This window comes from Lygodium microphyllum, chromosome 11 (assembly GCF_053477565.2).
Source record: "Lygodium microphyllum isolate KBCC chromosome 11, Lygodium_microphyllum_v1.1.10, whole genome shotgun sequence".
NCBI classification, from domain to species: Eukaryota; Viridiplantae; Streptophyta; class Polypodiopsida; order Schizaeales; family Lygodiaceae; genus Lygodium; species Lygodium microphyllum.
In genome coordinates, this window is record NC_141145.1 from 93,709,690 (window position 1) to 93,781,778 (window position 72,089).

A 72,089-nucleotide genomic window follows, 5' to 3' on the forward strand; every position below is an offset into this window, starting at 1 on the left:
GCTCGCCTTCGCGCAAGATGATGAGCGATCGGAAGCCCTAGATGTGACTTTGGCTTTGATACTACTGTTGCACAAATCAGATGCAAGACTTGCACGTAGCAAATCAAAGAAGCCTTCTCTTACTCTCTTTTCTTATAAAAATTGAAAGCCAGCTCATAAAACTCAAAATAGACTAGAAGAGGAGTAAAGTCAATTTGAATGACACATTATTAGGTGCAATTTTCCCTCGTACATGAAGTAGGTATCTCCTCCATGCCATATTTATAATATTAAAGTGAATCTTGCTTTGCCCAAATATATGTTCTTTACAATCACTCTTTTCGCAAAAGAGTTTGAGTTAATTGAATCAATTGTTACAATCAGTTGCACAATCCACAACTATTGAGAGCCATAACACATTTCTAAAATATCTTCAATATATCTCCTATAATCTCAAATATCAATAAATACTTACAAAGAGGATGTGTGCACACCTTAGAATAAACGACCATGCATCTCATTTAAATAATTTAATGAAGTCTTTGGAATAAGGTGCGCTTGTCACAAATATTTAGTTCATCTTACTCTACACATTAGATGTCAAAAATTCAAAAAATCATGTTAGAAAAAATAATTAACTGAATAAATGCAACTAGCCATAATAATTCAGTTAAATAATCAATTCACGTAGACGTTAACACTTGAGATATGAATATTGTGGCATCACCCACGTTGTACGACTTCACCCACGTTCACACTTGCAAGTCTCACGTCTTGGAAAGGATAAGCGTCCCCAACCATTAGCTTTCTGCCCAAGATTCACTCTTAGAAACATACCTCGCATTAATGAAGAACCATTTAAGACACTCATCTTGTCAACATGCATATAAGGCAAAACCATTGAAGGCGCTCATCCCCTCATGTAGGTGCCACCTAGGAACACTAACCCTTTGATAGATTCCTAAGAGACTAGGAAAGTACATCATATGGGAGAGGATGTGGAGATGGCTCCTTCTCCTTATGTGCCCCAAATCTTGACACAATCTTTTAAGTAATGGCTAAACATCTCAAGGCTTTTTTTAATGACTGCAAGCAAAGCCTAGGAGAGAGCAAGTGTATGCATAAGGTGGTAGTCTCTTTGTCCATGGATTCTTTGTGTAATATGTACTTCAACTATGCTACTACTGGGGTATTCATGTACTTCATGGGTAAAATCCCATTGGAGGATGAGTTTTTGAGATGGTTTTTGAAAGTGTTTCAAGCTCATTGTGACATTTCTCTTAGTATAGATTCATCGAAAGAGGATTTTACCATGTTCTCTTGGGCTTTGCAAAAGAAAGAGGATGGCTGTTATCTTATTTTGTGGCTTCTAAGCAAGATTTTGTGCACTGTTTACCTTGGATAATCAAGTTTTTCTTCAAAATGTGTCTTGCTCTTGGAATGTCTCATTTGGGTTTCATTCCTTGGCCTACACACAATCCTTGAGAATGAACTTAAGTCAATTTCTTCTTCCCTTGGCAAGGTGCTTGGGATGTTTGCAAATGAGTTCTTTGTGCTATGCTCAATGAGGTAAGAAATGGCTTCCTCCTCGTCTCACTTAGTTAATGGATGTCTAATAAAACTCATCCCTAAAAGCCCTAGAAGGATCACTTGCAAGGACTAGAGGCCAATTACTTTGCTAAACACTTCTTACAAAATATTAGCTAAGTCACTCACTTAAAGGATTAAGTATGCTTTGGTTGAGAGAAATGCAATTTGTATTTGTCTATAAAAGAAATATATATGTAGTTATCTTGAACATGGTTTTGGCTCTTAATTATACCCTTTCTCTTAATAGAGATTCTGTCTCAGTTAACCTCAACCTTAACCAAGCACATGACAATATGATGGGATTTTATCCAACTCACTCTTGATTAGAAGATGGGCTTTGGGATGATCTTTGATAGGATGATGAAGGCCTTTTTTGTGAAATCCTCTAGAATGTGTCTCAATGGCTATTTGAGGAATCCGACAGGGCTATGGTAAAGAATAAGGGATCCCCATGATTTTTAACTTGTAGATAGGTGGGTGAATGTTTGGTTGATCAACTATGAAGAGTTCAAAAAGTTGGATAAATGATAAGGGCAAACCCTATTTTTGAGCAGGATCCAAGTGAATCATAGGTCAAAATATATAAATTTTTGTATGTAGAGACTAGTTTTTAAGTTTTCAAGTCATAAAATTTAGCTCGGTGATTCAAAAAACCTTGAAAAGATAACATTTAGGCTAAAATTCGACCGTAATTTTCACCCTGGGCAAGCTATCCCTTGGCCGTGCTTTTGTTTGTCGTGGTGTCTAAGCCCTTACTAGGTAATCTTCATCGGCTAAGTCTCCTCCAACGCAATCAATTTCTGCAGTCTTACCATCGCCTGCTGCCTACACACCCTCTACTGCCTGCGCTTTTCATCTGCAGCTGCTGGTGATAGTTTTCTACATGTTTTTCTCTAGTTTACAGCCTGTGTTTTGCTGATTCAGCGTCTCTCGTGGCTGGGTGACTGTTAATTCAGGCCGTTTTTGTTGTTTTTGTTGTTTTTGACTGATTTTTTGACTTTCTGCAGCAGATTTTGTCTTCTCTTGATTAGATTTTGGGTTATATTGCATGTGAACTCTCATTTTCTGCAGTCTGTGCTTGTGTTTTGGCTGTGTTTCCTCTCTAAATTTCATCTCTTCTCTACTTCTCTTCTTATCCTCTCCATATGGCTCCTCCGTGCACTTCCATTGATGATAAGTTACATGGACCTGATTATCTCACATGGAGGGCTGTCATGAAAGCTTGGTTTGTGCAGAAGCGGTTATGATACATCGTCTGTGGAGCTCTTCCTCGACCTCTCCGTCCTTTTCCTCTTCCTGAAGACTTTGATGAGGACAACCATGAAGAAGCGGTGCTCACATGGAACTCGGACGATGCCTGTGCTTACTCGGCGTTGCTTCGGTGTATTTCTAAAGCGGCCTTACCGGCGGTTACCTCCTGTAGGACATCTCCTGAAGTATGGCAGAAGTTGCAGCAGATGTACGAGGCACCTTCTACCATGCGGGCAGTCACCCTTTATGGCCAGCTCCAGCAGATGAAGTTTGAGCCGAAAGATACTATTCAGTCTTTTCTTCTTCGTGTTACGCAGGTACAGGACCAGCTTCGACACATGCAATCTGCTCTTCCCGAGGCACATCTCGTCGGGACGGTCCTCTACAAGCTCCCCCCGGAGTTTGATGGAGTGGCCAATGCTTTGCGGGCGCAGACATCATTGACTCCTATTAGTTTTACACATATGACCTCGATGCTTCTTAAGTATGAGACATCCTTGAGATTACAGGGGCGGCTTCCGGCACATTATGGAGGCGAGGCTTATGTCGCTTCAGAGAGGGGTAACGGGAAGAAGAAGTCGAAGGCCCAATGTTACCACTGTGGCAAGAAGGGACATTTGCGGAAGGACTGCAAGACGTTAGCGGCTTCCAGGAAGGAGCAGAAGACGAAGCGGGATGTTGCCTCTACCGATGAGTCCTCTCCTTCACCAGACTCTGACTCAGATCCTCCAACCCAGGTGAAGTCCAAGGCGCGGAAGGGATCCTCTTCTTCAGATCGCGGGAAGGGCTTGGTGGCCCCTTTCTCGGCTGCTTTCTAGTGGTGGTGATGAGGTCATCCCTCATGACTCTCTTGTGCCAGAGAGGGAGTGTGAGCAGGTGTTCAGATGGGGCAGCCGCGCCTCATCTATACTTTTATACAGGTGCACAGGTTCCAGAGAGGGATGTCCCTTACGCATCGACTTCAGTCTGGCGGAATCAAATCTTGGAGCTGGGATTGACATCCAGGTTCATGATGAGCTGGTTATCTGACAGAGAGCGGGAGGCTTTCGTCTGGCACTCACATGAGGGGACACTTTGGCGGTCTGGCCAAAGGCGGGGCATCCATGGTCACCTATGTTCAGGGGCATTTTTGACAAGATGGTCTTGTATGCTACTGCGAGATATTGGTGATGGACACATAGACATGCTATGATCTTCTCTATTTTTAGGTATTTGGTACGATCGACATCAACATCAGGTTCTCTCCGAGGCACCTTGGTGGTGGCTTGATCACCCACTGCTTGGGTATCCATGGTTCTACTTGGTGGTTCTATGTTGTATAGTTTCTGATCCCTTTTCATTATACTATTATATTGTATCAGATCACCCATGATCTGAGAGAGGGTGTTAGCAGAGTATTTGTCAGCTCATGTGTGAGTCTGAGCTTGATCTAGGCTGGGCATTTTTATTAGGTATTTTTTGGTGTGGCATTTTATGCCAGTGGAGCATTTTTATGCATTAGTCGGCCAGCATTAATGCTGTCCGACCAGCATTTATTGCTCCCCACTTTTCGGCCTATTTATACTCAGTGGCTCCTCCTTAGTCATCATCATCATCTTTACCATCTGCAGACTCTGTGGAGAGAGGAGCCAGTGCCAGTGCCCACGCAACCAGTGACTCACTATTGTGTGCAACTGTCTCGTGTTCAGATATATGGATTCCATTTCCCGTGCATACATCTGAGTTCTCATCTGTATCGTGTTCTTTTCTTTTCTCTTTTTGTCTTGTGTTTCAGCAGTTTATTTTAGCACATGTTTATGCTTCCACCGCTGCTCCACTTCTGACATGTTGTTGGTTGGGATTTATGCTACCTTGGTTGATAGGTTATTTTATCTCCAGTTTGGTTATGCATATGGTCTACGGGTACTCCCGACTACTTGGGATGATATGCTGATGTATTTGGATGATGTTACTTTGATGTTTATGCTCCCGGATGCTTCTTGAGCAAAGAGTAGAGCTTAATTCTTGGTTCGTTGTTATTTTCTTTGCAGCTGGCATTTCACTTGACAAGGTTTATACCCCGTGCTACCCATTATGGGACTAATGCCTGATGTGGATGCTTTTGGGTTCGGTTGCAATATGTTTGGGCCTGAATCGACTTGTATTTGAAAATTTTGTGGAGCAATTTGCATTTGATTGGCTTATCGCTTATGCAGCTTGGATGCTATTTGGCCCTTCATGGCCCGATTATGGATCTTGGATTTACTTGGATGCAGATACATATTTGAGCAGTGCTTGCTCCATTGTCTTGGCAGTTGGTTATTGAGCTTTCATTGTTCATTGATGCTTGGTTCTTTGCGGGTTACTCCTTGATTACTAGACTTCTTGACAATGCTTGGGTTTAGCAGTTATGGCTTTGTTGCTTCTGTGTTGCCTAGCTTCTATGCTAGTTGGGTTGCTTTTGCCTATACAGGTCAAAGAGCAGTTGCTCTTGATGCTTACCTGGCTATGCACTTTGTCTACTGTCATGTACTTTACAAAGCCACTTATTTGGATGTTGTTGTATAGATACTTGGGCTTCTCCTGGTGTGGGAGCTTCCACTCAACCGCCAAGACCCACGGACCGCTTATTGCTTCAAGCGTTCCAAGCCGAGCACTAATGGCTACCTCTCACATAGCCGATGCGCCGTCCATATCTACGGGTGTAGTGAGCTTACCTTGATGCCGTTCGAGTTATCTCCTCTCCCGCACACTCCGGTAGCTCCATGATCCAAGTGCAAGCTTCAAGTAAGCTCGATCCTCCCGCTCCAAGCTCCAAGCTCCATTGCCGCGAGCAAGACAAGAGAAGAGAAGAGAAGAGAAGAAGAGAGGAGAAGATGGAGAGCTTCTCCTCCTCGGTCCCTCACCCTCACACACTCACTCCCTCACACTCCCTCTCTCAAGCACAAGCTCAAGCAAGCAAGAACAAGAATAAGAAGAAGAAGAGGAGAGCTACTTTTGGCCACACACAAGAATGAGCTTCTCATTCACTTTTCAACTTTATATACAAAACCCTAAATCCCTTTTGGGCGGTCATCCCCTTTTTCCCCTTTTTACATGGCCGGCCATAGCCTAGGCCCTTTTTCCCATTGTCCTTCTATCTTCCTAGCTTCCTTTCCACCGCCCGTCTACATTTACAAATTGCACGGGTGAGAGCCCGGCGCTCTTTTACAAGATTTCAGGGTGCGCCTTTTTATTTTAAAATGCGCATTTCCCCTTTTGCCTTTGCCTTGGACTTTTAAGGTTGTCCTTGCGCTTTTGGCATTTTCTCCTTTTCTTTCTTCAGTCGGGCTACCTTTTTTCCGCCTTTGCCCTGCGTCTTTTCCACTTCCTTTTGCTTTCTTCGTGTTGGGATTAACACCTGGAGCTTTTGACTATTGTAGGATCTTATGCCACTTACCGGTCTTGCATTGACTTGGATGCTACTACGTGGTCTGATGTATTGCAGAGTCATGTTTGCCATTATAGTTATGGACTGATTTCATGGCTGAATACCATATGCTTTTATAACAAATGTCTTATGCTTTACTCTACTGTGGTTGGTTATGTCATGCAGTTGGCTATGACTCTTCTTCATGTGGGAGCTTTTGCATCCTTGGTTTATGTCTTTATGTCCTCCCATCTATTGAGGTTTCATGAGCCTTTGCAGCATGCTTCTACCACTGATGTACTTGTAGATGATTGTCTTTATGAGCAGGTTCCCTCTGTTAGGATAGCCCTCGACTACTTGAGCTCCATGGATGTTATCGATAGCCCTATTCATGATGACTTGGATTCCTTGTCGTCTTCTACAGGTTCTTCTACTTCAGATGTTGTTTGCTTCCATTGTGGGAAGCTTAGGTATGTTCAAAGAAAATGCTTTAGATGAATTAGAGAGCAACAGAGACAGAGATGGACTTGACATGAGCAAAGAGTCAGAGATACAGCAGATACAGCAGGTGTTACCACTCTTATTAGTAGTGAGATACATGCAGTTACCCATGATGATGCAGTTGAGCATGTACTCCTGTCATCTTGTTTCCCTACAGCTTACTTGCTTAGTGATTGGGCCTATGCGTTTGATTGGCTTTTGGACTCTATGGCATCTTGTCATGTTACCCCTCATAGAGCATGGTTCTCTTCTTACACGGAGGTTAATGGATGTATTGATTTGGGCCTTGAGCAGTCTTATGCTATTGTTGGTACAGGGGATATATACCTAGCTTTGCCTAATGGGACTTCTCTTATACTCAGGAATGTTTTACATGTTCCCATGCTCAGTAAGAGCTTGATTTCTATCAATCAGTTGCATAATGCAAGATATACTATTTCTCTTCAGGATAGGTCATGGAAGATCTATTGTGGTTGCTTGGTTTTGGACAGAGGTTCTAGAGTTGGTTCTCATTACCCAGTGCATGTCTCTCATGTGGGAGATTCTATGGTTGCAATTATCCGGATATCACATGCATTGTTATGGCATTATCGCCTAGGCCATATGCACCACAAAGAGATGGAGATCTTGTCTCGTTTAGACTCATTGTTGCCTCCTATGTCACTTACAGATCTTGATGCTTGCCCTGATTGTACTCTTAGTCCTTGCAGAGCCCCCTTGGCTTATGGCAATCGTACGAGGCATGCTCCTCTAGATCTTATCCATTGTGCAGTATATGGACCTATGCCTTTCCAGTCACTTGGTGGAGCGTCATACTTTGTAACCTTTGTTGATCATGCTACCCACCATGTTTGGGCTTTTCCCTTGGTGCAGATTGAGGATGTTGCAGTTATGCTTGACAGGTTTATGGATTTTGCTGGTAGCAGGCCTAGGTGCTTGCAGATGAATTATGAGAGTCATGCTCTCTCTCCTAGCTTTCGGATCTCTTGTCAGTAGTATGGCATTGATTTTTTGTACCCACGGTATTATGGGATTGCTCATGGTATGTGCCTAGCCTTACAGGCAAAGGTTGCTTCTATGCTTACCACAGCTAGGTTGTCTTATGGCTTTTGGACTAAGACCCTTATGACAACAGTCTATTTGGTTAATAGGACGCCGTGATTGACCTTGGATGGTATTACACCTCATGAGGCATGGAGTGACATACAACCCTCCTATGATTACTTGAGGATGTTTGGCTGCCAAGCATCTGTACGTATACCACATAAGCCTATGTCACGTAGATGTATCCTCCTTAGTTATGGAGATGGTGACTTTAAGACCTACAGATTATGGGATTTGGATGCCCAACAGGTCATACGCAGCCATCGTGTTGTCTTCTATGAGAGGCAGACACCTCTCAGGCCTCTTGATGAGCATTCGGTACGCTTTATGGCTGATTTTACAACAGTTATAGTGCCATTATAGCAACCTGTTTATGCTGAAAATGACGCACTTATTGGCCCAGATGACATGGCTATGCATAGCAGTCAGGGTTAGGATGTTGGTGGCTAGTTGCTAGACCCCTTGTAGGCTCATGAGAGCTGTTTTTTTGTAGTTTTGCAAGCTAGACAGCCAACCATATGTTAATCTTCCGCTTCGCTGAGGCCACATGTAGTCTTGAGATCCCGTTGGACGAGTGTCCAGGATGTTGGCTCTCTTTTAGTGATTGACTTTGGAGAGTTTGACTGCTCTCCACTGTCTTGTATGCGCTACGGTGATGCTATGCGCGACTCTGATGCTTTACAACCATGCACTAATGAGTTGTGCTTGCTTCATGAGAAGCATTCTTGGATTGCTCCATTGTATGGAGCTGCGGGATCGCTTATCTCCTAGATGTCATGGACTCGGGGATGCTTGACTCTTCTTCTGCAGAGGTTCCCGACACTTCTTGCACAGCTTGCTTTCCGATTGGGCGTTGGGTGAGATGTCATGATTCCTCACCTTGTCTTTTTTTTCTTTTCTTTGTTTTCACTCCCGAGTCACATTGGCCTTTTAGTGGGAGGTTGTTGGGATAAAAGGCCTCTGGGCCTGCCCGTGTACACTCTGATCGCCCAATCTTTATTCATATATAATATGATAGTGCAATAAGGCTGTTAGTTCACTTGGACAGCACCTACATTGTGTGTACTCTTCTCTCCTGCAGCTTCCTCTTCTCCTTCTCCAGTGCCATTTCATCCCCTTCAGGATCTTGGCATTATTTCCTTTGGCCATCCTCCTCCTAGCACTAAGGCTCTTGATGTTCTCCCACAGCTTGGCCTCCACTGCTCCTATATCTGGATCGTGCTGCTTAGCAGCAGCAAGGAAATCAAGTACTCCTTTTAAAATAGGAAATATAAAAGATAAAAGATGTAGAAGCCCAGCTGCTATGTCTCCTTGGCTGACAGGGCAGCTCTTTGTACCCAGAAACCATATCATGTGGGTTTGCTGAAAACCACAAAACATCAAGTTGAAATGTCAAAGAAGGAAGCTACAGCTGTCTTGCTTTTGGACCTTCTCTGTGGATCTGAACTTATTTAAAGCACCTAATGGATCTTGCAAAGCCTTTGCCAAATGCTTAGATTATTATAGACAGGCCTGCAAAACTTCAATTTGACCTGCAAAAATGTTTGAAAGATGCTGTCACTGAGGTTGAAGCCAACACAATTGTGGATGTACACCAATGCCTGTACTTCAATAAAAGATTCCACACTCAAGCCGGTGTCTGATCAGCAGATCAATGCCAGGGGCTGATACTGATCATCCTGAATTTGAGCATCAGCTGCGATCAATTTTATGACAAAATAAAATGAAAGTTGACAATGTTCATGCAGAACCAAGCTGGTTTTGAATCTGGACATTTTTATTGAGATACATTTTCTTGTTGCAACCTCATGCTGAATTTATTGGCATTGCCCTTACAAGGCAAGGTTTTTACAATGGTTATGTTGTCATGGTGGACCTTCTGTTACAAACATTACTTCAAGGTGACGCTGCTTCATATGGCATGGCATAACGCTAACATTTTGAGTGTGCTCGTCTTTCAGCATCCAGTTTAGATGATGGCCGCACTTTGTATGACATCACATGGAACTTGAACATTTTTAGTGCACTTGTTTATAAAACTCCAGTTTAGATAGAAGAACATTGAGTTATAATCAGAAACAATGATGTGTTCCTATTTGTCCTTGTTCTCTCGTTTTGTCGTTTTCTTATCCTTCAATTCTAAAATCCTACATACAATACCTACTCTCCTTTTGTCATACGTGCATGAATATTACAATAGTTGAGGTCCAACTAGTGACCTGTAGGCCCTTTTACATCCATTCATCTCCAGTGGTGATCAGGCAGGAGGAATTATAATAGGTCCTTTTATATCATTCATCTCCAAAGATGCCTTGCTACTGCCTGAGAGAATGGAAACCATGGCCATGGGATCTCCACAGACTCTCTACCATTTGAGCTAGTCCATCTTGGGCCTTGGCTCCTTTCATCAATCTGTCATCCTTCAAGTTTAGATACTCGAACAGTGCTCTTGTTTCAAAAGGACACATAGAATGCAAAGTTCAACAAATTCCAACATCATCCTTGCAACAGAATGATGGAACAGTTTGATAAATTCACCTTTCAACAGAATTATGGGAATATACTATGGCAAAGGCCAATAGAGTTACACCAAGAATGTTTTTGCAGCAAGCATCAGCATGTAATTTCGATATGAGCAGTTTGATTTGATATCACGAGTCAATGGTATACAACCAATCACATTATTGGTCTACAGGTACAGGTAGGAGATCCTTGATTCCTTCTATGTCATAATTCTCACCTTCAAGCTGTGCTTCATCCTTACCTTCGCTTTCTAAGTTATCTGCCACAGCTTCATATGTTTGGCATGTGTTGTTCTTGATTTAGTTTGATATCACAACATTGGAAAACAGACTCTATGCCCCAATATCTGACAAGAGATAAAAGTCTACATGGGCATTGGAGTCACTGAACAAGAGTAAATAAACTTCCAGATTGCAACCACTTTTGCAATTTGCCTGCTTATATGCTTCACATGCTTGGGTTGTGGCCTATACCTATTTACCTATGTAGAGCATTCCTGAGGAAATGATTCATGCTCTCGATTATACAAACCTAGAGAACACTCAGATGAGCCCCAAACTTTGCAAAGAAAGCCAGCCAGTTCTATAGCCTCTACTTGAGAGACACTGACAAAATATATCTTACAAGTTTGAAGTTGCTTTGTTGATCAAGAAAATTGAACTAGTATTTGGTCAGGAGTAACTGTAGGGTGGATAAGAAAGCATCCCTAGGTTTGGTAGACCTTGCTCAATAAACAAACCCTGGGGCATCTGAAGACAAGGGTTCTGCTGGCTTATCTCAAACTGACTAGAAGTCTCAGCATATGGCCCAGGCCTGCCAAAACATTAACATGTTCAGCAGAAACTCTACACGATTGATTTCAAGTTGTAAGTGGTCCAAGCTCAAACTTTACAACAGGAAAGCAGTAGACATACCTAACTTCTTCTGAAATTGAGAAGATATCATCCACCACACCAGTCTTGAGGTTTTCCAGCAGTGCAATAACACTATCCATGTTTGGACGCTGATTCGGGTCATCCTCAGTACATGAAAGAGCTATCTTGATAAGAGATAAGACCTGATTTGAATCTGTTGTAGTTCGTAGGATGCCTGTGTCTACAAGCTGCTTTACCCTGTGAGGAAACATCTGCCTCACCTTAGCTGGTAAGCTTTTGTCCAAAGATAAAACACCAATTGCTGATCTTTTATGAGTAATCAGCTCCAAAATTGTGAGCCCATAGCTATATACTTCGGCTTGGTTGCTTGACTGGCCCTTAGATCTACACTCTGCGATCAAATACAGAACAAATGTAGGCAAAAGGAAAGTTATACATCACAAATAATTTAAAGTTTATCTTGCTTTGAATTTGCTGATTGTTTGCATTCACTATCAAAAAGAAGATGAAGTAAATAATCAGGCCATTTGTATACATACAATAATATGGGAAATCTAGAGAGGAGAGAAAACTGATGGGGATATAATTATTGAGCAACCCATAGCTATGATTATGATGACATGATGGGTTTCTCTTCCAGAGAACTCCGCTGGCTCTCACCTCGAGGGGTCTCACTCATATTTGCATGGGTCATTCGCTTTGCGTTAAGGCGTCAATGACATAACACATGATCCCTACTGATTTTGAACACAAAAGCATAGAAGCAGTTACCATCACCTTAACCCCATTCTCCATCCCACCATGTACACAAGGATGAAAAGCTGTAGGGGAAAAACTTGGGCTAAGGTCAGCAAACAATAACAAGCAATACGTGCAACTGAAAGACATCCCAGATGAAGTGGAGCAATTTACAAAAGGAATAGTTTGCACCTATTTACTTCAGGTATCCACCTCAGATGCTCATGCTCAGATCATGCAGCACATTCCTTTGTTTTTGGAGACAAATAGTTTGTGCTTTTTTGTGGATGCCCATCGAGGAATTCCAGGATGTTCTTAGTCTGGCTTGCCCCATTTGGGTGGAAATGGCAAATTTCTCTTTGCATCTTTGGCAGCTTCTTCCTCGAGTATTGTAGTCATTGGGACAGGTTTGATGGAGCCTCGCTTGGCATCTCAAAATAGAAATAGAGCTTTCTTGCTGTCAGATACAAGAAAATCCTGTTCCACCAAAATATGATTTGAGGCTTCTAGTTTGGAGGCCTTGGTTTATGAGTTGAAATGGGAAACATTTGCTTGGCGTTGTTTTAGCTGTGCCCAATTGGGTCCCTTCAACTCAAAGTGCGACCACAACCTCGAGGAACCATAGTATCAATTGGATTTTTAGCCTCAAGTTTTGTCTCAACAACAGTATGTGTCTCATCTTGGGCCTGTTGGACAAAATAGGCAAATAGATTTGCATAACACTAGGCTGGAGGGTGAGCCCCATCCTACCTCTCAGGAGCAAGCTCCAAAGGAAGCTGCTGCCATGTTTGTGGTGAAGCACCATGCACATGAAGAATCCCCTTCGGCTCCATTACATCCATCCCCAACCAATATTACTCACACTTTTCAGCAATGAGGCAAAGGATTTTATTCTAAGCCTCAATCATCTCAAATATAACAAGTGGGTATGGCCGATAAAAATATTTCAATTTCTGCATTGTGATTAGATGCTCAAGGAAGATTGCTTATTTCAAGGGATGCTTTTGTAATCAGTAACAACAATATCTTTCTTAGACAGCAATTGCTAGTTTGTAGAGACCAGACCTTGCGGATGTCATTCAAAGTGCGATGAAGGGTTTCCTAGCAAGCAAGTCTATAGATGCAAAAGGAAAAGCATTGTAACAATAGTTTTTACTCACTTGCATATTATGAAGCTAGCATTATGGAATGTAAAGGGCATTTCATTTGGTAGTAAAAGGCATAAGTTTTGGAGGATGTACTTGTACCTATGACTTCAGTAACTAGGGTTTAAAATTTGAAAAGGGAATTGGATGGAGAAAGAGGAAAGAAGAAAAGGACCAAAGCCTGATGCTTTGATACCACTTGTAATGTATGAAACTGAGAGGAGAGAAAAGGATGAGCTGAAGAGAAAGAGAAGGAAGAAGGAGAAGAAGAAGAAGAAGAAGAAAGACTAGAAGAGGAGAGAGAAAGACAGGAAAGAGGAGAGAAAGAGCACACTATACTCAATGGTTGGTTCCATCTATGTATATAAGGGTTGGAAGAGAATGTTGTAGGGTTGGAAGGATGGAGCCAAGACACCACATCTCTTGTTTCAATGAGAAAGCTGCCCAAGAATTTGAGATGTAGTGTTCAAGACCATTTATCATAGAATGAGGCAAAGTTACCTATGCTAAATGCGCACAAGTATTGAAGTCACAAATCCCGAATGGAAGTATATCAGCATGGACTTCATAGTTGGATTACCCTCGGTACAAAGAGGATATAACTCTATAATGGTAGTCATTGATATGCTAACAAAAGTTACCCACCTTATTTCTATAAAAACCAATTACAAGGCTTCCAATATCGCCAGGCTTTTCATTAAGAAATTTTCAGGTTACATGGACTACTCGAAAGAATCATCAGTAACCGCGATTCTCTTTTCATCTCAAACTTTTGGAAGAGTTTATTCAAAGCTCTAGGAAACCAGCTCTGCTTCAAAACTGCTTACCATCCCAAACTGATGGTCAAACAGAGTGGGTCAACAAAGTTATTGAAGACATATTGAGAGTTTATTGTAATAGGGAACCCAAACAGTGGATCCAATACCTACCCTTAGTCGAATTTGCCTACAATGCCTCATACCTTCAAAGTTTTCAAATGACTCATTTTCAGGCACTATATGGGCAAGATTGTCTTACACCATTAAATTTTTCCGATTCTAACCTACGGGTAGAAGCATCTAGGCAAATGCTGGAAGAAATGGATCAGCAAGTGAAAGCTATAAGGCAAGATATTCAAGCCGCCAAGGATAGACAGAAGGCATATGCCGATCAACGAAGGCAAGAACGCATCTTCAAAGAAGGTGACATGGTTTTCCTATGAGTTCGCCCAAAGAAAAGTTCCATATCTTTGGGGGAATTCAAGAAGCAAAGTCCCAGGTATTGTGGACCATATAAGGTGCAAAAGTGTCTAGGACCAAATGCCTACAAGCTGCAACTCCCTAGTAACTTGAAAATACATAATGTATTTCATGTCAGTCTATTGAAAGCTTATGTTCCTAACCCAGACCATGTACTTAACGACCAACAAATTGTAATGCCCACTCAAGGAGTCCTCGAACTTCAACTAGAAAAGATACTTGACATGCAGAACTTGACATGCGGGAGAAGACTCTAAGAAGCAAAACTCTTAGACAATATCTCATCCAGTGGAAAGACTACCCTGAAGAGGATGCCACTTGGATTGACCATGAATCACTATGTAACCAATATCCCTAGTTTCATTCGAGATGAGGACATCTCGATTCCTCTAAGGGAGAGAGGATGTGATATCCTCACTTTAATTTAAAATCCTCCCGACTTCTCGCAAAAATGGACTCGAAGAACTCTAAAATATTAAATAGAGAAGATCTCAAACAAAATGATACGAGGATTGTAACCCGACATTTTCTTGGATTAACAAGGACTGTAGCCATTCGTCATGGAAGTTACCGCGTGAATGAGAGTTGTGATCCATAAGTCGAAGATTAACTAAACACGTTCTAAACTTGGCAAGTAAGGTAAGTTACAAAAGCAAGTAAGGTAAGTTTAAAACACGTTTAAAACTTGGCAAATAAGGCAAATTCCTCTCTATACCATGGAGAATACGACTCTCATAAGCAACCACACAGCCATCTTGCATTAAAACAACCCCAATGCTGTTTCCACATGCATCACACTGCACAACAAATGACTTCCTGAGATCGGGCAATACAAGCACAGGATCCAAAGTCATCTTTTCTTTTAATGCATCAAATGCTGAAATTTCCACTCTTGTCCATCTGAATAGCACATTCTTCTTCTGCAATGCATGCAAAGGAGAAGCAATTTCAGTAAAGTTCCATACATACTTCCTGTAGTACGAACATAGACCCATAAAGCTACAGATCTCATGAACATTTCGAAGATGTGGCCATGAGCAAATGGCCTTAACTTTAGCAAGATCCATACAAATGCCATCAACCGATACAAGGTGGCCCAAAAAGTGAATTTCATGCAAAAAGAATTCACTTTTCTTGTCATTAATCAACAATTGATACCTACGTATCTCATTGAATACTATGGCCAAATGCTTGCGATGCTCGGCCTCATTCTTCAAAAATATAATAATGCCATCAAAGAAAGTGCCCACAAATTCCCTATACTGCCGACAGGTGCGATCCATCATTCTATTAAACGTGGCAGGAGCATTCGTAAGTCCAAAAACCACTTTTCAAATCTATACGGCTGAAAATGGCTGCCCCCTGCAATCTATCCAAAATATCATCGATCCTAGGGATCAGAAATCTATTCTTTATCATGATTTTGTTCAAAGCACGATAGTCAATGCACATACGCCATGACCCATCCTTCTTCTGCACTAGAAGTACTAGAGAGCAAAACGGAGATAAACTAGGCTGAATCAGCCCTTTCTCGAACAGTTCATTTACTTGGCTCATAATCTTCTCTTATTGGACTGCACTAACCCTGTAAGGTGGCTTATTAGGTGGCCTATTTCCAGGGATCAAATCTATGTTATGATCCTCAAGCCTTTCAAGTGACAAGTGTCCCAGAAGTGACTAAGAAAAGCAATCAGCGTACATTTGCAAAAATAAATGTGATCTTTATCCAAAGTAGTCACATTCCCAACATTTCCATTATCACTTTTATCCTTAGTGAAAACTAAGTAAGCTAAAAGATGATTTTTCATTACTTTGAAAATAGCAGAAGCAGATACAACACAGACAAATTCCCCTTTCAATTTTACATCCAAAGTATGAACTTTGCCTCTATGGAAGAGGGAAGTATGAACTTTGCCTCTATGGAAGAGGGTCACAATCTTATCATGAGTATCAATCACTGCATGCACACGATGACATGGGTGTTTACACTTTTGATTCTCAAATATTCCATTTCTTAAAGCGGAGTCGTACCCGGGGTCAGAAGGAAGGGGATTGGAGCACCACTCCCCCCCATAACCCCATGGTCACCCTCTTTTGCCATAAGGCCACGAGAGGGGGTAACCCACACCTCCCCTTGCTAGCACCCCCTTCTAACTAGTCACGCTCTTAGGGCTAGGAGTTGGGCGGAATGAGATTATGTTAACCCCCACCTCCCCCCTGCTAGCACCCCCTTCTAACTCGGTGTTAGAAGGGTTAAGGTGCTCACTATGCTCCGATTAGTCGCTCCTTTATAACAAGTTGTTAGCTTTTTACTAGGTCTACACATAAAGCTAATGGAGTTTTAGCTTTTTTTTTAATGATGTCTTGCACCATTGCCCCCATAGTGGGACCACACTTTTATCAATCTTTCTTCACTAATTATCTCGAGCCTTGGGGTATAACCCACCTTTATCTTTGAGTTCTCCTCCCTATCTTCTACCTAGCCATCTTAGATGACATGAAAGAGAGTAGGTTTACCATTTACAACTGCTCATGCAGCAGGTGCCACTTGGATAGTGTCCCGTGTGGAGAAATTGTTCACTTGCCCAAGCACCCTAGTACAAAGATGATGAAAACATGCAATGCATAGGAGGATTGTCGGACCCTGTGTGGGGCCGAGAACCATAAGAATATGCACGTACTCGATCTCGAGAGGTGGCTCCATGCTAACCAAGGGACGAAGAAGATCCACCTTGTAATCTGAGAATACCACCTGAAAGGAGACCTTTGAAGATAGTCAAGAGACTAGATGAGCTATAGAACCCGAAATGCAACCTTGGGAGAGAAGCCGCTAGCTACGTGACTCCATGTTGAAAGGAATACGAAGGCCTAGTCACCAAGTTGTTGCTAAAGATCCAAGGGCCCTGATCTAAGTAGGTCCTCTAGATCTTGGGTATGAGTAGAGGAAATGACTGCTCAAAGGAGAGTCCCTCGAAAGTGAAAGGTGGTGGTGTTCGAAGAACTTCATGGCACATAGGGTCTCTCTCTAAATCGGAAGCAATAGAAGTAGGAGCCCCCTCTGAAGCAGTCGAAGAAGACCTTGAAGCCCCCTTTGAGGGCGGAGTAAGAAAATCCCCCTTTGAATGAGAGTTTGAGAGAGAGAGGAAATCCAACCACTCATGGCTCACGGACTGCGAAGCATTTGATGACAAAGGAAGTGCCGCCGGTCGTGCCAAAGAAGGTATCTAGAGCTCGGAAGAAGAAGCCGAAAAGCACCGAGAAGTGGCCACTCGAACCTGAGTGGAAGAGGGTGGAGAAGAAGGAGGCTTAGGATGAGCCAAGGGGGTGGGGAACATTCGCAAGCTCTTAGGAGAGTGGACTGTGGAGGAGATGTGGTCCGTGGAAGCCACTACACCTGGAAGTGGGTGGGGGAAACCTCTGCGCAGTAGGGTAGTCTCTAGGAGGGCTTATCGCCTCATAAGGTCTTAGAGCCTCCGTGTGCTCGAAAGGACTTACTACGCGTCGGTTACGGCTTATTGCCTTGAGCATAATACTCCGATAGCTGATGTAGAACGATCTCTGTGGCCCAGAAAGGAGAGGTGGCACAAGGAGTGCCTGGTGGAAAATGCATATACTCCCGGAGGGGGAGCAAAGGTCGAAGTCGACGGAAGACTGTTTGTGCTGCAGTGGTAGCACCCAGTAGAAGGGCAATCTGTCAGTGGAGACACCATGGTACCGGGGTGGCAAACTGGAGAAAAGAGGGTGGGGGGGAGAAGAAGGATATCTTTCAATTCGTAGCGAAAATGATAGAGAAATCAAATGTTGATACCGAACCCTGCCACCGGTCTTTGTCTTCTTTGATGAGGAGGATCTTTGTGGCTCTCTGAGTACCTTCAGCTCTAATACCATGTCAAAATGACTAAGTGACTAGAGAGACAGTAGGGTTTGCGAGGGAAAACAGTGTATAGTACGGCAAACACTGAGAGAGAAAAGTAACACAGAAAATGATGAAAGATGAATCATGCTGATGAAGTGAATTTGATACAAGGATGCCGTAGCACAAGGGAAGCCCTAGAGTGCAAAAAGACTATCGAAGAAGCCTTTGAGTTTGCAAACGCAGGATGAGGAGATATCGCCTGGAGCAAGGAGACCGCCGTCGAAGGGTGAGAAGCCTCTGAATCTGCAAACGCAGGGATGAAGAGTGGTACCTACGAGCAAGGAGACAACCGATGAAGCCTTCGTCTGCAAACACAAGCATGATGAGGTGACGCCGACTACTGGGAGTGACACCAGGTGGTGAGGATGAGCCAGATGCTGAAAACACGGATGAAGACAGCCTCTAGGAGTGAAACGCCAACTGTAGAGTGACGTTAGAAGGGTGGGAAGCAGCCAGGAACCAAACACAAGGTGCAACTACCTCTAATGAAGGTGACACCTACTGGAGAGAGAAGTCAGATGGTGAGGAACCTCCCTGGCAGCCAAATGCAAGAAGGTGGAGCCGCCAGAAGGGTGGAGAATGGCGCCAGAAGGGTGGAAAATGGCGCCAGATAGGGTGGCTGCTCACGCCAAGAGAGTGTGGACTCCAAATGCAAGGTGTAAGAGAACAAAAGATACTGTTACCAACAATGGAGGATAGACTCCAGCTGAAGAGGAGCACACTGCCACCATAAATGCAGCCAACTGGAGATGAAGGCTGGTGCTAGGAGAGTGTGGAGATGGTGGTAGGAGAGGAGAGAGAGAGATGATGGAAGAGAGAGAGTGTCAGAAGACTGATGAAGAGAGTTGGAGTGACAAACTGAAGGATTAGCCATGAGGAATGAATGAGAGAGTGGCCTATAAATAGGCACAGTCAGTCTAGGGTGGCGCCTCTTTTTGGGGCTGCAAACCCTAAACGCAAAACACAGAAACACAAAAATGCAAACTGCGGGTGAAGGGTTTCTCAACAATCTCAGCCTGAGCAACTAGCTGGAAGGAATCTAGAGCTCATACCGAAGGAAGAATATACTTACATGGCACCATTGTGTGTCACAGGGACATGAAATTTTGCGATGCTCTAATCTTGCCGATAACATTTGATTAAGATATTAATCAAACGTGCAAGGTTGTTTAGCACATGTGATGCACATGGCAATTTTTTCATGGTAGCAAGCCAAGGATCCCGAGGATACAGTGGGTGTCAAAGGCAAAAGTTGTGATAAGTTATGCCAACTGGACTTTGGGGTTAGTTGGTGTCAATTTTGACCCTAGGACAGTTATTTGGCTGATAAGTGTGGTGACACTAGGAACTAGCATTAATTAATTAATTAATGCCAGTCTAAGGGTCAACAAAGGTTGGGGACCACTCCAGGTTGCAAATGGCCTAGCCAATTTAATTATGGATGGGCATATTTGATTTTGGGCAGGGTCAAAAGGGCTAGTATTAATTTTTAGGATTATTTAATTCTAAAAATTAATTAAATGGTTGGATAATAATGAAAAATGGGTTTAGAAGGCTGCCACTTGTTGGCAAAAATACCCATGCAAATTGAGAAAACGTTTTTTAGGGGCTAGATCTCAACCATTCATTTGTTTCACTGCTTGGAGGAGAGAGAGAGAGAGAGAGAGAGAGAGAGAGAGAGAGAAAGAGAGAGAGCTGGGCCATTTTATTTCGAAATGTGAAAAAAATCCAGAGGTTTTGCAGCAATCTATGGTTTCAGACATGGATATGCAAGGCCCACCATCCTCCCCACATACATCAGCAACCTCAAGCTGATTCTGAGATGCCTCCCCAACATGGTCGTGATGAAGGTAAGAAGAAGGTTCCTCAAGTGGGTCCTGAGCGTACTTCCATTCTGGTTGATCAGAATGAGTCTTCCGAGGAAGATTCTTGGGTATCAGTGGTTAGACGTAATGCAAGACAAGCTTCTTGTTCTGCTCCTACTGCCCACCCATCTTCATATCCCATCACTCAGACCTTTCAAAGCAGAGGTAGGGGGTTTAACATGAACCCTTAATCTTCACGTTCTCTGGCTGGGGATGATAAAAGGAATTCGAATTTTGCTTTGCGCTTCGATGTGCAGAGGAGGCTTGTGCCTCCTAGGGATGTTTTTCGTTCACAGCAGCAACAGTTTCCTTCGCGGGCTTTGATTACTGGGTTGCAAAGGGCAGACCTTGTAGATGTAATCCGAAGCAATATGGAAAGATTCCAGGCAATGAAAGCTATAGATGTAAAAGGGAAAGGAAAAGCGGTGGTTAAGTAGTTTTCTCATTTTCGATTTATTATAAGAATTGCTTTGTGGAATGTGAAAGGTATCTCTTCGGGTAGCAAGCAGTATTGGTTATGGAAAGTGGTATTTGCTGGAAAGTGGGATGTACTTTGTGCGGTGGAACATAAACAGCATGCTTTGGCAAGATCCTCTTATGTTTACAAGGATTATGTGAATTTCTTTAGTGGTCGAGTTCCATATAAATCTGGGGTTATGTTGGTTGTCAAATCCTGCCTGCAACCATCGCTAGTTTCTCAAGACCCTCAAGGTCGATTTGTGATTTTGGAGAAACTTTATGAGGGAGAGGTTTTGTGGTTGGTAGGCATGTATGCTCCTTCCAAGGCTAGGGAATGTTGTCTACTTTGGAATGACTTGCACTGCCTGTCCATGGCCCGTCAAGGTTTTGTCATGGGAGATTTTAATGTATGTCTATCTAGGGATCAAGCTACTTCTTTGCACTCAGTTATGGATGGTCCTGAGAGACACGTTTGGGATGCCCTTGCAGTTGGATCTTTTAAGCAGGACATGTGGTCCTGGATGTATCCATCACAATCTAATTATACCTATCGATCTTTGCAGCATCCTAACACCTGGGCCAGACTGGATCGGATATATATTTGTGAGAATGATTCCTTTCTTCCACCAGTTATTGACATGAGGGTAGAACGACAGTATGTCTTATCAAACCATTACTCTTTGGTCTTGGAAATGACCCATAGACCTATTCATGTATTCAAGGCTCTTCTTACTCAGTTGCCACTTCGTTGTAATCAATCTTTTCTGCAGCAGGATCAGTTTTTGGAATATGTTCAGCAACTGATCGCTTCCTTAGCTTGAAGGTTCTATTTGGTGAAAGGGACGCATGGGCTGTTTTTAGGGATAATGCCCTACAGTTATCCCGTCAGTATGGTATTCAGCATGCTTCCTCTTTACGAGCTGAATTGCAGAATGCCCAATCTTTATTGGCCCACTCCCTGTCTCTAAGTCAATCAGGGGATTCTAATGATGACTTGATCACATGCATTCAATGGTTGAAAGGCAGGGTTCATTCTCTTCAAGAACAGGAATATGCAAAATACAAACTGCTGGCTAGAGCTGAAGCTTTACACGATAATAACTGTCAATCCCATCAATTCTTTGCTTGCCTGCACCAAAAATATGCTCGGAAAAATATTGTGCGCCTAATGGATGAACATGGTGTTATGGTGATTGATCCGGCCTCCATCATTCATATGTGTGTCGACTTTTATAAGTCCTTGCTGGGTCTGAAAGAGAATTTTTCTGATGCTTTCCTCTCTGCTCGTCGATATATTTGCGACTTGGTAAGCAACCAAGTCAAACCAAAATGGGTGGACTTAATGGAGACGGATATTTCTGAAGATGAAGTGGAAGAAGTGCTATCCCATCTACCCCAAAGGAAAAGCCCTAGCTGGGATGGGCTTCCTAATGAGCTATTTTCAGCTAATGTGCTGTAGCTTAAAGACCCACTAACTCGCTTGTGTCAGCAAGTGTGGAACTCTAGTATCATGCCATTCGATTGGAAGATTGCTGTCATTCGGTTGTTGCCCAAGTTTCCCTCCCCAACCTCTTTGAAACAATGGAGACCTATTTCTGTTATGGGTTCCTTATATAAAATTTTCTCCAAAATCATTGCCAACAGATTGCAGAAAGTTTTTTCGCATCTAGTTCATCCACGTCAATATGGTTTCATTAAAGGTCAGAATATCATGCATAACATCCTGAATGTTCAACTGGGAATTGACTATGCTAAAGCTTCAGCACAGCAAGTACTTATGCTTCAACTCGATATTGAAAAGGCATTTGATCATGTTAGCTGGCCTTTCTTACGGCAATTATTGTCTACAATGGGGCTCTTGCATGGTTTCTCTTATTGACACTATAGGTCAAGGAGCTATGGCTCGTATTGCTCTTAATGGAGGGATCACGGAAGAAATTGCCTTATCTCGATCTCTTAAGCAAGGCTACCCTCTCAGTCCTTTGCTATTTGCTTTGGTCACTCACCCGATGCTCTCATTGTTGAATACGTTGGTAGATCAAGGCAAGATAGTTGTCTTGGCTCTTCCCAGTGGGACTCAACTTGTGGGTCAATCTTTGGCAAATGATTCTTTTATGTTCCTTAAGGCTGATCGCACTAATGTTAATCAGGCAATGGTGGCATGGAATCTTTTTGCTTTGGCATTTGGTCTTCATATTAACATGCAGAAATCTACACTTCTTTCCTGTACGGAGACTAATTTTCAAGCCTTGGGCTGGCATGGAATTGTGATCCCAAAGGGAAACATAACCAGACACTTGGGATATCCTATTGGTGTGGAGGTAGCACCCCGCGCCTTGCTGGATTGGATGGCCTCTCGGATTCATGACAGGTTCATGTACTGGAAATCTCAAGGCTGGCCTTTACATGTCAGACTGAAAGTTGCTCAAAGTATTATGATTAGTATGATATCGTTCTTTTTGCCACTCCTTCCCTGGACTAAGAAGTCCCTTTTGGAACTAGTTCAACCTATTAGGTTTATGTTGTGGAAAAAGAAGGGGAATCGGTTGGGTTAGGTTTGGATTTCGTGGCAACATGTGACTAACTACGCCTAAACGAATGGGGGGAGCAGCTTTGTTGAATGTGAATTTGCATATGAAAGCCTTGAGGTTGGCCTTTTTGCAGGCCTTATGTGTACAGAGTCATCCTTGGTCAAACATTGCAAAGTTTTTCATCGAAAAGACTGACATCTCTCATGGTAATACACTTATTCGTGCCTCCTGGTGGCATGTGCTCAACTCCTCGAGGCCAATTAAGACCACCCAATCTTTTCTCCTTTCTCATTTGATTACATCCTAGTAGGAGATCTTACGTTTTTCAGTTTGGCACCCTCCTGAGATTCGCAAGGAGGCAAATTCACTACAAGGAGAGGTCTTGGCCTCCTCCAAGTTGTTGGATTAGCCAGACAAAGATTTGCATAGACTCAAGTTTAATCGGATGGCTCGTTTGGGGCTGCAAACAGTTTTTGATGGGTTTATTCCAGGGCAGTCTCGTCTTTACTCTTTTCAGTGTATTCGTCAACACTTTCGGGTACCCCGTGGATAATGTGACATCTGGTCATCCATACAAGTCAAACTTCAAAGGTTCTCTCCTTTACCAACGCTACAACCATTGTATCCTTGGTGTGACTAGAAGTTTGTGATTCCGAATGATTTCGAGAAGAGGTCTGCTAACCAAATATACCATTAGATGATGGAGCCCAAGAGATGGGTTACTACTAAGGTGAATAAAGTATGGCATATTAGGGATGGAAAAAAGTGGCAGGAAAGATTCCTTCAACTTTGGAAGTCTAAGGTTCCCTATCAAGGGAAAGTCTTCTTGTGGAGACTGCTGATGATTGGTGGTCTTCCAACTGGGGAGGTGATGCGTGCTCGAAAGATCTCTGCTGGTCGTTGTGTATTCTGCACTACATGTGATGAAACATTGCTTCATCTTTTTGCCTCTTGTCCAGTTGCACGATAGATTTGGTGTTTTATTTCTCACATGTGGCTCTCGACGACTCAGCTCTGGATAACAGCCCGGTCATGGATTATGGGAAAGATGCCCTCCGCGCCTTCTTTGCATTCTAATTATTCATGCCTGTTCCAGTTCCTTAGATGGACTGCCTTGTGGCATATTTGGCAGACTCGGAATGCCTTTATTTTTGATTCGGTCTCGGGCATGCATGGTCATGTGGCCCATATTCGAAGTTTACTGCTATGGCAGATTTCTTCTATGATATCAGCAGACCTGGTTCTTCCTGACATTGCTGTCCCTTGGCTGGCCATTGTTCGCTCTACACCAGCAATGTGATTTTCTTTTTGTGATAAAGTCCTGATAGTCTTTCGTCATTTTCTTTGAGGACCTGATGGTCTGATGTAACAGAATGTAATGAGAGAAAGAGAGAGAGAGTTTCTCTGATGACTTGATGGTCTAATGTAATAAAAATTAGGAGATATAGAGAGAATGATGACTTGATGGTCTGATGTAAATATTTACTACTTAATTCAATTATTTTCACGAAAAGAGAGAGAGAGAGAGAGAGAGAGAGAGAGAGAGAGAGAGCTGCTAGTCCATTTTCTGATTAGATTACAGCAATTTGTTGCAAAAAACAACCATCTAGGGGCCTTAGCAAAAAGCAGGGGACAGCAAGGAATCGCCTTCCACGGGCTGGCAACAGCATTGGCGATTAGGTACAGCATTTTGGAGGTATTTGGCAGTAGGCGACCGCATTAAACACAGGCTAGAGCAGGAAGCAGGCAGAATTTAGGGTTTTCTAGCAAAGAAAATCAGATTTCTCTCACATCTTGGCTTCCTCTCACCTTCTCCAACCTATTCTCAGGGGATCTCAGCATTTCTCAGTCATTTTGAGCAGATCTTAGCCAAATTTGGTGGATAGCAGAGAAATCTCTGTTCTAAACCCTAAATTTATACAGAAATCAGGTTTTGACAGCCACCTTGGGACTTGTGCCAATTAGTGACGGCATCAAATACCGAATTCAGCACCTGCAGTTTGTGTAATTGTCAAGGAGTTCAGATACCAACCCATTCATTGTAATTTGGGGCAGTAGTTAGCCAGCTGTTGGTTCCATTCATACAAGTCCTAGGTGAAAAATCAAGGGGCAATCAGCCCAAATTGATTGTTGATTATTGCTAGAGAAAAAGGGCTTTTGGAACAACAAAGGAGATTGTGAATCTCAGCTTGTACTCATTCCATTAGCAATCAAGTTAAAGAAATACCAAAAGGGGCGCTAGTTTTGGGGCCAACAAGGTGTCGAATGTCCGAGATTATTAAGGTAATTTATGCAATTTAAGCTATGTTCATTTGTTGATTGCTGTAATTAAGTGCTTGAATTTTATGCTTGCTGTAATTAGTGCTAAATTAAGTTATTTACCACCCTTTCCAAGAAGGAAGGTTGGTTTCATGTTTCCATTGCCGGAATACCATCAATTCCCTTGAATTGGTGGGTCCAAGGTACTTGATTGAAGGTCAGAAGCTTTGCTCTAGTGCTGAAATTGTATTCAGCTGAGCATTACAACAAGAAATGTCTTCAGATTAGTGAGATGGGATCAAGTAGGAATGATGCCTCTTAATCTGAAAATTCACTTAGTATTGGGGAAAATGCAATGCTTGATCTTGGACAAGATACACAGCATGGACAACAAGATGATAATGTTGGCTTAAACCAAAATGTGGGTCCTTCTAGGCCTTTAGAAGCTTATGATCATCAAGAGGATTTGGAATTTAGATGAGATGAGTTTAAAGAGCAGTTGAGGACAGCAGCTGAAATGTTTATGCAATTGGCAAATGATCCTCAGTTTATGTGCTTTTTGAACCCTTAAAGTGTTGAGGCTTCAAGCTCGTGTGTGTGACTGCTGACAGAGTCTTAGCTATGTCCAGCTGTATTAGCAAGTGTAGGACATTAAATAAGTTGGTGGATTAAGGCTATGTGTGAATGGTCTTACAAACCTTAGTGTATTGTAATCACTTTAGTTATATGGGTAATTGAATATGAAGTAAATAAGTGGAGAGCATAGGGCTCCTCTCGGTGGCTCCAATCCTTCTCTCTCTCTCTCTCTCTCTCTCTCCCCTAACTATGATGTGATGGATAGCAAAGAAAAAGAAAAAGTCATTGATGATACATCTAGTGCGATGACACCTAGCAAGATGACTTCAAGTTATGACTCAGCTGACAGTCTAGATAGTGAGCTTAGTATTCTGACAGTGTATACGCCAGACACTAGGCAGAACAGGTACATTCGGCCTCATGAGAGAGGGAAATTGAGTAGTGTACCGCAGCTTAGACGATCGCAGAGAGTCAGGTACCCTGTAGATAGGCTGACTTATAGTGGTTTTTCTACGAAGCATTTTGCTTATATGACAAAGGTGACAGAGGTCAAAGAGCCTGCTACATTTGCTGAAGCAGTGATGGATAAAAATTGGTGCACAACTATGGATGAGGAGATAGATTCTTTGGCCAAAAATAGTACTTAGGATCTTGTGTCATTGCTAGAAGGAAAGAAGATCATCGGCTACAAATGGGTCTACAAAATTAAATATAAGTCAGATGGAAGTGTAGAGAGGTATAAAGCCAGGCTAGTTGCTAAAGGATATGCTCAGCAGTATGGGTTAGACTATGAGGAAACATTCAGCCCTATTGCCAAGATGGCAACCATAAGACCAGTGATCGCATTGGCTGCTGCTAAAGGTTGGAAATTGCAGCAGATGGACATGAAAAATGCTTTTCTCAATGGTGACTTGGAAGAGGATGTTTATATGGATCAGTCTACAGGATATGTACACCCTGATTTTCAGCATTATGTATGCAAACTGAAAAAAGCATTGTATGGGCTGAAGCAGGCACCAAGAGCCTGGCATGCAAGGATCAGTAGTCACTTGCAAAGTTTGGGATTTATTGTTGGCACGGCTGATCACAGTCTATTTACGAAAAGACAGACAAAGGCTTGGTAGTGCTAGTTATCTATGTTGATGGCTTGATAATCACAGGTGATGATGACTTGGGGATACAGCATGTTATGCAGATGCTGAAATCTGAATTTGACATTAAAGACTTAGGTGAACTAAAGTATTTCTTGGGTATTCAAGTGATCAAAGTTGAAAATGGTTTATGGCTGATGCAGAAACACTATGCCATGGAAATGCTGAAGAAATATGGCATGGCTGAATGTAAACCACTGGATACACCTCTTGAATAGAATGTCAAGTTGTACATTAGCACTGGAGCTGAAATTGATGATGTGACCATGTACAGGCAGATGATTGGTAGTCTGATCTACTTGACTATCACTAGGCCGGACTTGAGTCATGCAATTGGGCTCATAAGTCAATTCATGCAGAAGCCTAGAAAGCCACATTTGGATGCTGTTAGAAGGATTATGCGGTATGTAAAGTCCACTGTAGATCATGGATTGTTCTATGAGAAGGATAAGGTCATGAAACTCATTGGTTACACAAATGCGGATCGGGTAGGATGCTCATATGACCATAGATCTACAAGTGGTTGTGCCTTTGGATTTAGAAATGGAATGATCAACTGAAGCAGCAAGAAGCAACCAACGGTTGCATTGTCTAACACTGAGGTAGAGTATAGGGGTGCTGCATTGGCAGCATGTGAGATTGCATGGTTGCTAAAGCTTATGATTGATTTGGACATACAGGTGGATGCTCCAGTGACTTTGTTATGTGACAATCTCAGCAGTGTACTCCTAGCAATGAATCTAGTATACCATGCCAGGACTAAACACATTGAGGTACACTACCATTTTATCAAAGAGATGGTTCTTGCAAGGAGAGTAGATCTCATACATGTGAAAATGGATGAGCAGGTAGCAGATATCTTTACCAAGTCTTTGGGTAAAGATAAGTTCAGTGTTTTTCGATAGCTACTTGGTGTGCAAAGGCTGTCTTGAGCTTGAGGGGGAGTGTTGAGACTTTGACAGAGTCTTAGTTGTGTCCAGCTATATCAGCAAGTATAGGACATTAAATAAGTTGGTGGATTAAGGCTATGTGTGAATAGTCTTATAGACCTTAGAGTATTGTAATCACTTTAGTTATATGGGTAATTAAATATGAAAAAAATGAGTGGAGAGCATACGGCTCCTCTCGATGGCTCCAACCCTTCTCTCTCTCTCTCTCTCTCTCTCTCTCTCTCTCTCTCTCTCTCTCAACATAAAGGAGGGTAGTAAAGGCAAGAAGAGAAAATCATCTTCGAGAGCTTCAAGACAATGAGATGCACCAAAGGAAGAGCCAATACAACAGCATGATATTCCAAACGTGAATAGTGAGTATAAGCAAATGATGCCAGTGGTGCAATTGATGCATATGCAAGGCCAACTTGGAAGTGCCAATCCAATGTTTTTGGACACAAGGCATGCATGCAATGATGGAGCAGCCATGATACTTTGGTGGTGGCACTAGTTTCCATACTATGGTGGGCTTGGGACCACATATAGGGATGTATGACACAAGTCCTTATGGTATGCAGTAACCAATGCATGGTGTGCCCAATGTATTTGGGTATGGTTAGTAATATGTATAACCCTATGTATAGAAATGTTGGTATAATGTTGGGGCACAAAGTGGCAAGTTTGGCAATGCATATATGCAGCCCACTACGTTTGGGACTCATGGTATTAATGTTGATCATACAAATGCTCCATATACTGTTGGTCCTAAGGAAAAATGCAACCTTAGTTTTGAGATCAAATTCTAATGAGTTTCAGCTCAAATTTTGATCAGTTTGAGAACGGTTTATGATCACTTTTGGAATCAGTTTTGCATTAGTTTTTGCATCGATTTGCTGATCATTTTTTGCAATCAGTTTGTGATCAATTAGAGGTCACATTTACAGCAGTTTGTGATCAATTCTTAAGTCAGTAAATGATGAATTTATGATCAAATTATGCACAGTCTTCGATGGTTTATAGATGGTTCCATGAACAGTAGCATGTTAGTAAATGCCATTGACAATTTCAGCCATGGTTTATGCTGAGAATATGCTTTACTATGGTTCTAAAGTCAAAACAATTGAGAAACATTAGTTATGGATGTATCCAATGGGTTTCTAGCGATAGTTCTAGATTGTATTATATCATGTTTATGTTGGTTGGAAATTTTCTGCAGGTTTGGGGCATGTAGCATGGTTGGACAACACTGCGCAATGTTGTGATTGTGCTACCTTATGGAAATTCTAGTACAATATGCTTTTTTTTTTCACCATGTAGTGTAATTTAGGATGATTGCAAGGATTTCAAGGGAGAGGTCTATCATGGGAACATGAAATTTTGAGGTCTATCATGTAATTTTAATATTGAATTCTGAAAATTAATCAAATGGCTAAATAATGCTGAAAAATAGATTTAGAAGGCTACCACATGTGGCAAAAGGCCCATGCAAATAGAGAAAACGTTTTTTAAGGTCTAGGTCTCAATCATTCATTCATTTTACAGCTTGGGGGAGAGAGAGAGAGAGAGAGAGAGAGAGAGAGAGAGAGAGAGAGAGCTACGGGTTCATTTTCTTATCAGAGAACAACAATTTGCTGCAGAAGATAGCCATCTGGGGGCCTCAGCAAAAGCACGAAACAGCAAGGAGTCACTTCCATAGGCTAGCAACAACATTGCTGATCAGGTGACAACATTTTGGAGGTGTTTGGCAATAGATGATTGCATTAAATGTAGGCTGGAGTAGGAAGCAGGCAGAATTTAGGGTTTTCTCGCAAAGAGATTCAGATTTCTCTCTCATCTTGGCTTCCTCTCACCTTCTCCAACCTATTCTCAAGGGATCTCAGCATTTCTCACCCTTTTTGAGCAGTTCTCAACCAAAATTGGTGGAAGCATAGAGATCTCTACTGTAAACCCTAAATTTTTGCAAAAATTAGGGTCTAACAACCACCTTGAGACCCATGCCAATTGGTGCAGGCATCATACACTGAATTCAGCACCTGAAATTCGTATAATGGTCAAGGAATTCGGATGCTAGCCCATTTATTGTAATGGTGTCGAATGTCCGAGATTATTAAGGTAATTTGTGCAATTTAAGTTATGTTCATTTGTTGATTGTTGTAACTAAGTGCTTGAGCAGGGAATTACCACCCTTTCCAAAAAGGAAGGCTAGTTTCATTGTGTATCCATTGTCTAGATCTCAGTCTGATATATTGCAAGTTTCATACATACTTTCAGATTTGTATGACCCTTCTTCTCTCTCTATTTTCCTTGGACCCTTGGATCCATACCAATATGTAAAATCGAAAGGAAGTGGAAGATCTCAAGCAACCACTCCTAAAATTTTACACTCTACTTCCAATGAGTTGTTGTATAGTGCATTATCATATTCACAAATGCCACCACAGCCATCCACAAATCCATTGTCTACAGCAATTCTTCGTAATTCTAGCTTATCTACTTCCACCCATTATTCCCACTTCCATGGGAGCATAGCCTTTCATATAATCAGATCAGTGGTTGAAAGTTTTCCCTACTCCTAACTTTTCCCAGAAGGAGTGAGCTGCGAGACATTCCACATATAGGGGCTCATTGGTCACATTGTTGCTTGGTATATTTTAGCAACTAAATGCATTGAGGTTACAAAGCAATAGCATACTCTACTCCAAAAACCCTCACAAGTATTTGGAGAGAGATCATTCACACTTCATAGGCAAATAGACTGGAAGATGATTCAAATTGCCTGAGCAGGAGTCATAAGGCCTTCTTACATACTTGGGAATCTAACACTTTCAATACTAAGGTATATGGTTTGGCAGTATAGACTGCCAAACTAATCATTCTGTTAGCATTGTACCAAAAACACTCTTGAGTAGATACTGACATATAGCTTCTTGGTTTCATATTCTTTTCATTGTTGTGCCATTTCCTATTACTGGACCAACATGACCTTTACCTCATTGGGGCATTCTAATGTTGTTATCCATCCATTCACCATCATCAATAGGCAGATGGCATTGAGGAATCTCACTATTTGCAGCTTACATAACTGCCCTTTCTTAAGTTGGGGCTAAAGATTGAAAAGTAGAAGACATGCATCTATGCAAGGGATTGTGTGATGCCATGCTTGGAGCTTGTCTGCCCCTACGATCTTACTTTGATTGATAAAACCTGCAAAGGAGGGTTAACATTATATATCAGCCTGCTATATGCAGAGCTCTCAGTTTCCCTGCCAAGTGCTGGTGACTTTTTCAAACTAATATGAATATTACATTTACTAGCTGCATTGATGTCATGGATGCACGTGCAGGGCCTGATAGAGTATCAGCCTGTCACAGAGGGGACTGCCATTTGAACCTTGAGAGTGTGGCAGTAATTGTATTTTGTACCATGGGAGGGCCTTTTCATTTTGACCGGGAGGCAACTGGGTTTCACGTGAGAGGCAGGCCAATATTTAGTGGCAGTCGCAAGGTTAGATTTTTAATTGTATATGCTGATTCCATGGACGTTATGAATGCACAAATTGCAGTGACTAAATTGTGAAATCAGCAATAAGTGCGCTGAAGCTTGTGGTACAAAGCCAAGTACATATTTCTTGACTCATGTTTATTCCATACAGTATGCAATTTCCTTCTAGCAATGTGGTTCAAGACGCTAGTGCAGGAGTTTGAAGCTCATTCTTTTCCTTAACATGAACATGGCTTGTGCAGATCTCAAAGAGTCCAGCAGCAGCAGCAGACATAGTTGAACTCTAGACTTGTCAACAACAGTATTTGAGTCCCGTTTTCCATGAATCTTATGTGGTAAGCTCCTCCCATGTCAATTTATTACTCAGCCATAAAGTAAGAAAAATGGTTAGCAAGGACTTCATGTATGAACATATCTTTTAAAAGAATAATAAAATGGACAAATAGTCTCATAGCCTACCTACTTCTCCATATGGTAAAGTTTGAGGAGACAGGCAAAACATCTGAAAGCCATCTCCATGAAATAGAAAGACTGGCCCAAAAATTATTCCAAAATTTGACATAAAAAAAGTCTAATACTCAACATGACCCATGAAACGACCACCAATGTTAAGCCACCAATTTGAACTGTTGATTTGAATCAGACAACAACACAAAAGATAAAGAGAGAACAGACTCTAAAAATCAGAGTATCATTGAGAATTCTGTGCAGAGCAGCAGAGCACATACAGTAAAAACAGCTTTAGAATCCGACTCACCTGGTGCTAAATAATTCGTAAAATCCCCTGGAGATGGTAGTTTTTCACCTCTTCTGGTTAGAATACCATCAGCTGTCTTTGTCTGGAGTTTTCTCAGAACATGCAGACCCCCAACATATGCTCTACAATCTTTGTCAAGAAGAATGTTGCTAGGACAGAGTTGGCAAACCACTCTCTGCTTCCTTTTCTGCATATTATGCAAAAAAGCAAGCCCATGTGCCACATCGATGGCAATGCCCAACCTCTCTTCCCAGCTTAAGGGGGTTGCTGCTGGCATGGCATAAAGGTTCTCATAAAGACTACCTCTAGGCATGTACTTGTAAACTATGGCTAGAAACCTGGGTTTATAGCTCCAATCAATTACATGCATAACATGATCATGATTGATGTTTCTAAGGAGTTTGCAATCTTTCAAAAAATGAGGTCGGGTTTCCCAAAGTAACTGACGGTCAATAACTTTGATGGCCAATGGTTCTTGTTGTGGCAATTTCCCCCAGTAGACTTTAGAGCAATTGCCAACACCTATGATACTTTTATTGCTGAAATGATCTGTTGCGATGCAGAGCTGCTTGTATGAGAGTCTTGGCTTCCTACCACAACACCTTAACACCGATGAGCATTTAATGTCACAACATTCAAGAGCCTCTTCAGAGAGCTTTGGACGGAAGATTCGCAGCAACAAACATGATAAGGCCAAAACAAGAGCTGCAGCTCCAAAGGTGGCACAAATCAGAAGAGGAATGTACTTCAGTAACTGTTGCTTAGAAAGGATGTATTTGTACACTTTCTTGCCTATTTCCACAACCACGTTTGCAGTCGACTTACAGGTTACATTCAAGACTGGACCACAAAGGCCTTTCTCATCTTTCAGATAACCCGCAGCAGCAAACTGATGGAACAGAGGAATGTCCAACAGGAAGCCAGATAAATTATTATGTGACATATCGAAAAAAGCGATGTGAGTTAAGTCCTCAAGAGATCTTGGGAGAGACCCTGTAAATTGATTGTATGAACCATCAAAATATGCAAGCCCTGATAGGGTGCCGAACCAATCTGGAATAGAGCCTTTAAAGCTGTTATGTGAGATATCCAATGTAGACAATGTTTTCAAACTGACTAATGCTAAGCGTAGCTCTCCACTTAGGTAGTTCCGAGACAGGTTCAGATATTGTAGGAATGGAAGACCTTCAAAAGAGTCTGGTATACTACCATTTACACGGTTATCTGAAATATCCAACACTCTGAGAGCCAAGCAGCCTCCCCAAGTATCGGGTATGACACCAGAAATCCTATTATGTGACAGGTCTATTCTCTGAATATGTTCCAAATTGCCAATCTGTGCTGGTATGCTGCCCGTCAACATATTATTTGACAGGTCTAGAAAAGAAACAAGTGATGTTAGTTTGCCAATTCCTTCTGGGATAGATCCTTGAAGCTTGTTGTTTGATAATGAAAGGCGCTCAAGAAATCCTAAGCTTCCTAAGCTGTTTGGAATGTTCTTTCCAATCTGGTTATTGCTTAGATCAAGCACAATCATGTAAGTGGCTGCACTTATCGATGGTGTTATGAAACCAGTGAACTGATTGTCATTCAACAACAAGTGGGTGAGATATGCCATTTTCCCAATAGCCTCTGGTAGGCCACCTGTCAGTTGGTTACGTGCTAAGTTGAGAACTCTTAGTCCAGTGAGCTCACCTAACTCTGCAGGAATATCACCATAAAGAGCATTATCTTGCAGTTTCAAGGTCTCCAATTTACTGCATCTGAAGATGTCTCTTGAGATAGTCCCTGTTGAAGAAACCCATCTGCATTATGCCATTGAGCCTTTTCAACTTTAACTTAACTGCTGAATGATCTCTCTGTGATAGCCTGCAGGTGATAGGTTTTACCAGCTTGAACTCCTCGGACAAAATCAAACAATTACTTTACTTGGTTATCTGAATATTTGACGATCAGAATGTTCAAACGAACTCATAATAGCTCATCTAACCTCCACGATGCAGGTGCATGAACAGACATGATCACACAACACATCCATGTAAATGCCTATACCTGTCCAACGAAGTATTGAAAGCCCAAACTAAGCCTGTCTAAGAGAAGTGAATGCAAAGGTGCAACGCTGGTAAAGAGTGTTAAACTCCAATAATGAAGCATAAGTGCAAGAAGCACAAACATGCAAGCATTGTAACATGGCACTGCAAGGACAGTTAAATGATCACACTTGTCCAGAGCTATGCAGTGCTGACACAGTATGACCAACCAAATAATTGGAAGATTGCTCGTGTCTGGTCTTGCTTCCCAAAAACAGGGCCAACTGGAAACATGAACAGAGAAGAACAACAAACCTCGAAGGTTGTTATTACTCATGTCAACACGGCGGAGCGCATCTCCATCACAAGCCATACCCGGGAAATCCCCTTCGAATTTGTTATTGAAAAGGATGAGGTTCTTCAGGTAGGCGAGCTTTTTGAAATCAGGGAGGGGGCCAGTGAAGGCATTGTTGCTGAGGTCTAGGGTTTCGAGGACGATGACCTGGCCGATGTAGCTTGGGAGATGGCCCTGCAATCTGTTGCCTGTGAGGTTCAAGACCTTCAGGAATCTGAGCTTGCCAAGGTCTTCCCAGAGCGTGCCAAGCATGTTCCGGTCGGGGAGGGAGAGGCCACGGACGACGGGAACGCCCGATTTGAGGACGGTCACGTCGCAGTCAACCCCATCCCAGTCGCAGGGGGGGGCGGGGGAGTCGAGCTTCCAGGAGCGCAGGGCGCCGAAGGGATCCTCTTTGATGGCTGCTTTGAACCTGTAGAGGAAGATGGCGTCCTCTGTGTTGGCCGAAGATGGGGCTGAGGAGGCAGGCGTGGAGGCTGCGAGGGCTGCCAGAAAGGCGGTTAAGACAGTGATGCTGGTCCTGTTCGAGGCAGCTTGCATCCTCTGCTGCTGCCGCTGCCACGGTCCTTCCCAAACGGGAAATGTCTCAACTGCTGGACAACCGCACGTACAACCTGCACGTGTGACACGGTCGGCGGTTGCCCGCACGGAAATGTGGGCGGGCGCACCACTTAAAGGGATGACGATGTTCTCGCCAAGCAAAGCAATGGGCATCGGGCAGCTCAATGCTCGCAAAACAAGCCAAGGATTGGCTATGATCTTGCCTTGCATGCACACGTGAGTGCACACACACATGAGAGAGGCAGAGAGAGAGAGAGAGAGAGAGAGAGAGAGAGAGGGAGGCATATTAACATCTACAGAAGGCCACCGTGGCTTATGAGCTAAAACCAAGTACATCTTTTATGTTGTCATCTCATCATGAAAGTGAAATAATCTATATCTACTTATTATCTTGGCTGGAGGTTCGGTGTCTCCCGAACCTCCATTTTTCTCCCAAGCCTCCGTGGTCTTCCCAAGCCTCTGTGGTCTTCACAAGATTTGAATTTGAATTGCATGTGCATGCATGGGGGTTGAGGTGGCTTTAATGCCCCCCACGTCCTCGCGTCCTCCCTCTCTCATGATGAGAATGATTTGCATATATCCAGGCTTCCTCCAATCGCATAGGCTTCGTCCATTCGCTCAGGCGTCGTCAGCAAGGTGCTCCATCCATCCATCGCTCAATCGCTGGCTTGCTCAATCACTGGCTCACTCTCTCTCAGGTGCTCCATCGCTCAGGTGCTCCTTCGTTGGCACTCTCTCTCTCTCTCTCTCTCTCTCTCTCTCTCTCTCTCTCTCTCTCTCTCTCCTCAGCCTTCGTCCCGCCTCTGAGTAGCTACCCCACCCGTCGAAAATCCCCCCCCCCCCCCCGCCAAGTCAATGCGCCTCTCTCTCTCTCTCTCTCTCTGCCGTCCCGCTCCAACCGCCCCACCCTTCGAAAATCCGGCCCCCTCCGGCCCCGCCAAGTCAATGCCTCTCTCTCTCTCTCTCTCTCTCTCTCTCTCTCTCTCTCTCTCTCTCTCTCTCTGCCGTCCCGCTCCGTCCTGCTCCAACCACCTGCCGCGCCCGCCCTCCTACCTGGAGTCCCACTGCGCTAACCCCGTTCCGCTCCACTGACGTCCCACCCGCCCGTCCCGTCCCCCTGGCGTCCCGCAGTCGTCGTCCCGCCCGCCCGCGTGCCCGCGTGCCTGCCTGCGTGTCATCCCCTGCGTGTCATCCCGCCCGCCCGCCCGCCTGCCTGCGTGTCGTCCCGCCTGCCTGCCTGCATGTCATCCCGCCTTAAGTTATAAAATAGTTAACTTATAAGTTATAAGTTATTAATAATTAATTAATTAATTAATAATTAATGCTATTGTTATTGTTAAGTTTGTGTTGTTATTGTGTTATTATGTTGTTATTTATTGTTATTGTGTTGTTGTAAGTTTGTTTTATATTATTATTTTATATTTTTATTATTATTAATATTAGAGTTATTGTTATAATAAGTAGATATAGATAGATTATTTATTGTTATTAATTATTTGTTATTATTGTTGATTTAAGTTATTGTTAATGTTGATATTCATTGTTATTAATTAATGTTATTGTTATTGTTATTGTATGTTGTTATTATAGTTATAGTTATTAATTATTTATTGTTATTGTTGATTTGTTATTGTATGTTATTGTTGGTTGATTTGTTATTTATTTTTATTATTGATTTGTTATTAATTTGTTAAGTTATTGTATATGTTATTATCTTTATTATTGTTGGATGTTGATGTTGATGTTATGTTATTGTTATTATTATTAATAATTGTTGATAATTGATGTTATGCTAAATTATTAAGTTTGTTATTGTTTTGTTATTATTATTATTGTTATATTATTATTGTTATTAATTGTTAATTCTATTTTATTATTAATTATTAATGTTGATGTTGATAATTAGTTAAGTAGATATAGATTAATTAGTTAAGTTATTGTTATTGTTATTATTATTATTGTTATTAATTATTTATTGTTGTATTGTTATTGTTGATTGTTGATTTGTTGTTATTATTATTATTATTATTATTGTTGTTGTTATTGTATTGTATGTTATCATCTTTATTATTGTTGGTTGTTGATGTTGATGTTATTGTTTTGTTATTATTATTATTGTTAATGGTTAAGTTTGTTTTATTTTATTAATATTCATGTTGATTGTTGTTGTTATTGTTATTGTTATTATAACTACTTAAGTTATTGTATGTTATTATTATTATTTCATTATTGTTGATTGTTTATGTTGATGTTATGTTTTTGTTATTGTTATTGTTAATGTTAATGTCAATTAATGTTAATGTTAATGTTAATGATTGTTTATGTTGATATTATGTTATTGTTATTGTTAATTAATGTTACTTATTGTTTTCTTATTGTTATTATTAATTGATAATTGATATTATGTTAATATTGTTGATCTTAATTATTGATTATTGATTATTGATGATGTTGATGTTGATGTTAAGTAGATATAGATGTTGATGTTGATGATGTTATGTTAATATTGTTAAGTTAAGTTATTATTATTATATTATTATTGTTATATAGTTATTGTTTTGTTATTATTATTATTATTATTATTGTTAATTGTTAATTGCTAATGCTAATGCTAATTAATATAGTTATTGTTGTAAATATTGTTATTATTGTTATATATTATTATTATTATAGTCATTGTTATTATTATTATTATTAATATTTATAATATTATTATTGTTATTGTTGTTAAGTTACTGTTATTATTGTTAATTAATTAATGTTAACGTGAATGTTAAATGTTAAATATTTGATTAATGTGAATGTGAATGCAAAATAGTGAATGTGAATGTTAAATGTTATGTTAAATTAATTAAATTAAATATATTTGATTGATGTGAATGTGAAATGTAAAATGAAATTGTGAATGTGAATGTGAAATAGTGAATACGAATGTTAATGTGAATGTTAAATGTTAGATATTTGATTGATGTGAATGTGAATTATTATTATTATTATAGTTATTGTTATGATATGATAAGTAGGTGTAGATTATTTATTGTTATTGTATGTTGTTATTATTATTATTATTATTATTATTATTATTAATTGTTATTGTTATTAATATTAATTAGTTAAGTTATTGTATGTTATTATCTTTATTATTGTTGGTTGTTGATGTTGATGTTATTGTTATTGTTATTGTTATTATACTTATTGTTTTGTTATTATTATTATTGTTAATGGTTAAGTTTGTTTTATTAATATTATTAATATTAATGTTGATTGTTATTGTTATTATTAACTACTTAAGTTATTGTATGTTATTATTATTATTATGTTATTATATGTTGATTGTTTATGTTGATGTTATGTTATTGTTAATGTTAATGTTACTTATTGTTTTGTTATTGTTACTATTAATTGATAATTGATAATTGATGTTATGTTAATATTGTTGATCTTAATTATTGATTATTGATTATTGATGATGTTGATGTTGATGTTAAGTAGATATAGATATTGATGTTGATGATGTTATGTTAATATTGTTGTTGTTGATCTTAATTATTGATATTGATGATGATGATGATGTTGATGATAAGTAGATATAGATGTTGATGTTGATGTTGATGATGTTATGTTAATATTGTTAAGTTGTTGTTGTTATTATTATTATTATAGTTAATTAGTTAAGTTATTATTATTATTAGTTAATAGTTATAATTTATTTATTAGTTGTGTTATGATTATGATTATGATGATATGATTATCATGTTATTATTATCTTTATTTATTAGTTATAATGTTGTGTTATGATTATGATGATGATGATATGATTATCATGTTATTATTATTTATTATTGTTTAGATATTATTAGTTTTTAGTTTGTTGTTAGTTTATAGATTATTTTATTGTTGTGGTATTATTTTATTTAGAGTGAGATATTGTTTTAGTTCTTATTATTTTATTGTTTTAGTTATTATATTTTATTGTTATGAATGTGAATGTGAAATAGTGAATGTGAATGTTAAATAGTTAATGTGAATGTTAGTTTGTAGTTTATTTTATTGTTGTGGTATTATTTTATTTGGAGTTAGATATTATTATTTTAGTTATGTCAATAGCTAATAGTTAGTAGTTAATGTTATAGCTAATAGTTATTAGTTAATAGTTATAATTATAATATAATTATTATAATTAGTAATAGTAATTATGTTATGTTTTGATTATGATGATATTATTATAATGTTATTATTTATTATTGTTTAGATTTACATATTGTTGGTTTTTTAGTTTGTTGTTAGTTTATATATTATTTTATTGTTGTAGATGTAGATATAGATGTAGATATATGGATAGATAGATATATAGAAGATATAGATATAGATATAGATAAAACAATATAAAATATTATATTAGATTAGATAGATATAGATATTAGTTTATTGTTATTGTTATCTTATTTTATTATTGTTGTTATCTTGCTACTAAACGTTTTAGGATATGTGTTTTAAGACATGGAGTGGAAGGTAACTTTAAGATATGTGGAGCTAAATTATATAAGATAACTAGCGTTCCTGGCCTCAACGGTCATGCCCTCCCCACCCCTAAAGTTATACCAATTTATACCAGCTTTACTCTCCTCTGCTCACAACCCCTCTATCTCTCATCCCATTTACACCTGAGCCCTTTGTATCCGTTATTGATATTAAATATAGATGTAGAAGATATAGAAGATTAGATTAGATAGATATACGTACAGATATAGATATACATATGCATATACATATAGGTACAACTATCCTTCAGAACTCATTACGATTTGTGGGGTTGGTGTGGATGTAGTAACCCTTCATGGCATTAAGAATCCATTATTGACGTTTTTAAACTTAGGAGATTGTTTTATTGGTAGGGGTGGGGAATGTTGCATTGTCTTGGGGTATGATTTTCTAAGGATATTGTGTGGTGTGCACCGTGCAATGTTAAGTGCACCACCTAAAATACCAACTCACTGGTCATTGTGGCGTTGGCTTTGATACTTGACTGGATACAGGAGCCATGAGAATTTGCTTCAAATAATCCAAATGCATCTTGAAGACCCACTCGAGTCATATGGTTTAATGCACGTATATTTAAATTTAATGCATTGGAAGTTAATCTAATATCATCTAGGATTTTTCATTGTTTCTAATTTTTAATATAAGATAAGAATAGTTGATATGCACCTTGATGTTGACGCATGTGTTTTGCACAGCATGGAGGGAAAAAAAGTGTTTGTAGCAAGTGATGTGCAGTGCGCTCCCAGTGTTATAAGGAATGTGTGCAAAGGGAAAGAGGTTATAAGGAAGAAGGCAGTTCGTCGTGCACTCAGGCACGTTGGAGGATATGAAAGTTCGGTTAGTTTTTTGAGAGTCATTCATCGCTTGGATGGGCTTGAGAAGCAAGTAAAGGCACTCTTTCGACGTCAAAGGGCTTCAGTTTCTCTTGGTGAGAGCATTGATAGCCGTCTACAAAGGATTGAGAGAATTTTGGAGGAGAAATACGAATGAAACCTTTGTGATGGGGTGAGGATAAAGGATGAGTTGGAAGAAATCAAGGGTTACATAGGGGAGATATATGAACATGTCCGCAAGTATTGGCCATGTATTGGATCCTTGGATGATCATGATGAGAAGATGAAAGATCTTATTGACAGTGCTGGTCATATAGAGGATGGCGTATGTGAGTTAATTGCTCACAAAAACGAAAACGTTTCCTTTGATGTGCAACTTACTTCTTTGAAAGTTTCCCTTAATAGGTTTTCGGCAATGTTGACCCAGATAAATCACCGTGTGGGGTCATTGCCTTTCACTCAAGAGCATTGCCCTTGATGTGCGATTTGCTTCTTTTAAAGTTTATCTAGATAGGTTTTTGGCAATGTTAACTTGGATGAGTCGTTGCTGTATAAGCGCGTCCTTGAAAATCTCCATTTTGAAAAACATTCTCTCTTTGAAATTGAAAATCGCCACATGCTTGATATATATAATCTTTGCAAGAATTTTTAAATCAGTTGTGTTTTATTCGATTGATGAAAATCTCCATTTTAAAAAGCATTGTCTATCTCTTTCAAATTATTAAGATAAGATTTTTTGATCTCATTTTAATAGTTTATATATATTTCATATTTTCACCTTGGTATTCATTCATCTTTGACACATTCGAGCCTTTGGCAAGATCTATGTATGGATCTACACGAATGAACATCCATTAGTAGGGCTTGGCTGGAGAGAGAGAGAGAGAGAGAGAGAGAGAGAGAGAGAGAGAGAGAGAGAGAGAGAGAGAGAGAGAGAGAGAGAGAGAGAGAGAGAGAGAGAGAGAGAGAGAGAGAGAGAGAGAGAGAGAGAGAGAGAGAGCGTCGAAGGAGAAGAGGTAAGGCATGGCTATATATTTCGTGAGTGTCATGTGCTCATGTATGATTATTTACACGTGTTTGTGTATGACTATTCTTTTGTCTTTGAGTCCAATACACTTTTAATTTGTGGTTTTCGGTTGAAAATGTGTTTGTTTTCAATGGCTTTGAGATTGAGATTTCTCTATTGGGACTCTTACTTATACTCTATTGAAAGTGTAGTGTAGTCATCATGGAACAAAGCAAAGCTACGGATGATGTTCCAGACATAGTGCATTCGACTCCGTTGAATGCAATTGATTTGGTTGAATCAAAGAAAACAGCCACAACATCATCTCTTCGACGCTTGCCTGCTTGGAGCCGTTCGCATGGGTATGGGAGATAGTTATTCTAATAAGTTGTATATTTTTTCCAAGGTATTGTGTTTTTTTTTTCTGGAGATAGTCATTAGTGTATTTTGTTGCAGCCAAAATGTGGAGTTCAATGGAGTGAATAAAGTTAATGTGCGAAAGATGAAAGAAGTGGCGAGGCAATAGGGAGGGCATGTTAGTAAATCCACAAGGATATCAACGATCCGAAGAAACACAAAGGCTGCTTCAAGCTCTTTGGAGTTTAAACGCCTCGAGACCAAGATGAATGAGTTGATGGAATTGCAGACGAGTTTATCCACTCGTGTCAATCATGCACTTGCTATTTACTCTACAGAGTTACATGAACAAGCTAAGGGTTTGTTTGGTGTTGTGTGCGAGACAAAGCACACCCAGAGTATTCTTCAACAAGTCTCGAGTGGTTTGGGTGGTGAAGTGAGGGAACTTTCAGCAATTGTCTCTAAGACAAGTAGGTTGATGAATTTGTTGTTGAATGATATGTGGGCATCGTTTTGGGGGCTTGGAGATGGCCACGAGCCTGTGATTTGCCAGAGGGGTTGTCGACTACCATTTTTGCAGTTCCAAATGAACGTTAATAGGTTCAATGCCTTGCTACAACAATTGAGTCGTCAAATGAACGGTCCCAATTGAGAAGGATTCGCTTGGCGGAGGCTTATAATCTATTATCGTCTCACTTATATATTACTTGAAAGTGCTTGGACCAATGATTTTTTTTTTGTGATGATGTGTGCTTCCTTTTTGTGAAGCTTATATTGGTTTTAATGTAACGATGTGATATCTCTTTCTTGAGGTTTGATCTCTCTTTGTCTCTCTTCAACATTTGGATGAAGGTTATGATCTATTGTTGTCTCGCTTATGAAGATATTGAAATGCTTGGGCCACTGCTTTTTTTTTTATTATGTGTGCTATCTTTTTTTGTAACGAGACTAAATTGAGTAGACTATATTGGGTATCTACAGTGTGGTGTGATGTCTCTTTCTTGACGCTTGATATCATGTGAGTAACTTTATTCATTTTTATGGTGTAATGCATGCAAGTAATATTTTCTAATTATATGGTCTAATTGTAATATTCTCTCTGTCCCTCTCTCTCTTTCTCTCTCTCTAGTGTTTGCTTCAATTTATTGGGGGTGATGCATTCTTCTCTCTTTTAAAGAGTTTGTAAACATTGATCTGTAGTTTATTTATAGATATGGATTATTATATCTTGCAATATAGTTTATTTATAGATATAGATATAAAGTAATATTCTTTGAAAAATACATTTCAATGTCTAGGTACTTGCTATGGATTGGAATAAGATTATGTATTCTTCCTCTTTTCAAGAGTTTGTAAATTTTAATTACGTTTTTATATTTTAGTATGTATGTATGTATATATATATATATGTATATGTATATGTATAGCCTCTTTCTTGAGGTTTGGTCTATACAAATACTTATTACGTCTTAAGTATCCTAACGTTTTATAGTTTGTTGCGCATTCATGTTGAAGAGTGATGTTTGGGTTTGAGTTATAGTTTTCTTTTAAATCTTTGGGTTAGATATATCTAATTGTATAGAATAGATAAAAATATATAATGATTCTAATTTTGACTATTATTGTTCCTTGCACGTAGGAGGATTGTGCTGATTTAAATTGTCGTGCTGTTTTTCGATTATGTGATTCTAGATTGATTCTACTTTTAAGTCTTTTTGGAAATACTAATCCCAATCAATTCTCTGCTTGACAGAATGCATGTTTTCTCTTGATGTGCAGGCTTTGTGAGAATCCAAACCATATGGGATTAAATAATAAGAGAACTAGCAGGGATTATGTGCTGCGTATTCATAGGCATAGACTCAACTCTACACGATATAGACGACGACAGATTGCTAGGCTTAGGGCTCAAATGGCAAGACATGACCGGAGGGGGTATAAAGAGATGTGTTCTACTATAGTTGAGTGCCGAAACGTTTTGCAAGGAGGGGCTCTAAATCATGATAGCTTGATACGTGAGGGACTTCACAGTTTGGTTGAGCAACAGTTTGCTAATGATTATAATTGTGATGCTGGAAATCACCAAAACTTAGGAGATGCTGTGATTGATGAGTCACGTGTTAATAATGCTCCAACCTTTAGTGCTCAAAATGGGGGTTTTTGCTCCATTTTACATGCTTTGCCTGCAACGGATATTCATCCTGCAACTATAATATTGCTGTTTCAAGACCCGATTATGCATTCCATGGGGAGTCTTTCTGAGATGTGTGAGCGATGTTCGGCTAAATTGTGGAGATGTGAGGCTCAAGTGTAGGGGTCAGTTTTGTTTGGTAAACATTGTTGTCGAAATGGAAAAGTAATGTTGCCACAGTTGCAAGATCCACCACAACTATTGCATGATTTGTTGCATGGTATGCATCCTCAAAGTAGAGTATTTAAAAATAATATACGAGCATATAATAGTGCTCTTGCATTTGTGTCGCTTGGTGCCAATGTTGATGAGCTTTTGTCTATTGTGGGAAATTCTTATACCTTTAGAGTGCATGGCTCCATTTATCATCGTATAGGCCCTTTGATTCCTGATGTGCAAAGACAGGAAAGGCCAAGATTTGCACAACTTTATGTTTATGGTACTGAGCATGAGTTATCTAATCGGTTGGATGTTATGCCTAATTTATTGCCAAACTTGCTTGGGGAGCTTTAGTCTATGATGCATATGCATAATCTATATGCACAAGCTTTTAGATCCGTGGGTATGCAATTGCAAAAACAATCCCTTGCATGATTTGAGAATGACTATTTTTGGGGTTCAACGTGCTAATAGACAATACTCAGCTCCAGTGGCAACTGAGGTTGCAGCTATCATGCCAGGACAAGGCGATGAGAATACTCTTGATCGTCGAGACATACATGTTTATAGTCGGGATGGACGATGTATTGCTATTTCAAACTTGCATAGGGCATATATGCCAATGCTATACGTTCTTCTTTTTCCTATGGGTGATGATGGTTGGCATGTAAAGGTACCTTATAGTGGTGTTAATGTTCCAATTAATATACATGGATTGTCTAATAAGGACTGTGTTACTCAGATGCAATTTTATGCATTTCGACTACAAGTGCATGAGGACACTGAGGTGTGCATGTTGCGGGGTGGCCGATTGTCGCAACAATTTATTGTTGATGCTTATTGTAGTATAGAGCAATGTAGGTTAGCTTGGTGTCGTCAAAATCAATCAGTTTTGCGCTCAGAAGTTTATAAGGGCTTGGCAGATATGGTGGGAGTGATGGATGATGGGTCCATGGGGATTGTTGGTGCCTCTATTGGAAAAAGGGTGGTTTTGCCGTCTTCTTTTACTGGTGGGCCAAGACACATGTATCAGTTGTATCAGGATGCCATGGCTATAGTGCGAAGTAAGGGAAAACCTGATCTGTTTATAACGATGACATGTAATCCAAAGTGGCTAGAGATAACTAATGTTTTGTTGCCTGGACAGACTGCTTATGATCGTCCTGATTTGACTGCTCGGGTATTCCATAAAAAACATGCTGATATGATGCATACATTGTTGAAAAGGAATCTATTTGGAAATGTTGCAGGCTATGTTAGTGTGATTGAGTTTCAAAAGCGGGGGCTACCACATTCTCATACTTTGTTGATTTTGGAGCATCCTTTTAAACCCTCTGAAGCATGCCATTATGATAGATTTGTTTGTGCTGAGTTTCCTGATAGAGCAAAGTTTTCAGCTTTGTTTGAAACTATCTCAAAATGCAATGTTCATGGTCCTTGCGGTGTAATGAATCCCAAGAGCCTTGCATGCGCAATGGTCGATGCACTAAAAAATTCCCTCGGAGGTTTGTGAATGTAACAACTGTTGATAGCTCTGGCTATCCTGTTTATAGAAGACGAGATGATGGAAAGACAGTCACAATAAAGGGTAATACTATTGATAATCGATGGATTGTTCCATACAATCCGTACTTGAGTAAAAAATACAATGCACATATAAATGTTGAGGTGTGCTCAACGGTGGCAGCTGTTAAGTATTTGTATAAGTATATATACAAGGGACATGATCGTGCAACAATCAAATTTTTTGTTCGAAACTCAGGGTTAAATGGTACAACCATTCATGAAGTGGATGAGATCGAGAGTTATTTAGATGCATGGTATGTTTATGCTTCAGAAGCGTGTTGGCGAATATATGACTATGCATTGCACAATGAGAAGCCTGATATACAGCGGTTGCAGGTGTACTTGCCTGATGAGAATTATGTAGTGTTTCAAGATACAGACAATATATCAGATGTTATGTAGAATGAAGATATCAGGAAAACTACTCTTACAGAATGGTTTGTGTGCAATCATATTCATCCAGAGGCTCGAGCTATTCGGTATCAAGACTTCCCGGTGTATTGGGTGTGGAATGCACAACGAAAGGTATGGACGAAGAGAAAGCGTGGAAATACGTGTGGTCGGATATACTTTGTGCCGCCCACATCTAGTGAGCGTTATTACTTGCGAATGCTCTTGACAGTGTCTCCAGGATGTATGTCTTTTGATGACTTGCGTACTGTTGGCAACGTGGTGTACAACACCTTTAAGGAAGCCTGCATTGCAAAGGGCATGTTAGAGGGTGATGATGAGTGTGTTGTGTGATTGGAAGAGGCTGCATCTATACAAATTGGTGCCCAGTTGCGTGCTTTATTTGCTGCAATTTTGGTCTTCTGTGAGCCTGTGCAGCCTGGTCAGCTCTGGGATAGGTTCATGTCACAGATGGTGGAGGATATTTTGTATAAGTTACAGCTAGAGCATGTGCATATAACTTCTGCAGTTCTACAACAAGAGGCATCGAATAGGGATTTATTGCATCTTCAGGATCTTTTGCGACAACATGGGCGAAGATTGTCTGACTTTGATGGATTGCCAAAACCTCATCGAAATGATTCTCAGTTGTGTGCTAACCCTCTTTTAGAAGATGAATATGCATATGATATACTGGAGCAACGTAGAGTTTGTGTTTGTATGGAGACAATGTTGAATGATGAACAGAGGATTGCATATAATGTAGTTATAGGTGCCATTGGTGGAAACTTTGGGGGTGTTTTCTTCTTGGATGGTCCTAGTGGATTTGGAAAGACATTTCTTTACAAGTGTTTGCTTGCTAGGTTGCGCAGTGATGATCATATAGCATTGGCAATGGCATCATCTGGCATTGCTGCTTTGCTTTTGCAGGGCAGTCGTACTGCTCACTCGAGATTTAAAATTCCATTGGATCTATGTAATCGATCCACCTGTAATATTTTTGTTCATAGCGATCTTGCTCAACTGTTCAGGCAATCCAGCCTTATTTTATGGGATGAGGCTCCCATGATGCACAGGTTTGCATTTGAAGCTGTTGATAGAACTTAAAGAGATATTATGAGCTGTGATAAACCATTTGGTGGAAATGTTACTTTGCTTGGGGGTGATTTTAGGCAAATCCTGCCCGTCGTGATGAAGGGCTCCCGTGAAGATATTGCTAATGCGGCACTATGTTGCTCTCATTTATGGTAGTATGTTAAGGTGCTAAGGTTGTCTGGGAATATGAGAATATCGACCGTTGGTGGTGTAACGGATAATGGATTTGTTGCTTGGATTCAAGGGATAGGGGATGGAGTGGGTATTACGGAGAAATGTGATAAGTTACATATTCCATCTAGCATGGTATTGAAAGGGTGCTCTATTGAAAACTTGGTTAATAGTGTGTACGGTGAAGTGTCCGCGGTGAAAGACTTTGGGGCATATTTTAGTGAGCGTGCTATACTTGCAGCGCGGAATGCAGAGGTGGCTTCTTTGAATCATTGTGCGTTGCAATCGATGCCAGGAGAAGTTATACAGTACTATAGTGCGGATTCAATTGCAGAGGCGGGTGATAGCTCATTTTTGTACTCTGTAGAGTATTTAAATACACTGGATCTTGGAGGTGGATTTCCTCCCCATCTATTGTTACTGAAGATGAATGCACCTATTATTCTTCTTAGGAACTTAAATCCAGCAAAAGGTTTATGTAATGGTACACGGTTGATGTGTAAGGCATTCAATAAAAAGGTGATAGATGCTGAAATAATAACAGGGACAAATGTAGGGGAACGAGTTTTTATTCCTAGGATCACTTTTATTCCTAGCACCTTGCAATTTCCATTTGCTATGAGGCGGAGGCAATTTCCTATTCGATTGGCATTTGCTATGACAATCAATAAGTCGTAAGGCCAGACATTGTCTGTTGTTGGTCTTTACTTAAAGACACCAGTATTTACACATGGACAGTTGTATGTTGCATTTTCAAGGGTGAAATCCTCATGCGGTGTGAGGGTGTTATTGGATGAGGATGGGAGCACTATGAATGTCACGACGAACATTGTGTACAAGGAGGTACTTCAGAAGATGCAATGAGGTGCATTGCTTTTTTGCAAGGATGCATACGGAGATGAATTTGAATTTTGATGGCTTTGTAGTCCTTGCTTGGTGTGCATGTGAGATAGCCTCAAAGCTGTATTCGGTTGGCATATACTCGATGGTAATTGAGTATATATATATTCCCTATACTGTATATAAGTGTTTGCTTGACTTTTGCAGAGATGTCTACTCCAAGCTGGGGTTATTATCCAGCTTCTGAGTATCAGAAGGAACTGCAGTGTGACTTGTGCGCAGTGACAACGGATGATATTATCAGAAGAACGCTTGCAAGGGTCGTTGAGCGTTTGTATGATGATGTCAACATAGAGATTTTGCTTCCAGTCTTTATTGAGGTGGTGCATTGTGGGTATACTCAGTGCTTTCGAGTGCACATTTGTAGTGTTTGGATGTAGATGTATCTATATCTGTATCTATATCTTTGTAGCATTTGGATGTAGCGTTTCAACATCTTTGTAGCGTTTGGATGTAGATGTATCTATATCTATATTCATAGGTGTAATCAAGAAGTGGTACTTCGTGGTTTGTTGATCCTTGGATTTATGGTATGAAGTTTTCGGCTCTGGAGCAAGATTTGGTTTTGGCCTTTGCTTCACCTATTTGTATTTGAATCTTGGATATGCTTACGCTTTGTGGTTCATTTCAACGTAGCAATGTTATTTCTGATTGTAACATCGAATGATCATGTAGAGCTGCTTCTACCTATTGCGCATAGCAGATATTGTTGTTTTAATGTTAAGCCCCCTGTACCATCAACAAGACAAAGAGTGGCGATCGGACTTCTTCGCCTGGCCATGCTATATTGGAGAGTGGAAATACTATTATGTCCCCTGTACCATCAACAAGACGAAGAGTGGCGATTAGACTTGCTTCGCCTGGCCATGCTATATTGGAGAGTGAAAATTTTTCCACTTATTTCTCAAAGAAAAGAAAGCTTCGTTTTGGTTAGACCCTATGGAAACTGTAAATTGTTTTGTAACATTTGGATGTAGATGCATAGGCACAATCAAGGAGTGACACTTTGTGGTTTGTTGATACTTGAAATTGTGGTGCAAGGTTATTGGTGCCGTCTCTGGAAGAAACTTTGGTTTCGGGCTTTGCTTCACCTGTGTGGGTTATTAATACTGAGAGCTTGGACAAGCTTAAATTTCGTTTGACCGTAGGAATGTTATTTCTCATTGTAACATGTAAGGATACAAGTTGTTTCTAATTGTTGTGCAGAGCAAGTATAGTATAGATACAAGTCTATAAGTTTGGTGCATGGTCATTGCAAATGCATATTTGGCCTTTTATAAATGTGTGTAAGAGAGAGAGAGAGAGAGAGAGAGAGAGAGAGAGTGTGCGTGTGTGTGAGACAGAGAGTGAGTGAGTGGATACAGAGGGGGGAGGTGTAAATGGGATGAGAGATAGAGGGGTTGTGAGTAAAGTAGAGTAAAGCATGTGATGTTTTTGTGATAGCATTATCCACTGTGCGATAGGGAAGTGAAGCTGCCGTGCGATAGCACGGCAGCTTCACTTCCCTCGCACCCCACGGGATAGCGTTCCTTGCGCGCGAAGCGCGCCAGGAACTCTAGTGCATCCTAATACAAGGCTAGCATATAAAGATCTCTAAGTCTAGATATTATAGTTGCTTCTCTAAATCTCAAAAACAACACATGATCCTAACTATAATGTGATCTAAAGTTGCTTTGCTAATGTGTGTGGGAGGGTGTAATCTCCTATGCCTCACAATGATGGCTATGATATGACTATGGTATGGGCCCCTCGATCGTCATCATACTCGGCAAAGTGCAAGGGCCCTATATAATGGGACTCCACGGCATGTAGATGCAGTTTGGTGGGATGAATCTATGTATGTTGAACTAGAAGTGCCTATAGAATCTAGCCCATGGAAAAACTCTCCCATTACTCTACAGATCTATGAGCAAGCTCGTCACTTGTCTCCTAGTAGTGTTATGTGGTGCCTCTAGAGCTCCAAGAAGAAAGATATCGACATATGTGTTCCTTACACTCCATGACATGGGTCCACAACCATCACAAAAGTGAGAAAAGCATATCCATATTATGGCCCTTCAAACTATGAGAAGTCAAAAGTAAAATGTGAGCAAATGAGGAGGAGAAAACTAGTAAAAATCATTGAACAGAGAAGCCCAATTGTTACCTCTACATGTAAGAACATTCAACATTAAGGCTTACATGCAAGAGTAATAATCTTCATGTAGGAGAACTCAATGGTAAGCCTTACATGCAGTGTTCATGGAAAAGGCTAAGGTTTCATGTGAAATGAATTGCAAAATTTTCAACAAAAAAAAAACCTACAATTTAAAGGCTTTGGTATTTGGCACAAAAAATGTATTTTCTAAACATTGCACCCATATAAGAGTAATGGTTTCCATCGTATTATTATTTTTACAACAACCAGAGAATTCAAGTAAAAATATACAAATAAATTAAGAAAATTTAAAGTAAAAACAATGTATGAAAAAGAAAGTGAATACAAAGCCAAATGAAGATCTCTACTATTCAAAGCATTAATGAAAGAGCTTTACAAGTAAAAGCAATCATTATCATTTTATTATATGTTTAGTAAAATAACTTGAAAATTTAAGAAAATCCTCGCACAAAGAGGACCCAAATACATCAATATTTACCTTACAACCAACCAAATGTTGCCATGGAAGTGTTACCAATCTCTATTAATGTTGATGATTTTGGCTCATTTAGAGGCATGCTATGCCTACATCTTGTCTTTCTGGAAAAACTAAAAACTTTATTTGTCTATATGTTAATTGCAAGAAGAAGATTAAGAAAAAAGCCTTACAAATTTTGGAGAAACAGTAATTTTGGTAACACTTGGTACCATTATTTTTGAGAGCCAAGCTCCCTCCTATGACAATTGTAATTAATGGCTAGCATCCCACATCTAGTTGCTTGTAAAGAAAGCCATGCCTGGTTGAAAAGACCAAAAAAGGGAAAAGATGCCCAAGGGGGATGGGAAAACCTCAACCCTAATTTTCTTGTATTTAAAGGATGAGAAAGAATAGACCATGCTATTTATGTGTGTGTAAATAAGTTATTGCATTCTTGCTTTTTACTTTTGTGAGAGAGGGAGGGAGTGAGAGTGAGATGGTTGAGGAAGAGTGTGAGAGTTAGGGACCATGTAGGTGAAGCCTCCTTCTGTTTTCTCTTGAGAGCTCTTTCATGCCTACATGCATGCTTCTTCCTTGCATGCAAAGGCCGTAGAAAATTGAAAGCAAAAGGAGTGCGCTTGTGGTTCATGGAGCTTTGCAAGGGCATCCTTCATGTTTAAAGGGAGGCCATGTATGCTCGGTACAAGTGAATCTTGGTGTTTGTAATACATGCGAGAGGCTAGGTGAGAGATAGCCATCGTACTTCGTAAATTGAGCCTTTTGAATGAATAAGAGGCTATCCAAAGTCCCATCCTTGAGCTTGTGTAGTGCAACATTTTGGTTTCATTGTCGGGACCAAGGGTACATCAACCACATAGTTGCTTGCATGGGAGAATAAGAGGGGTACACAAAAACCAACTCTGAAATGCATGCCCAATAGCTAGGACTTGTGTTTGGATATTTGTAAGATAAAATTTTCATCTTTAACTTTGGAAGTTTGCATTCGTAGGTGTAAAACTAATGCATAAACTATTACACTACAAGGATATTAGGCCATAGCGACACCGATTAGCGACGACAAATAGCGGTGTCGCAATATAGCAACAGTACCTAGAGAAAAAAAACACGGGCCGAAACCCGAGCGCGTTTCATTTCGAGCATTCACGAAAGATTTTGAGAGCGAGAGCGAGAGAGAGAGAGAGAGAGCGACCATTTTGCTGAGAGGGAGAGAAAGAGAGAAAGAAGGCTTCTCACCGCAATCGCCGCCTCCGTCGTTCGCGAAGAAGAGGAGGAGGTATATGGAGGGCGAAGAGGAGCCGCCAAACCCTTCTTCGAGTCTTTACGGTGAGTGCATTCTCTCTCTCTTTTACTTGTTTAGGGTTTAATTTGCATATATTGAGAGAGGGAGAGGAAATGAGAGAGAAAGAGAGGGAGAGGGAGAGGAAGATGGAGGGAGAGGAAATGAGAGAGGGAGAGGGAGAGGGAGGGGGAGGGGGAGGGGGAGGAAATGAGAGAGGGAGAGGGAGAGGGAGGGAGAGAGAGAGAAAGAGAGGGAGAGGGGGAGGGGGAGGAAATGGGAAAGGAAGAGGGAGGGAGAGGGAGACGGAGGGAGAGAGAAAGAGAGGGGGAGGGAGAAGAAATAAGAGAGGGAGAGGGAGACATTAAACATAATAGGAAAATGTGAGGGAGAGGGAGGGAGACATTAAACATAATAGGGAAATGAGAGAGGGAGAGGGAGGGAGAAGAAATGAGAGGGAGAGGAAGAGAGCAAAAGGAAATGAGGGAGGGAGAGGAGCAAGAAAAAGAGAGAAAGAGAGGGTGAGGGTGAGGAAATGAGAGAGGGAGAGGAGAGAGAAAAAAATGAGAGAGGGAGAGAAGAGAGAAAAAGAGAAAAAAATCATTAAACCTAATAGAGAAAGAGAGAAAGAGAGGGTGAGGGTGAGGGAGGGAGAGAAAGAGAGAAAAGGAAATAAGACCTTACAATAAGCTCATCCTAGGCTCATAGGGGTTAGGCCGATCCTCAACAAACCTAAGGGATATATGGCTAGAGAACCCTAGCATACTTCTCCCTCCTGGCATAATGTTCTTCCTGCAAAGAGACCTCTCATACATGGGGCTTGTCCTAGCCTCCACCACGTAAGTATACAATGAAGGCAATCAGCCTATCAATTAGAAAAACATTCATTTTTCATAACGTAAATCCAAAAATAACTTTGGATATTCCATAAAAATCAATCTCTTCTTAAAAAGACAAATACAAAAAACTAAAACAGCATCATTCATATGCTTCGCAAAACTAAAACAACATCACCACAAGATCTCTTAGGAAACTCATCCTCCACTATCAAAATTAATTTAAAAATATAATATAAAATCAATTGCAATGAATAACGCTATTTTATCATTAACCCTCTTTCTTCCTTAGAATAGTCTTAGGAACAAATTTCTGCTCTAACAAGCATATATTTGAGCATAATAACTATTTTAAGGTTTATTCCATGAGTAGTAGTAGTATATATGCAAGTATCAAGCTAGAGATCATGCTTTGGTATCTGTGGATATCCCAATCTCATGCCCTCATAGAGATTGTAGTGTGCAATAGTGTGGAGAGAAGGTGGGTGAGTTGTAAATGGTAAAGAAGAATTCTATTGATGATGGAGAGAATATGAGATGAATCGCTAATTCTATTCTTAGTGAGTGCAACCTACCCATAGTATGGCATCCATGATCGATTGAAACCAGTAAGACTTTGAAATCCTACCTCGAGTATTATAACTATTGTTTTGTGGTGGATTTTCTTGCCATAATTCAATGTCAATTTGTGCTTGTGTTTTCCACGGTGTGTTGACTATGGGTGTCAAATGCTCTAGTTGGATCTCTCTCTCTTTCTCCTCTCTCTTCTCTCAACCCTTTTCTCTCCCTCAATCTTTCCTCTTTCTCTCTTCCTATACTCTCCCTAAATCCTTCTATCTCCCCCTATCTCTTTTCTCTCTCTATCTCTATCTCTCTTTCTATTTCTACCTCTCTCACTTCTCTCCTCTTCTTCTCTAACTTTACTCTCTCCCTAACTCTTGTCTCTCTCTTCATCTCTATATAAGTAGTCATAGTCATAGTCGTGGTCGTGGTCATGGTCGTAGTCATACTCATGGTTGTAGTTGTGGTCGTGATCGTGGTCGTGGTCATAGTCATGGTCGTGGTCGTCGTAGTCATGGTCGTCATAGTTGTAGTCGTAGACGTGGTCGTAGTCGTGGTTGTGGTGGTTGTGGTCATAGTCGTGGTCATGGTCGTGGTCGTTGTGGTCGTCGTAGTCATGGTCGTGGTCGTGGTCATGGTCGTGGTCGTGGTGGTCATGGTCGTGGTCATGGTCGTAGTCGTGGTCATAGTCGTAGTCGTGGTCGTGGTCATAGTCGTAACGTAGAAAAAGAGAGAGAGATGGAAGGAGAGGATAACAATTTAAGAAAGAAAAAAAAAGAGAGAGATGGAAGGAGAGGAGAACAATTTAAGAAAGAAAAAAAGAATGATAACAAAAACAAATTGTTTGTCGTAACGTAGACAAAATGGAAAACGATGAAGGTCCTGTTGTTCAAGATCGCGAGGCATATCTTAATCAACGTGTCTCATGTCTTTGCTCTCAATGCAAGCTGGCAATTAGACGAAAACGTCGATTGTCTATAGAATACGTACGACGATTTGATGAGTTTTAATCTGAGATCTTTGATAAGGTGATTGCGGATTTTCAACAAACGGTAAGAAAAGTTAATATCAATCATGCATTGTACTCGCAAGCTAATTGAATACCATATACAATAAGATTAGGTCTGGCTGGCAAATTTTCTATCCAGGGAGGTGACGTCTCGTCCCAAGGAGGAGTGTACCCTTTGCAGACAAGTAGAAGAGTTCGTAGGCGTGCGATGGATGGAGTGCATGAGCCAATCCACCACTTGCAAGGCCAATCTATACCGTCAATGCTAGAGGAGACATGCAGCCTTCCAGACCTACCTACAATCTTGGAGCCTGAGATGGAGGCAATGATCGATGCATTGATTCCCATGGATGTTGAGACTTCTGATCCGCTTAGAGAGGAAGCATCTATACCATTATATGATGGGTGCTGAGTATCTTGCCTGAAGACACTGCTTGCACTCTTAAGTGTGCAAGCAAAATATGGGTGGAGCGATGCGAGTGTGACCGAGTTGTTCAGGTACCTTGTACATATGTTTCGTTGATTTCTTTTTGGCACTATTATTAAAAACATTTGTGCTTTTTCATGGTGTTTTATGATTTTTTTCAGGTTATTGAAATATCATATATTACCACCTGCAAATACCATACCTGAGTCTCGTGATGATGCACAACATGTTTTATGAAAGCTTGGCATGGACTACAACAACATCTATGCATGTATCAACGATTGCATACTGTTTTGAGGAGAATACGAGACTATGGAGACATGTCCAAGGTGTGGTGCTCACATGTATCGACAGGACTTGCAAGGGCAAACCATCCCTCAAAAAGTTCTCAGACACTTTCCGCTTATCCCCTTCATAAACCACATGTTTCGTATGTCCGGCATGGCAAGCTTGACAATGTGGCATGTGTAGAATAGGTCCACGGATGGAGTTCAACGAAGATCAATGGATTCACGCGCATGGAGGCACATTGACTCTACCTTCCCAGGCTTTGCCCAAGAGCCAAGGAATCTTCGGCTCGGTCTTGCAATGGATGGCGTGAACCCATTCAGTCTGCACTCAACTTCTTACAGTGTGTGGCCTATAGTCCTTGTCAACTACAATATCCCTCCATGGCTTTTTACAAAGAAAGGACATCTCATCCTTAGCTTACTCATTCCCGACCGCTACAAAGTCAAAAATATGGACGTGTATCTTTGTCCATTAGTCGATGAGCTTAAGATTTTGTGGGAGAAGGGGGTCACTGTGCAAGATATGAGCAAGCGCGATGGTCAATGGTCCACAAATATTCGAGCCATTCTCATGTGGACGATGCATGACTTTGCGAGATTCGGAGAGTGCTCAAGTAAATAAGCTTCTGTTCTCGTTGGTAATATCTATATTTTGTCTCGTTCAAGCTTGTATTCACTAGGTTGTGGTGTTGGAACAGGTCTGGTTACCTCAGGTCATCATGCATGTCCATTGTGCAGGCCATAGTTAGACTCCGGAAGGTCACGAACCATGAAGAAGATGGTATATTAAGGACACGCCGCTTTCTTGCCAAAGGGTCATGAACTCAGCGAAGGTTTTCTTGGACGACCTCCAACACGTATGAATGCCGCAAGTTGGTACGAGATGAAAATGGTCCACATGAAGTCACATCCAAATGGAATGCGGTAGTCCTCAGTTTTCTACAAGTTACCATATTGAACCCACTTACAGGTCAACCACTTGTTGGATCCCATGCATATTTTCAAAAATGTGGGCAGCTTGCTATGGGACCACATCACAGGAAAGAGAGACATTATAGGGGCACGAATGGATTTGAAGGAGACAGGAAAGATGGAGGCTCTTTGGCCACAGTCGAGTGTTGATGGTCACGTGCAACTACCTCACGCTCCTTGGGTTTTGTCCACTAAAGAAGAGCACATTGTGAAGCAAGTAGTCAAGTCTATCCGCACTCCGACGGGTATGATGCGTTCTCTCAGGTCTGTATTTTCTAAAGACGACCAATTATCAGGGCTAAAATCCCATGACTAGCATAAGATATGTCAGGTTTGTACTACGAATGGATTGTAATTGGCGTGTGCATATTGCTATTTGGAGTGTAGCCATTGTTCATAATGCTTTCTCATTTGTGGTAGTTTGTACTACCGATCGCGATCGCAAGATGCCTTACTCCAAAAATATGCGGGGCCATTTACAGGTTGTTGACTTTGGTGCAATGGATCTCACAAAAGGAGATTAAGACATCCTCTATTGAATCCAGGAGGCGGGGAGCAGTGGAGACGGTCTGTCTCTTTGAGAAATACCTGCCTACCAGCATGCTCACGATACAAATCCACCTTCTTGTGCATCTTGTAGATGAAGTGGAGATTGCTAGACCTGTCCATACGCAATGGATGTTCTTCTTGGAGCGCTTCATGAAAACCCTGAAAGACTTTGTGCGACAACGAGCTCGGCCAGAAGGTAGCATGGCTGAAGGTTGGTTGGTGTCTGAGGCTCTAGTGCATATTTCACAATGGCTACCAACGGTGGATCTAGACAACAAAATGCTATGGTCGCTGAAGGACGATGATAGACTGATCGGAGATGTGGTGGTTAGAAATGGGGTAGAAAAAAGAATGGATGCTACAATGGAGGAGAAGGTGAATTGCTTTTGTATGCTGCACCATGCCTCTATGGAGATGTGGCTCGCCAAGTACCAGATCGCTAGGTAAGATCGAGAGAAAACACGATCTGAATTTTGATGTAGTATGTGTTATTGACCGATTCGATATCCCGAGGGCATGGAGGAGATGCTGTGGTTCATATCAACGCGATGGTTCCATGGAGCTTTGACCGCAGCATCTCGCAAAGGGGCAGAGGTCTCAATGGAGGAGTGGGAATTCTCGAGGGCATGTAGTCCAAAGGTGATGAGGTGTTTAGGATTTTTCATATCTATATTTTATATGCGACATCTAATTTGAGTGTTTCAATGTATAGTACAAAATATATAGTGCAACGTGGTCGCGTAGACGACATTTTCGCGTGGAGTGTATTGACAAAATGCGCTCCACAATGGACTGTGGTATCATGGCAAGGTTCGAGCAGGAGAGTCGGCGACGAGCAACGGATCCAAACACAGTTATAAATGAGATGGAGTATTTTGGGAACTTGCAAAGTATTGTTACGGTGGATTACCGTAGCTTCTCCATGATACTATTCGATGTGTAGTGGTTCAAAGTGGTACTTGAAGGAGTTGGAGCAACAGTTCGACGAGGTCCATCTGGAAAAAAAATGGACGGATTTGTGCGACACCTTTGTGTTGCCGGCCCATTGTGCACAGGTGCATGAACTCATTTGTTTGTTAATTGTATTACGACATGGTACATGTCACAATAGTTTAAACTCTCTTGTACGTATTTGTGAATATATAATCTTCTATCCAAACCCCTGACAACCTCGATGGTGATATGTTATACCTTCAGCTCCCCGAAGTGTGAGAGTATATGATCAAAGCGATGTTCCGAGCATAGATGAAGACAATATGCAAATAGAGGGGTCGATATTGCAAGGGGTGGAGGCCACCGAAAGCTTGGAGCTAGCATGGGCTAACAATGATGGAAATGCAGGAGTCTAAGAATTCTTTGAGAACGAGGTGGACTCATCCTTTTATGGTGACATGTCTATCAACCTTTCAGTGTATGCAGAGTTGTGTTAGGAGATTGACATGGGACCATAGGATACTTCATACTTGGAGCATCCATTTACTCAATTCGTTGACTAATCGCTTATAAGGGTACATAAGATATGCATTTTAAGTGAGATCATTTTTTAAGGATTTATATTACCGTGCTTTGTATGATTTAAATTGATTATGCTAACATCGTTTCTTGTCTGTGCAGGTGACATTTTCAGGATGAGTCAAGGGATGAGCGATGAGGAGTTGCAGAATATCTTCACGCGCATGGCTTCAGACCAGATCACGAGATTCAGAGACATGGTAGACCAGGGGTTGTCTCGGACATCATCAGGCCACTTTGCTAGATCTACAATATCCTTTGTACTGATAATCATGTTTCTAACAGTTAGTATTTGTTTTCTTTGCAGCACTCCAGTACAAATCGCGATCCGACCGGCCTTGAGACTCGATATGCAGAGAGGCACTGTCTCACTGCATTGATCGATCGATTGTATAGACGCGTCGGCCCTGTAAGTCACTCATCTTTCTTATCCGTAGTTACCATGTTTAATTAGAATGCATTATTGTATGGTGGACTGATGTGTTGTTGTTTCTTTTTTTGCAGAGTTCGTTCAATGCTCCTTTGTGGCGTGATGAGCTTTCGGATGGCGAGGATATATAGCTCGCCCTTGGATCCTTGGAGCTCACACACCTTTCTTTTTTGGTCACCTGATCTGTGTATACATTTTCTATGTAGCAGTGATATCTTGTCATGATTGTATCAGTCACTTTCATTATGCGATCATGTATTTATTTCATGTATCAGTGTTATGATTTCAGTATACTTTGTTTTTGTTTACACAAGCATTGTACATAGTGCAAAAACTATTTGTATGGCCCAAATAAAGCACATAGTGCACTGCCTTGCCACAATTTTTTTTCCTTGTTACCGTCACAAATTTATTGCTCGCGTCGTTATTGGCGTCGTTATTAGCATCGCAAAGCATCAATATCAGCGTCGTTTGTTGTCGGTATCAGTGCACACGCTGATACCAACGCCAATGACGACGCTGATACCAACTGTTCTATGGTGTTACCAATAACGACGCTTTTTGCGACGACGGGGGAAAATTTTGTTATTTACATTTTCGTCGCTTTTAACGTCGGTATAAGGCCTATATCTTGTATTGTTATCATGGAATGAAGGAATAATTAAATGGAATGAAATAATGATTAAATGCTTTATTTAGCTCAAATCTATTAGTGAATTCTCGATAGTATTTAATGGAAAGAAGCATATATTCTATTACATGTGGAAAGTGAGAATTCGAACAAAATGGTTGCACGCTTGACTTAGCGGAGGAAAAGACGTATAAGTGTACGTCACCACTTTCGTGATCAGCTCACTGTATCAAGGAGATAATAGAGGAAGATATAGGAGGAATGGTAGGGGGACATTAGCATACAAGTAGGAGACCATTGAAGGGAGAGCTTGTGGATAGTCTACAAGCAAAAAGAAGTAAGTAATTGAAAGAGAGAAGCATGCATGTTTTTTAAAATCGGTTTGTTTGACTAGGGAAAGGGCTATTTTACTAATTGCAATCATGGAGGAAGCAGAGGCAGTAGCAAGCACCAGCAACAAGAAGGGATCTTCTTGCTATCCACATGTTGTTTTAGGCTTGATCTGTAGGCAGATCTTCTTCCTGTCTCTAATCTCTTTGCAACCCTTGCTTAACTAATCTACAACAACAATACCTAAGTCTCTGCTAGCCACAAGTAGGCCAAAGGTAGGCATTATACATACAAAAATAGGTAGCCAAACAAGTGTTGGGGGTAAAGGCGCCTCCGCCTAGCCGCCCGTATATTACTACACTGACAGCCACCGCCACTGCACACTGCAGGTGGTGGGCGCCCGTCACTATCACTGTGGGAACTCTCGCTCAACCGCCAAGACCCTCGGACCGCTTATTCTTTCAAGCGTTTCAAGCGAGCTCCAATGGCTATCTCTCACCTAGCCGACGTGCCATCGATCCTACAAGTGTAGTGAGCTTACCTTGATGCTCGATCGAGTACCCTCCTCCCTCTTGCACTCCGGTAGCTCCACGATCCTAGATGCTAGCTCAAGCATCCTCAAGCCTCCTCCATCTCCAAGCTCCATCCTCCATAGCCGCGCGCGCAAGAGAAGAGAAGAGAAAAGAAGAAGAGGAGAGGAGATGGTGAAGAGCTTCACCCTCTCGATCCCTCACTCTCTCACACACACTCACTCCCTCTCTCACACTCACACTCCCTCTCTCAAGAGCACACACAAGCAAGAAGGAGAGAAGAAGAGAGGAAGAAGAAGACTTCTTTTGCCACACCAAAGAATGAGCTTCTCATTCACTTTTCAACTTTATATACAAAACCCTAAATCCCTTTTGGGCGGTCATCCCCTTTTCCCCTTTTTACATGGCTGGCCATAGCCTAGGCCATTTTTCCCCATTGTCCTTCTATCTTCCTAGCTTCCTTTTCCACCGCCCATCTACATTTACAAATTGCACGGGTGAGAGCCCGGCACTCTTTTACAAGATTTCAGGGTGCGCCTTCTTATTTAAAAATGCGCCTTTCCCCTTTTGTATTTGCCTTGGACTTTTAAGGTTGCCCTTGTGCTTTTGGCCTTTTCTCATTTTCTTTCTTAAGTTGGGCTACCTTTTTTCTGCCTTTGCCCTGCGTCTTTTCCACTTCCTTTTGCTTTCTTTGTGTTGGGGTTAACATTATCCCCTGCTAGACGAGTGCTAGTCCCATGGCACTCATTGTCGTAGGTAGCAGGTGGTAGCATGCACTGAAGACGTGGGTGACAAGGATGCCTGTGGTTTTCGTGGGATTTGCATTGGTGGCCAGCACGCGTGTTGGTTTGTTGGGGATTCTGCACAGGACTATTCTTTCCGAGCTTGTCGGATAGTGAGGGGTAAGCAGTCAGAGTTGGGTGTTGATGAAGAACGATTGACACTTCCGTTGTGGTCTTCAACATCTGCAATTGAAAACCTCTCAGGTGGTCTCTCCCTAAGGGTAGTGCTAGTCTTCTCTATTGTGCACAAGATATATTTGATTAGTTTGGGAGACAGGTCGAACTCTAAGCAAGCTGAGAGTATTGTCCTGCACTTGAGGACCCAAACTTTGAATATACTTCATTGCAGGCATTATGTGAGTGCTTGTGCATACTTAGATATTAATTAGTTAGAAGACTATCGGCCTGGTTCCTTGTATAGCAAGGGGTCGGTGAAGCAAGGGGCTAAGTTGATGGAAAAATGTGTCAATGAAGACGGGGAGTACACTTGAAGATTGCTGGAGACGTCATTATGGTCTTTCCATTGTCTTTCAAGCCTTGCTTACCACGGTGGGTTGTAATGGCATTGAGATGAGTGCAAAAGAATATCATGGGCGAGGCGAGCTCCCTGGGTATGTCCTGCCCTTAATGTGCCCTCAACAATTGTGGGGGATGCATGAAAGGGCTAGGGGATTAGGGACGGAGCCAGCCGACCAAGGTCGCTAGACATACCTAATTTGAGGACCCCTAGGTGCGGTGCTGTGATCGTGTGTGCTTTTTTTTTTTCAATATAATAGCATGAGGAGGCGTATACATGGAGGCAACGGTACAAGGGCATGACAGGAGTTTACTCCTCGTCATCTGAATAGTGGGTAGGGGTTGGTGGAGGGCGGGGGGACCTTGTTAAGGAATTTTCGACTCAACAAGTAGCCTTTGATGTGGAGGCGGGTTTTGAGGGTGGTGGTAGAAAGAAAGGGGTGGTTGCACTGGGTGAATTTGTTGTCGTTCATATCTTCGAGTAGTGCACCACAGAAAGATGGCAAAAGAGAAGCACGCATCATGAGGCGAGTCATGGTGTTGTTGTCTATGGCGTTGGGGTCAAAATAGAGGGCTGGGAGGTGGCGTTCTTGGGGTGCGGGCTCTTGGTGGACTAGGATCCTAATTAACCTTAGATAATTACAAGTGGTGATGAATGCGGGGTCGGGGCAAGAGGTGAATTCGCTAAGAAATTTATCTATAGAGCTATACAAGTTGGGGAGGGTGAAAAGGAGGGCGTTTCTATGGGAGGTGCTATTGGTATTATAGATGATGGGGAAATCGAACCTGCCGTGGATGGACGGATTGAAGTCCACTCCTACCCTTCGAGGATACGGCATAAAAGTGGGGTTGTTTCTCTCTGAAGGGAGGGTGTTGCAAATTGAGCCTTGCCCCCATGGCAATGACATCCTCCACCAGTTGAATGGGCAGTACCCTATTCAAGGCAGTGGGAAACTCAAAGCGCAAGTTGAAGGGGTCGCGGTTATACTCCTGCTATTCCCAGAAAATTAATTCGGCACGGAATTCGGCAAAGGAGTCTTGGGTGCGTAGTAGGAGAGGGGCATGCTGTCTCGGGACAGGTCTGGCATTCAGCTTTCTTCTTGCCTTTTCCACCATGTCTTTCCTACGGTTGGTTTGGGCCGCTCTTCTCTCGGCAGATGTATCAGGGGGCTGTACTTCGGCTTGTTGTGGTTGAGGGGGTGGTGGGACGTATTCCTCCTCCTGAGGTCCCAGATCGAGCTTCGGTTCACCCCCTTCCACTTGCTCGTCTTCTTGTGTTTTTTCCTCTGTGAAACCGAGGTCATCTATCTCCTACGCCGTCAGGCCTACCTGTGCAAGACATCTTCTTTGCTCTTCTCGGCTCTGCGGCGAGCCTCCTAGCTGCAGCGGCACGTGCAAGCCTGCTGTGAGAGCTCTGTGCGCAATGGTTAGTTTCCTTTGCAGCTGATCATTGGCTTCATCTCCTTCTGGTCTAGTGGCGTGGAGCAGCGTATTGAGAAAGGTGTGCTGCTGGGCTATCATGGAGAGCTGGGCTGCTTCTGCCTAATTCTTAGCTAGCACCTTGTTTCCTTCGGCCTTGGCTAGCTGGCGTGCTAAGTCCCATACTCTATGCTCGTTATGATCGGACCATTCTTTTGCCCTTCTTTCCATATCTTCCAGGCTCTCCCCCTGATGGAGGGTCATTGCCATGAGTTGTTGCTGCTGGGCCTCGAGCTCACGGTGCAGGTGGGACTGCTCCTGGCGTTCCTCTGCGATTTGCGCATTGAGATGGTCCAGCTTCACCTACATCCTTCGCACTTGTTCTGCCCTTAATTGATCCAGCTCTGCAGCCTCCTGTGTGATTTTGTCAAGCTGACTTTGCGCTTCCAGGTTGGCTGCAGATAACTGATCATTCTTGCGCCAAAGGTGGGCATTCGTCTCCCTCTCCCCGTTGAGACGCTCCATCAAGATTTTCCTTCTTCCCTCCTAGGCAGCGTCGCGTTCCTTCAAGGCTCTTAGTTCCTCTGCCTCCTTAGTGCTGGCTTCCTCCCTGAGCACAGCGATTTCCCTTTGATATTCTGTTATCTACTTCACTCTATCCAGCTGGAGGGCGGCTTGTGATTCTCGTTCCGCTGCCAGCTCCTCCACGGCTATCCTCCTTTTCTGTCTAGCTCTTTGCAACTGTGCGAGCAGCTCCTTCACGTACTCGTCGTATTGGCCTCCTGGAGGTGGGGGGTGGGGCATGGTTGTAGTGGTGACAACCTCTTCTAATTTTTGTCTTTTCAATTCAGACCTTGGCTCCAGTTAGGCCGTGGTTGCCCTTTTGGCTCCTGAAGTTGGGGTGGCCACGGCCGCTTCCCTTGCCAGCTCCCTTTCCACCAGAAACTGCAGCCAGGTGACCACGTTGCTCTCGTCGACTTTTGGGGTGTGCCCCCGGGTGGCGGTGGCAGGGGGTGTCACCATGATAGGGGTGGCTTGCATGGGTGGCATGAGGAGAGGGGAAGCTGGCCTGATTAGGTCCTTTCCTTTTCCTTCTGCAGGGGGCAGGTGCACAATTTTCGACACACCAGTACTGGGACCGGGTGCCTCAGGTTGGTGTAGACCCCCTGCTCCTTCCTCGTCTCTTCTTTGCTATTCCTCGATGGAGCGACGGGTTGCCAGCTCCAAATCTTCCTCTTCCTTCCTTCTCAGCTCCTCCTCGGCCCTCTTTTTTCTTTCCTCCTCATCCCTTACCGACTCCCTTTGGGCCCATTCGAGCTCTTCCTTCTCTTTCTTCTTTCGCTCCTCCTCTCTTTTTCCATGTAGGGCCTTAGTTCGTTGTTCCGCCTTCCTTTTTGGTGTAGCCTGGGGTTCTCCCTCCTCGTCGGTGTTCGTTTCCGTTTCGTCAGACTGCTTTTTCGTGTGAGGCTGGGACTGTGACGGTGATTCGCCACTTTTCTCGTCACCTCCCTGTTTGTCTTCTCTTGCTTGTCCCTGCTCTATCACTTCTTGAATGATTGCGGTAAGGACACCTCCGAACCCTATGGTGGAGGCCTTGGAGGATGAGGCTTTGCGGGTCGATCGGGGTGAAGGGGATTCTCCTGGCACGGCTCTTCCTCCTATCGCCAGGGCCTTTGCCGAAGCCTCAATTGTCTTTCTTACGAACCCATTGAGGTTCACCTCATCCAGCGATTGCGCCACGATGCTGTCGAGTACAGGTACATTGATTCTGGTCGTAATGCTGTTGTACCGCTGGCTTGAGAACAGGGCATGCATCATCTTTGCCTGCAGCTGAATCTCTTGGTTGGGGATGTCCGCCAGGCTAATTCCGTCATTGGTGTGAACCTTAACTTTATCCATCCCCAACATGGCATAGATGTCTCTTTTTGGTTTCCTTTCCACCTTGTTTGGCAGCCCTAGTGCCCTTTCCACCAGCTCGGGGGTTAGCTCGATCTGCACCTGTCTGGTAGCTTCCCTGTCCCGCACCGTGATGGTGCCCCTGTTTCTGTTGAAGGTACGCAAGAACTCAGTGCATAGGGTGTAGTTTATCCTCTAGCCCACTGCGTCCAGGTACCTCTGTAGGTGGCATTGCTCTACAATTTGACGTACCGCCGATTCTTCGATGACTACGTCTTCCAGGTTGAATATGTGGTGGAACTTTAGCTGGTTGAACGCTCTTGTTTCCACCGTGAGGCCGTACTTCACTTGTTCTTCCTCCGAGAAGGGGAGCTTGCCTGCTTTGTCTTGACTTGCCATGGTCGCCACCTGCACATTTAGCCATTTCCCTTTTTAGTATTTTTTGGCAACTAATTTGCTGGACGACCAAAAGCATAGCAGATTTTATTGCCCATAGCCCTAACTTTCCTATTTGTAACCAACCAAGATAATATCAATGCATTTGTTTCCAACTTCAAACTTCAACTTTCATGATCATTCAATTCTCATCTCAGTCCTCCAGACATTCAACAGACATATGCCATGTCATACATTTGACAGAAGCTAACCAATGTTATGTAATGATTCAAGACCAATGAGTACTTATTGTCCACAGTTTTATGACAGTTTTCAGCCTGCCATATACTTCTAGATCTTAGTATTTTCTTCAAGAAATCGCAAGTCAAATGCATAAGACACAATACATATGTCTTCAAGCATGGGAAATTATGAAAATTTCCCAACCATTGTAGGACCTTGCCGCTTAAAATTGTACTGATTGCAGGTGCTACCTTCAACAAAGTCTATTTTTTCCTTGAAATTTGGATTTTTTGGCTATTTTTAAGCACTTCTCAAAGTCAAAAATCAGCTGTCATTGGCGATTATGGGATAGGGCAACCCAGCCCTCGAATCCCACGAACAGATCTACACATAAACACAACCACAAATAGCATTAAGCTGATACTAAATAGATACACAACAAAACATATCACAGCTCCCTATGTCTTGTGCACGATAAGAAGACTAGTACTATCCCTTAAGGAGAGACCACATGCGAGGTTTTCCAATTGTAGGTATAAGGTGTTGTTCGCTCTTCATCAACACTCAACTCTGAATGCTTATCCCTTACCATCCGACAAGCTCGCAAAGATCTGTTGGTCCCGGCAACGGAACCAAAATATGGGAGCTCTTGCTCAACCGCCAAGACCCTCGGACCGCTTATTCTTTCAAGCGTTTCAAGCGAGCTCCAATGGCTATCTCTCACCTAGCCGACGCGCCGTCGATCCTACGAGTGTAGTGAGCTTACCTTGATGCTCGATCGAAACCAAGGCAGAAAATCCATGAGGAGTAGGCCTAGCATAATCTGACAGAAAGCCCAAAACTAGTCATGAATCGGTAGCTCCACGATCCTAGATGCTAGCTCAAGCATCCTCAAGCCTCCTCCATCTCCAAGCTCCATCCTCCATAGCCACGCGCACAAGAGAAGAGAAGAGAAAAGAAGAAGAGGAGAGGAGATGGTGAAGAGCTTCACCCTCTCGATCCCTCACTCTCTCACACACACTCACTCCCTCTCTCACACTCAAACTCCCTCTCTCAAGAGCACACACAAGCAAGAAGGAGAGAAGAAGAGAGGAAGAAGAAGACTTCTTTTGCCACACCAAAGAATGAGCTTCTCATTCACTTTTCAACTTTATATACAAAACCCTAAATCCCTTTTGGGTGGTCATCCCCTTTTCCCCTTTTTACATGGCCGGCCATAGCCTAGGCCCTTTTCCCCATTGTCCTTCTATCTTCCTAGCTTCCTTTTCACACCGCCCATCTACATTTACAAATTGCACGGGTGAGAGCCCGGTGCTCTTTTACAAGATTTCAGGGTGCGCCTTTTCATTTAAAAATGCGCCTTTCCCCTTTTGTATTTGCCTTGGACTTTTAAGGTTGCCCTTGCGCTTTTGGCCTTTTCTCCTTTTCTTTCTTAAGTCGGGCTACCTTTTTTCTGCCTTTGCCTTGCGTCTTTTCCACTTCCTTTTGCTTTCTTTGTGTTGGGGTTAACAGTCACTTTATTCTTTATTCTTTTAGTGACAGTTTGAATAAAGGAAGGCCCAGTCACACATTGTGACTGTTGGAGTTCCCATTTCTCGTCTCTCTCTTTCTTGCTCTCCCACCATAACTCTCGAGTCCAAGCTTTGATCCGTCTCTCCCTTTCAACTGGTATCAGAGCTCGGCTTTCTGACTCTTGAGCTTGGTTCGTGGCATTCTCAGCTTCCCATTGACTCCCTACTCGCATTGGGTCTCCTTTTCGGCAGCCATATCCAACTCCTTCGAGCTCCCATCACTCCCCGGCTTCCCGAGCACCTTCCCGGCATTGTTGGGCACCTTCAAGGCATTACATCAGAGGTACTTGATTATTTTCTTCAGGGTTTACTTTAGTTCTCAGGTCACATAGGCTGTGAATAGTTTGGAGCAGCCACTATTGAAGCTCCATTGCTTCATATCTTCATTGCCCCTACTCAAGAACCCTTGAGGCTTGGTGTGTGCCCCCTTGGGCACCTACTTGAGCCCCTACTCCACCCCAGTTGTTCCACGTGGGCTACAGGCCACCCAAGGCAGTAGCACACTATTTGCGCCTGATTCCAGGCTGATCCCCATCTGCATCACACCGGTCCTCCTCAAGCTCCAGGCCATTGGGCACTTCCACAGGCTTCATGTGAGGCATTTGTACATGCTTTGATGCTTGGTATTGAAGGCTGAGCATTGACATTGCTTCTAGGCTGATTTAGCACTATTTTGGGACTGTCATAATAGTCCACAGGCAGTTTATAACAGTGCTATAGTAACATTTGATGCTTATGCTTTCCCGACATTGTCATTTGATGCCCGGTTGGTCCCCTATGATGCCTACATGTTAAGGGAATGTATGCCTATTGTTTGGCAACCATTTGGTGCATTGATTTGGGACTGAAATTTCTCAGTTTTTGACAGTCATTTCATGCTATAATAAAAGCAGACTGAAGCTATTCTACATGCTTTGGGTTATGCCTATTGGTTCCAGCCTATGTCTTGGATATATGCCATGAAGTATTGATTTTTGGGGTACGACTTCGAGCTTGGATTTCATTCAAGATGTTTTTGGAAGAGCTTTGACATTACACACTCATTGACATGGTTCGTGCTTGACAGTGGCATATGCTTTGACAGTGATGCTCCTTGGGTTTATGCATACCCGTTGCCTACGGCTTGATGCTCATGTCACGGTTGATTACCCTATGCATACGTTGAGCTTGAGTGCTCATTAAAGCTCTACCTTGGATGCATTTTGGATTATCTGGAGTAGTCTTGGATGTTACTTGGCTTGTTAGAGTTTGGATTGGGATGTATTTGATGTTTTACATGCTTATGGATGCTACATACATATGCTCTATCGCCTACATGTTCGGGATATACTACTGATGTATTGTCTTGGACTTATGTCATTGGCACTGTGTCTTGTCTTGGCTTGAGCTCTTGAGCTCGTACATACGGCTTTTGTGCCAGTGGGAGCATTCTTGAATGCTTATCAGACATTGAGCACGCGGTACTTTTATGCATTGAGCAGTTACAGACACTTGAGACTTTGAGATTTCTTACCCTTTGGGATGATACATTATATGTCTTGGTTCACTATATGCTTATGAGCTGAGTCTCAGTTTTGGATTTGTATCTTTGTGAACTGACACCTACTTATGTCAAGTTTTGGTAGTGGCAGGAACACTTTGCCTCGTTGACTGGGGGGTGTGCCTACTCACTGGCAGATGTTTGTATGACATACTTGGGTGTTGGATTCATGCTTATCGACCGTCATAAACTTATGCTATGCCCACATGATGTAGGCTTTGGTCTTGGCAGTATCTGATTGCCTTGGGATCCGATTTTGTCACTGTTAGCTCTCTTTTACTGAAATCTGTAATTTATTACAACAAGCATATATGTATGGATTGACATGGATTTTTCATGCTGAAACATTCTGAAATGATGTACTTTCATTAGTAATTGGTGGGTAGCAGCTTTGGTTCCAATTTTCTCGCCATTTTCTCTTGATTTTGGTGTTTTTTTGGTCATTTTCTTTTCACTCTTCACTAGGGTAGATTCACCTTTAAGTGGGAGGTTATTGGGGGTAAAGGTGCCTTCGCCTAGCCGCCCATGTATTACTACACTGACAGTCACCGCCACTGCACACTGCAGGTGGCGGGTGCCCGTCACCTTATTCTTTATTCTTTTAGTGACAGTTTGAATAAAGGAAGGCCCGGTCACACATTGTGACTGTAAACAGTAAGTAGTTTTGAAATGTCTACAGTCTTCCAGTCTGCATTATGGCGAGTTCGTCCACTGATCATGCTATTTTCAACATCACTAAGCTTGATGGTACGAATTACTTTTATTGGAAGAGCCAGATTTGACAGGTGTTGGTGTAGAAATCACAGATCAAACCTTTGAGGTTGAGCGGGCATCCACCTGCAACTATACCAGATGAGGAATGGCTTGAGCTTGATGAGTTACGCAAGTCCACTATTGTATTGTCTCTCACAGAACATGTTCATTACAATGTCTTTGAGGAAGAACAGAGTGCATGGTAGTTGTGGGATAAGATCAAGAATCTCTTTGACAAGAAAAGTCCAGCAAGTTAGATGTATTGGCTGAAGTAGCTTATGGATCTGAGCATGAAGGAGAATGTGACTATGTTTGCTCACTTGAGCCAGTTCCATGCTATACTCAAGAAATTGACTTCACAAGACATCACTTTTGTAGAGGATGTCACTCCTCTTTTCTTGCTTGGTACTCTTAATGAGTCATGGGATGTATTGCGCACTGCATTATGTGCCTCTACTGTTACCTTGAAATTATCTGATGTTGAGAGTGCTCTTGTAGGAAGAGGTTAACCGTAAGAATTTGGATGCCTCTTGTGTGTCGCATGCTATGACAGTTAGAGGTAGAAAGCATGGATATGGAAAGCATGGCACTGGTAGTGGCCGTGGACGGGATTCTTAGAAATCTCGGTCCAAGTCTTGTGGGAAGTCATGTAGCAAATCCCGTGGCAGGAATGCAGATGTTACTTGTCACCATTGTGGGAAAAAGGGCCATATTAAGCCACAATGCCATGAACTGTGCAATGAAAGGTGCAAAGATAAGGGGAAAGACAAAGTGTAGGATAAGTCTCTGATCGCAGCATAGTGCCTGCAAAGTCCAGTGTTAAAATTGAAGAGATCAATGTTATGCAACCTGAGGATATTGATGATGATGATTATATCCTAGCAGCTTCTTCTAGTGCTTCACAGATGACAGAGATACACTCTATGTATGCATAGTGTTGGCTCTTGGACTCAGGTGCGTCCTTTCATGTGGCACCTTGCCGAGAGTGGTTTCATTCATACCGTACTGTTTCGAGTTCTGTGCGCTTGGGTGATGACGGCTCTCTTGATATTGTGGGCATTGGTGATGTTAGGCTGCAGTTTCCTTTTGGTAGCAATTTTGTTATGCAGGATGTATGTCATGTACCTGCTTTGACACAGTCTCATGTCAGCTGGACAGCTTGATGATGCAGGATATCACGTATGTTTTGGAGACTCTGCATGAAAGATCACTCGTGGCAAACTTATGATTGCAAGAGGTGCCAAGGCTGGCAGCCTCTATCCCCTGATTGTATCAGGTTATTCCCTTGATCATGTTTTGTCTGTGGGTTCTATCCCACATGTATCTCTTTGGCATGCCCGTTTGGGCCATATGTCTTTGAAGGGAATGAAAATGCTTTCTGGTTTGCAGTACTTACCACTCCTTGATTATGCATGTTTTGATTCATGTGAGCATTGTCTTTATGGCAGGAAGACTAGGTTTACGCATAAGAAGTGTGGTAGGCCATGCATGAGTGAGCCCTTGGCATTGGTACATTCGAATGTATGTGGACCCATGCCTTGTCAGTCTATGGATGGTGCAAAGTATTTTGTTACGTTCATAGATGATTTTTCACGAAAAATCTGGGCTTATCCCATTAAGCTGAAATCCGATGTCTTGGATGTGTTTCAGAGATGGCTTGCATTGGTTGAGAACCAGTCTGGGTATAGGCTAAAATGCCTACGGACAGATAATGGAGGTGAGTATGTCTCACGTGCTTTCAAGCACTTATGTGATGAGAGAGGTATTAAGCATCAGCTGACCGCCCCCTATACCCCCCCCAGAATGGTTTGGCTGAGGAGATGAATAGAACCATCCAGGAGCATGTCTGTAGTATGCTTAGCCATGCAAGCCTACCACAGAGCTTTTGGGCTGAAGCAGTGAGTACAACTGTGCATGTCATAAACAATTCGCCCTCTAGTGGTTTGAATTTCCAGGTTGCAGAGGAGGTATGGACTGGAAAACCTCCCTCTTATGCGCATCTCCGTGTCTTTGGATGTGAGGCATTTTGCCATGTGCCCAGGGACAAGAGAAGTAAGCTGGATCCTAAGAGTATCAAATGCATTTTCCTTGGTTATGGGGATGCAGGCAAGATGGATTACCGTCTCTAGGATCCACAGGCACGGAAAGTCATCCGTAGTCATGATGTAGTCTTCTATGAATACAAGATGCATAGGCAGCCTGAGAGAGTTGTTGAGATCCACAGGGTCATATTTCAGGAGGAGCCGAGAGCTCTCACATAGCCAGTTGGACAGCCTACAGCTGCAGTAGATGTTCATGGTCAGGGCATTAGATAGGCAGCAGGGCAGGCAGCAGAGCCTGCTGTGAGATGCTCTACTAGAGACAGACGTCCACCTGATAGATTTCAGCCCTCGATGCATTATGTCTTGGTTACAGATAGAGGAGAGCCTTTCACTTATGATGAGGCTATGCGTAGGGGTGACAGTCACTCCTGGGAGGCTATGCATTATGATGAGGCTATGCGCAGGGGTGACAATCACTCCTGGGAGAGGGCTATGCAGTCTGAGATAGACTCCCTACATAAGAATGACACT

General features: G+C 41.8%; 2 protein-coding genes across 2 annotated transcripts; one reads left to right on the plus strand and one right to left on the minus strand.

Annotated features, from left to right (window-relative positions):
- Window positions 1-9,680: 9,680 nt before the first annotated feature.
- On the minus strand, window positions 9,681-35,375 carry LOC148029097 (uncharacterized). Its single transcript, XM_087688528.1, has 4 exons — window positions 34,622-35,375; window positions 32,277-34,064; window positions 11,251-11,602; window positions 9,681-11,149 (listed from the first exon to the last, which is right to left on the minus strand). Exons 1-4 carry the CDS (start codon window positions 35,373-35,375, stop codon window positions 11,008-11,010), a joined length of 3,036 nt encoding a protein of 1,011 aa, XP_087544654.1. The 3' UTR covers window positions 9,681-11,007.
- Window positions 35,376-45,235: 9,860 nt separating this feature from the next.
- Window positions 45,236-47,373, plus strand: LOC148029098 (uncharacterized). Its single transcript, XM_087688530.1, has 4 exons — window positions 45,236-45,367; window positions 45,458-45,490; window positions 46,279-46,614; window positions 46,705-47,373. The coding sequence occupies exons 1-4, from the start codon at window positions 45,236-45,238 to the stop codon at window positions 47,371-47,373; spliced, it is 1,170 nt and encodes a 389-aa protein (XP_087544656.1).
- The last annotated feature ends 24,716 nt before the right edge of the window (window positions 47,374-72,089 follow it).

What these genes read in the sequence shown, in the direction of transcription:
- LOC148029098 (XM_087688530.1), top strand. Translation starts at nt 45,236, where the DNA reads ATGGTGGGAGTGATGGATGATGGGTCCATGGGGATTGTTGGTGCCTCT. An exon ending in ATCAGGATGCCATGGCTATA is followed by an intron (nt 45,368 to 45,457) that starts GTGCGAAGTAAG and finishes TTGCCTGGACAG; the next exon opens with ACTGCTTATGATCGTCCTGA. An exon ending in AGGGTGATGATGAGTGTGTT is followed by an intron (nt 46,615 to 46,704) that starts GTGTGATTGGAA and finishes GAGCCTGTGCAG; the next exon opens with CCTGGTCAGCTCTGGGATAG.
- LOC148029097 (XM_087688528.1), bottom strand. Translation starts at nt 35,375, where the DNA reads ATGCCCATTGCTTTGCTTGGCGAGAACATCGTCATCCCTTTAAGTGGT. An exon ending in TACGAATTATTTAGCACCAG is followed by an intron (nt 11,603 to 32,276) that starts GTGAGTCGGATT and finishes ATTTGATCGCAG; the next exon opens with AGTGTAGATCTAAGGGCCAG. An exon ending in TCAATTTCAGAAGAAGTTAG is followed by an intron (nt 11,150 to 11,250) that starts GTATGTCTACTG and finishes ATGTTTTGGCAG; the next exon opens with GCCTGGGCCATATGCTGAGA.